Source organism: Porites lutea, chromosome 14 (assembly GCF_958299795.1).
Source record: "Porites lutea chromosome 14, jaPorLute2.1, whole genome shotgun sequence".
Lineage (NCBI taxonomy): Eukaryota > Metazoa > Cnidaria > Anthozoa > Scleractinia > Poritidae > Porites > Porites lutea.
In genome coordinates this window covers 11,230,785-11,302,873 of record NC_133214.1, presented here as the reverse complement: position 1 = coordinate 11,302,873, position 72,089 = coordinate 11,230,785, and the positions used below count along the sequence as shown (strand labels likewise).

General features: G+C 38.9%; 2 protein-coding genes across 4 annotated transcripts in view; both read right to left on the bottom strand.

Moving 5' to 3' along the window:
• Positions 1 to 13,804: 13,804 nt before the first annotated feature.
• LOC140924862 (D(1A) dopamine receptor-like) lies at positions 13,805 to 29,676 on the bottom strand. Its single transcript, XM_073374864.1, has 2 exons — positions 29,614 to 29,676; positions 13,805 to 15,306 (listed from the first exon to the last, which is right to left on the bottom strand). Exon 2 carries the CDS (start codon positions 15,274 to 15,276, stop codon positions 14,119 to 14,121), a length of 1,158 nt encoding a protein of 385 aa, XP_073230965.1. The 5' UTR covers positions 15,277 to 15,306; positions 29,614 to 29,676; the 3' UTR covers positions 13,805 to 14,118.
• A 34,500-nt stretch (positions 29,677 to 64,176) lies between these two features.
• Positions 64,177 to 72,089, bottom strand: part of LOC140924338 (alpha-1B adrenergic receptor-like) — a 22,449-nt gene continuing 14,536 nt past the window's right edge. For all 3 annotated transcript variants that reach the window (XM_073374367.1, XM_073374366.1, XM_073374368.1), the window contains one exon: positions 64,177 to 69,024. In XM_073374367.1, coding sequence (XP_073230468.1) covers positions 67,885 to 68,997 — 1,113 coding nt within the window. In that variant the 5' untranslated portion in view covers positions 68,998 to 69,024 and the 3' untranslated portion in view covers positions 64,177 to 67,884. The remainder of the gene's footprint in view (positions 69,025 to 72,089) is intronic.

Genomic DNA, 72,089 nt, shown 5'->3' with positions numbered 1-72,089 from the left:
GTAAATTGTGCTGCCAAATGAATTTGACCATGAACGATACTATAATGGAGCTTTCAGTTCGTGCATGTAACAGTGACTTTGTCCCAAAGGTATTGCACAGAGAGGAGCCTGGGGCTAGAGTTTGGCCCAAATTGATGTTAAAATTACAACCCAACATAGTCTTTTTTTTAAATTTTCAGTATATTCACCTGCCTTCTTGCATAACTTCCATACCTGTACCACTGTTTACTTCAGACACCCAATTATCAAAATCAGTTGAGAAAAAATTGGCCTATTATGGTTTATTGAATTTTTGGAACAAACACTTCATGCCCCTCTAAGGCGATGCAAAATGAATTTTGAGCATAATTCAGGCCATAAACAAACCAAATTGTTGCAAGAAGCTCTTATTCTGTATTTGGTTGGTGAAAATGAATTGTCAAAGCGAAATCAGTTCCGTTGTTTAGAAATACCCCGACTCACCTTAAAATTGATCTAAAACGGGCCTCTGGTGAGCACAACAAACACATGATTTGGCAAAACAGGGGTGATTTTTTTTTCTTTGAAAACCTAGTAACCATCATAGAATACAAATGATGATGTTCTGACCTAGATATGACGATCTTTCTACAAGATGCATTAAATTTTTCTCTGATTAATATTCAGTTTCATTACTTTCATGTCATATTTCTAAGCATTACTCTGAAGTATGGAAAGTCACCATATTTTGTCAGGCCCATTTTTTACACATTTTTACCAGATAAAGTTAGCTTAACAAAACGTTCGTTAACATATAATCTTTGTCTGACCTTGTCATAGCCTGAATAGTTGTTGTATATACCCATCAGCAAAGGAGCATGACCTATTATTATACATAGATTACACAAACAAATACGAGCTTTAGAACCTTTGATTTTTTCCAGTCCTTTAGAGCTTAATCCATCCACAGTTAGGAGAGCTGGATAACAAAAAGCTCTTGTTGCTTTTTTTAAAAAAAGTAACCCGAACAAAGCCCTGCATTGATATGATGGAATTGTTATTACACTTGTATATCAATTAACTGGCCCGCCATTTTGGACTTGGGAGAGTGTGGGGACCGGACCGAGTTCCATCCAATCCTTCTCCCATTTCGCGGCAATTTTTTTGTTTTTCATCAGTCGTGTTCGAAATTCTAGAAAACGATCTGTTTCAGGACAATGTTACCATGGCACTTTATTCCTTTGGGGGGGTAAATGACCAGTGCGGTGCCACGTCATGGGCTGTGCAAGAAACAGGAGTGCTTCCTTTGTTCCCCCTGTCTTGCGATTGTGACATGACTACATGACGAAAAGGCAAGTAGAAGGCCCGGAGGGGGGGACTCCGCATGTGAAAGGGGTGGGGATGCTCGTCGTCTCGCTTAGGGGTGTAAATTTCGGATTTTGGTCTCACTTAGGGTGTTCTGGGCGAAACGCCATCATATTTAGCCGTGAAGGTCTCGTTTAGGGTTGCACGCGAAAAAATATAAAAATATATATTTGATATGTATATTTTTAACTCGTTTTATTTACTCTATTCATATAATCCATTTTTTCTTTTGTCTGTGTTTTAACATGGTCTCTTTTAGGGCTAAACAAAAGCTTGGGCCACGCCCAGATCGGTCTCCTTTGGTGGTTTAATTAAAAATTTCCGATCAGCATCCCCACCCCTTTCATATGCGGATTCCCCCCCCCCCCCCCCCCGGGTAGAAGGGTTCAGGTCTGTCCGAGGAAAAATAGGAAGATCTGGTGATACCAAAGTTACAGGTGATTCAAAAGATCAGTCAGGGATCATACACGCGCACAAATGGCTTTTATCGCGATCTGGGGGACTCTTCTGTTTGAAGAGAGGCGACGATATATAATTTACGATATTGTCGTCTTCCAAAAATTGTTTGTTTATGGTCGATAGATTCATATGTGTAATCAAATGGTGACGAGTGAAATTAGGGAGTAATTTCACGCGCGTTTTGTCCAAATCCTAATAATTTCCCGAGCCTTTACATGTTTATCCTGGATCGTATCGATCGAGAACCCCACTCTCAAATGTTTAGACCTTAAATTTGGCTTATAAAGTTCAGAACTTTTCAGACTTTTTCGGCAAAATACCTGTTAGAATCCTTCTTGATGTTCTCTTGTGTGTTCAGGTTTTCTAAAGAGTCTTTTTGTGCCCTGAAATCTTCATTCACGGCATTTTAAAACTTCGTCGCCATCTTGACACTGAGATGTACGGAAAGGTTGCCATGGCAATTTTGTAATTTCACATGAAATTAGAAATTAACGCTGAAATTTCGCGCCAAAATGAAGGAGTAATTCTTCACCTATGATATTACCATGTTAATTTCCTAAGTCCTTAAGAAGAGCTCTAAACATCGAACAAATTTATCGCAGCAATCTCTTTATCAAAAAAAACAAACAAACAAACAAGTACGATAAGAAAACTTGAAGGCTGTTTTTTGTCTGCTCGAGCTGCTTGTTTACATTCAGCTTGTCACGTGCACACGCTTATTATGCAATGCGCAATTGACCGTTTCCATTATTTGCGCGTTTCGTCGAAGATCTTTGCAACATGCTGCATCTAAGCTTTTCGATGAAATTGAAATTTTCAGCGAGAAAATGTCATTGAAACGTCGTCGCAAAATCGACCGAATTAGTTGATATTATTGGATTTGCTTGGAATAATGCCCGGTAGGCAATGAACACACATGTGTTGTACTTGAATGGGAACTGACACTGAATCGTTCTGGCAGAGCACGGAAGATACGTGTATTTTTGTAGAAAAAAATTGTTTAACTATATGATTAAAAAATTAATGAAAAAATATTCCTAAATAATATTTCTACCCATGACTTAGTGTTATCTCCTTAAACACTCCAAAATTTGCTAAAAAAAAACTTCAAAAAATGTTTATTCTTTTTTGATAGCGAGGGCCCCTTTTGGTGAATAACCGCTGATAAAAGTAGGTTGAGTTTGATCGTCCGGGTGAACGTAGTCCTGAATAGGACTGTTGTTTTTGACAGTGACTGACGTTTCGACAACCTGTGCGGTAGTCATCTTCAGAGTCAAAGTGAGTTGTATCACGCCAGTTGATAGTATTATACTCTGGTTATTAATCTGATTGGTCAATTACGTCGCGATGTTATTGGTCGTCTGTCAGTTAAGCCGTATGTTATTGGCTATGAAGACTCGTAATCAGTAATTGGTGCGTTTCGATCCGTCTATTGTCACAGTGTCTATTGTTAGTCAAATTGTCAGTTCTCCAGTCGTTCTCTCGTTGTTAGTTTTGCTTGATCTTGTCAATAAGTCGTTTGTACGGTGCTGGTAACTGTTGGCTACGATTCAGTGGCGTTTGTTCTAAGTTAGTAAACCAGCTTGTCAAAAGTAAGACGTTGACAGTAGTCTGTAGAATACGTTATACATGTCGCAGAGTCCCAGTCAATTTGATGTTTCGTCTTTAAATGCTGCTCAGCAATGTGATTGTTGACGTCACCATTCCTCGTCGCTCGTTTGTATTCGGTCAGTCGCGTGCTTAGGTTTCTGCCGGTTTTACCAATGTAAGAAGCCTGGCAGTCGCAGCATTTGATCTTGTATACTGCTCCCGATCAAACTCAACCTACTTTTGAAATGACTCCTGGGTTCAAACCTTTCACAGTTTCACAACCGCTGATAAGTTGTAGTGAAGGTGACTCTGATGAGACCTCATAACGTACCGGCAAGGCAAGCAACCAACAAGCCGAATGCCATTGTATTTAAATGTGTTAGACGCTTAATCAAAGAGAGAGTTATGTCTTCTTGAAGGGAAGCCTTCAACTTACAACCTGAGGACTTAGGATTTGACGCAGACGAAACCAGTCAAATCCGGCTTTATGAACATTTCATCCCAAGAATTCAAGATCTTCTCTATCAAGCCGCTAACTAGAAGAAAGTTTATATGACTATACAAATATAGTTTGCATAACTATACAAATTTTTCTGGGCAAAAAATGGTTTCGTTTTTTCTGGGAAAGTCTGAGACTTCACCACTTTTAAAATAACAGTGTGTGGAAGATCTTCGCATATTGGAGAATGGGCCACGTTCTTGTGATGACAGCCACGATGATTATGACTCTATGAGTTGAGTACTTTGCCTCTCTTCTTATTTTTGTGAGATAACTTCGATTTCCTAAATTGGCTTATGGTTTATTAGGCTCTAAGCAAGCGAATAAGAACAGAGCTTTTCTTCCCGAATTACCATATTATGTAATGGTGTTATGCAGCTAAATCGTACCTAAACAAACTTCTTATTAGGCCTAGACACAAATATCAGGATATTTTTTAAGATATTTAAAAGGTTCCGATATGTTTAGAAAATTTGGGGATATTTGGACAAATTTATAGCTTTTTTGGCTGTTTTCAAGTTTTTCCTCGCTATTTTCTCGACGGAATACTCAGTTTTATCATTCTATGCTAGAAATAATCCAGCGGCTTTCCACTTGAATAACGTATTCCATATCACAAGACACTTGCAGCCATTTGTCAAAATAGCGGGTGCTTGAAACATATATGAGCCTGAACATATTTTTCAGCTCCCGCTGGGGAAAATTTTGGCCTAAGAGATTCAAAATCGGCTTATTTTTAAAACAAAAATACGAGATATTTCGAGGATTTTTCGAGATATTTTAGAAAATTTTTTGGGATCTTTAGACATTTTTTTGAGAATTTCCGGAAAGATATTTAGGCGATTTTACGTGATATTTGTGTCTACGCCTACTACTTATCCTTCAAAAACGTACTCTTCGAGTAGTATATTTTGCTCCCAGCTATGCTCATACTGTTCCTTTTTTGACGAATGCAAAGACTTTACCTGTAAGTGTAATCTATTTGATACCGTGGCGAATTTGATGCATGATATTTGGAAGGGACTTGCTCCCTCGCCGTTAAGAAACATTTTTACTAGGTCAGATGAAATTCACAGATACAATACAAGGCATGCTACTAAGACAATTATTATCAGAAAGAGGCAAAGTTGGAAATTTCAGGCGCTCGCTGGAGCAAAAGTATGGAACCTAATTCCTTTCGACTGGAGAGATCCTTCTAAATTCGTTTTTAAGGGAAAAAATCGTGGATTTTTTTCGATACTCTTTTGGATAGGGACGACTATGTTGAAGTCGATGTTTAGTTCAAATACAACACCCAAGCCCTTCAAGGTAGATGTAAAGTAGTGCTGGTTTTCAATGTCACGCCATTCAATATAGATCAAAATAAAAATCAATACCGTTCAATAGATAAAGTTCAGAATCTGGGAAATGAAAGGAGGTACCTATACAAAGACCCTCGCCAACATTCAGAGGAATATTTCGTATCCGAGATATCCAGAGAAATGTTTTATCCAAAATCATAGAGATTGGAGATGCCATGCTTGTGCTCACCTGGATGAGCTCCAACATGGCGGACGGAAACCAACAGAAACATCCGTTACCAAGTTTTGCTACAAAAGCGAGAATTTATTCTTCGAGAAACTCATAAACTTTAAAGTGATACTTTTTCTAATACATGAACTGTTTAGATAGCAAACAAAATTTCCTGAAATAAGTCATTTTTTTAACCTACATAACAGCTCTCTTGGCCGTCATGTAAATGCCGCGTCACGCAAATGCTTAGAAATTCAAGCGCACTCCATCACAAAACCAAGAACCCTTTGGAAGCGAAAATTTGTATGAAAATTAGTTTTCAGCTGCTCAAATGCATCGTGAAAGTAAAATCTCGGTAGGATCCAAATTTTTTTATTTTGAATTTTAGTGACGTAATGTGAAAACGAGTGATTTAATAGATTTTTACTATTTTTAGCAAATAATTACGCAGTGCAGGGTATCTAATTATAGTTCCCTTCGTAAAATTATTATTGCATCCAGGTTTTACATTTTCTTTCTTGTCCTTTTCACATCCCGCCTTGATTAGCTTAAGCTAACGGCGAGTTGGGTGAAAATTTTCCTTTTTAGTTCACTTTAATTTATTAAGTCAGCCTGCAGCAGCGATGAATCCTCTTGACTAATCATTGTTTTAAAAATATTTCTGTCATCGGCAAAGGCGGCGACTTGACTGATTTCATAACGTCAGGCAGCTAATAAAAGAAACAGCATAGGACCTAAAATAGACCCTGGGGCACTCCTGTGTCAGAGGGAGTGCCTCCGATGACGCTCCCAGTGTCGCTACCTTCTGAAAACGGTTGTGAAGGTAGGAATCAAACCAAGTCAGTAAGTTCCCGCCTAAACCGTACTGATGCAGCTTCGTAAGTTTTTTCTAACGGCTGGCTTTATCGAAGGCCTTACACACATCTGAATAGATAATATCCACCTGACCTCCCCGCCCTTCTTAGGTACAGGAACTTTGTTAGGCAATTTTTAATCTGTCGGGAGGGAACCAAGCGATTTATTAAAGAGTTCGCAGAGTGATGGTGCAATCTCATGAGCTGTTTCCTTAAGTATCCTGGCCGGTAGTTCGTGTGGGCCAGAAGGTTTGCTTTCATCGAAACTAGTCAGAACAGCTAGAACTTGATTGACATAAAACAAGGCATTTTAATTCATTCGCATAACGAACGTTACAGAAACTCAAAAGTATTACAATTTAAGTCTGCTATTCACAAAAAATCACGCACTCAAAATACCACAGATCTCCTTGCCAATGTATAGAATTATGTAACATTTTTCTTTTCAGTCTTTTTACAAACAACAACTGGAACGTTTTGTTTTCATATCAGAATATAACTGTATCCATCATATTGTGTATGTTCGCGAAGTGAAGAAAAGTGGTATAAATCAGTGACTGCAACCAAAAACATCCTGTGACCCGATAATTAATACATCATATCAAGAATATTAACCCTTAGAATATACTTAGCCTACTATTAAACAAAGATTTTCACCACTTTGCAGGGAACAGAAAATTTCAGATGGAAATCTTCAGTGATATGCGCTAAAAACTAGGAAAAAATTCTAACCTTTTTGTTCTCTTAAGCTGAGTTGGCTACCGTTTAGTTATGTAGCGGTTAGTTGACCAAGTTTTTAATTGTTAACGCAAACCCTTTTCAAGCGCACGGTCTGTCAACTGCGAGCCCCTATTCTACAATCAAGTTTAAAACCCATGGGTGTATAGTCACTTGAAAGTGACATTTCAACACATCTTTCAATATTACACCACGTTCCAACCAGATTAACAAAATTATTTGAACTAGAAAATGAGGATCGCAGGATATAAAATTGTATACTGACTGATAATATCGATCATCAAATCACCGTTGTTCGCATGGCTTACATTGTGTTCCAGACGGATGTACGGAAAGTCGTACGGAAAAGGAGGTTTCTCTCGACGCATTGATATCAAAGTCATCCTTGGCCAACTTTTGCGATTTCGTACTCCAAGATGACCATATCGACGATGCCACGAATCTTCCTTTGATTCTTTGCTCTTGTTCACAGCTGCATTGGCTTGTTCATTATGACTCTGACAGCTCAGGTGGTACAAACATTCCACCCTAGTAGCAACAGCTATCACCGTCTTCGAGTCCAATATTTCACACCCAGTCTCAGTACACTTAACCACTTTTCCGCCTTTGTAATGCTCAACCGGTTGTGCGACAAATCAGGCATATACAGAAATTCATGCAGTTTACACCTTGTAGCTTTACCACCTACCGATGTCAACTCCAACACAACAGTGCCACACCCTGTTGCTTCAACTGCATATTCATCACCAAGCGTGACCTCCATTGGTTGCTTCATCCTATGAAACTCATCAAACAGCTTATCACAACAAATGTGAATCCACGATCCATTCATTCAGACCACCAGCGGAACTCGCCGACAACACGTGGTTAACCATCAAACCAACACAATCACCATCTGAACTACCGCTGTCTCTTCGCCTCACTTCAGCCCCATTCACCTTCACCTTGGCACTTCTAGACTCCTTTTCATTTGAGTCACCTTTGCTTTTGTCCCACTCGCTGCAATTCGGCCTGATGTGGCCAAATTTCCCACAGTAATGGCACTTGGGTCTCTGTCCGTTCGGTCTTTGTTTTCCAGTCATCGTTCCTTCTCTTCTTGCATCAGAGACCATTCGTGCGGTCAGTTTCCGTTCTTCATGCAGCAAACAATTAGTAACATTTTCCATCTTAGGCACATCCTCATTTGCTTCATGGTAAACTGGTTAGTAAGTGTACAACACGGTCTTCTTCAGGAATACAATGAAGGATCCCTAATCACTGACAGCCTATCAAAAATCTCGGTCATAGTTATGTTGCTGGACAGAATCACCCTCCTTGAGCCTCAACGAAAAGAGTTTACGCCTCAATTGTAACTTGTTAGCCCAAGTTTTTCTCTGAAACTGATTCTCTAGCTTCCTTCAGACTTCAGTAGGGCCCTCAAGCTTGCCAAGTAAATATTGCAAAGACGTTTCAACTGACAGCACGGTCGTTGCCAACGCTTTGCCCTTGCGAGTAAGAAACTTTGGAAAGTTTTCGTCTTTTACACCAGGGCACTGTTCAGTTCGGCTTACAATTCCCCACAAACCTTACTTTAATTAGTAAAGCCATTCGACATTGAACCTTCCACGTTGAATAATTCGACCCATTCAAAGGAACAACAGTTACTGTTCTTTCAGAAAGCTTTTTTTATGTGCTTTTTAATCTCATTTTTAGTAGGTTTTATGAAGTTTTTTACGATTTAAGTAGTCTAGGTAATTTTTATAATTTTAGTGTTAACAAAATTGTTTTCACTCTTTTAGATAGGTTCATGCACTTTATATACTTTATGTAGTCTTGGTAATTTTTTTCTTTGAAATATCTTTATTTTTAAGCGCTGATGCATGAAAATATTGATATCGGCGCTATATAAGTTTTATTATTATTATTATAATTATTATTCTCGATTCGGACGCCATCTTTAAAGTATCTGAAGGCCAGGCAGCACAGCAAAATGCAGAAATGGCGGGCTTTTACGTACACTACACAATCGATCAGTTATATGTTTCAGCTCGGCTAATAGCTTAGTTGCAATGCTCTAAGCCCATAACCTGTTAAAATCCAACTTGGCGAACGTCTGTGAGCTCCACAAGTGCTTCTTCCTCAACTCAAATTTCTCCGTGCGGCTTTGTTTGCGAACGCGAGGAAAGTTGATGTTAGCGAATTTCAGGTTAATATATAGATTTAGCCAGGGCTAAAAGCGAGGCTCCCATTAATATATTTACAATTTAAATCAAACAATAACTTGTATCCACAATTCAGTTAACTTTAGAGCACATAGCAAATTCATGTGACTTTTGAGGGAAAGGCTATGTGATTTTAGAAAAAAATAATTTGCAAACAGCCCAAGAGTGAACAAAATCTTACATCAAGTTGATAGCCTCATATGTACACCCAAAAAATAGCAATCATCTTCGATCACATTTAGGAGCCATAATGGCTCTTGATCACCGTAATGTATCGGTCAAATCGAAGCTTCAACATGCCCCCCCCCCCGGGCAAACCCCGGGCATTTGACACCTTTGCCGTCCCGGGGAGGAGGGAATTTGATTATCAGAGTCTTCCAGGGGGTGGGGAATTTGATCTCCATGCGTTGGGGGTGGGGAATTTGGACTGCACCCACGATTTCATGTGAAATCTCTTGCGTGGCGGGCTATCATGGGGGACGCGGTGTTGGGGGATTTTTGTGGAAAAAATTGTGCCTTTGTGGCCAACTGGTTACGAGGAAAGGGCTTAAACAAGCTTGGTTTTGAATACATGAATGTATAAAAGTTGTGTATGCAACAATAAAAAGCTCAACAGAGGTCAAGATTACTTTAACCTGCCGCATGTATAAGGTGAGTGATGATTCATGTCAGTGAAATGGTCATGATGTAGTAGGTGGGATTTTTTTTATAGAACGTTTTCTACGTTGCATGACACACGAAGAAAAGTTGCAGCATTCAGTGACCTTGTAGCAGCGATTTCCGCCGCTTTGCACGAGAAGTTTGTTTGTAGTAAATACGCTAACAGTGTTTCTCAGTTTTTGTTATATTGAATGCGAATTATTTGCTGTATTTATAAAGATTTTGTTCGACAACTGAAGGCGTTTCTGCCGTCCCTCTGTCATTATGTTCCTGCGAAATGTCCCCGGGGTGGGGGCATTTGATCACCTGAATGGACCCTTGTGTGGGGCATTTGAACGGCATTTTGGCCCGGGTAGGGGGGAATTTGAACAATAATTTTCAAAAAAGTCAAATGCCCGGGGGGTTGCCGGGGGGGGGGGGGGCATGCTGAAGCTTTGATTTGACCGATACATAAGATTAATTAAACCTGGAAAAAAAAATCAGGCCGAATTTTTTTGCGTTCGACAGGTTTACTTTACAAAATCTTGCCAACAAATCCGGGTGCGTGCACGTGTAAACCAACCTCTTATACCATTTATACATCACATCCGAGGTGAAACAGAGGTACTGTTTTTATCATACAGACCTCGGACAGAATGCAGTATCTCACAATTTTGCAACACAAATTGCACTCATTCAATATTCAGGACGATTGTTGAGGCCTCAAATGTAATAAATGACCCTAAATGTAATAAAGGTCCTAAGTGTAATAACTTTTAGCCCTAAATGTAATAAAGGTCCTAATTGTAATAACTTTTGGCCCTAAATGTAATAAAGGGTCTTATAATATTATATGTGTAATAGGTTTTAGCCCTTAATGTGATGGAAGTCTTAACAGTATACCGCATGTATATAGTATAACAGCCCCAAACTTGATAAAGTCCCTGACTGAAACATGCGACGGTCTGATGCGATATTAATTTTATAGCCAGCGGGCGATTCACTTTCTTCGCCCTATTGTAGTCTTCATAGATATTCATAAACTTAGAAAGCGGCTAGAGCGCTCAAAAAGTAGGAAAAACACTTATAAATTAACTACGTCTCGATCGTGTTTCCTACTACATCCCTACATCGTAAAACGCGAGTTCACAAAAGTTTTCAAAATACAGTAGTAATTTAGTAATTGAAGGAAGTATTAATGTTCATTAGAAACAATTGTAGTAAATTAACTACTTTTGCCTATGGGGTAAGTTGCGCCAAAAAAAGAGATGGTTTATTTATTTATTTATTTATTTATTTATTTATCATTTTCCAAAAGAGTATGTCGGTTGGTCCATACAGAATGCTGTGAACACGAAGTTATATATAAACAGCAAGATATTAAGGGCAGTATATCTTGATAGTTTTTCTGACTTCCTGACTTCACAAAAGTTTTCAAAATACAGTAGTAATTTAGTAATTGAAGGAAGTATTAATGTTCATTAGAAACAATTGTAGTAAATTAACTACTTTTGCCTATGGGGTAAGTTGCGCCAAAAAAAGAGATGGTTTATTTATTTATTTATTTATTTATTTATTTATTTATTTATCATTTTCCAAAAGAGTATGTCGGTTGGTCCATACAGAATGCTGTGAACACGAAGTTATATATAAACAGCAAGATATTAAGGGCAGTATATCTTGATAGTTTTTCTGACTTCCTGACTTTGATTTTGTTTTCTACCAGGAGTACTTCTTGAAGTGAATTTTATGCTAACTTTTTTTCCCAGGATTTCACCACATGAATAATAATAAGTTGTTACTCAAATGGCTATATAGGGGCTCTGCCTGGGGTATTTAGTGTTTGATTCTTCCCTAGACACATTCTTGTGCTCAGTTAACCTGTAATAAGGCTGAAAGCAAACACTATGAAATCTTCTTATGACCCGGCTAAGCATAATAAGAGCTGAAAGAATTACACTTAGGACCTTTATTACATTTAGGGCCAAAAGTTATTACATTTAGGACCTGTATTACATTTAGGGCCAAACGTTATTACAGTTAGGACCTTTATTACATTTAGGGTCATTTATTACATTTGAGGCCTCAACAACGATCGAAGCACGCGTGGGCTTTTTAAACCGTTAAAAATTTTTCCAAAATCATATACGGCCAGCCGGTTCTCACTTTTGCAGTGCGAACTGTAGCGAGTGTTTGAACGAACATACTAGAGTTAAGCTACAACATAATAAAGAAATTATTATGTTTATTCAGTTTTATTTAATTGTTTTATCGATGTGTAATCTTTAAAAGCGCCGGTTTGATACCCGCGGCACTGTGAGTACTCCTGCAAGCGATGTTCACTGAACGATTGAAAACAAACGGCACGACGATTAAAATTACAAGAGAGACTACCAACAATCAATAAAAGAAATATAATTCGGTGAAACATATCCAGAGACAACATTTTTCATTGACGAAGACAAATATTAAAGTGTCTCTAAAAATCCTGAGTCTTCAAGCTTAAAGCTTAAGTTTATGTTTTAAGCCGGCTTCCCGGTATTTACTTTTTTCAAAGATGAACTCGAGGCAAGAAAATCGCTCAAAGCTTTCTTTTACAGCCAGAATTATAACTAAATGTTCTTTGGAACGTTTTCTTTCTATTTGCGGTGAGAAAATGTCTAAAGGCTTTTTAAAGTTCTGTAAGATTATATCAAACCTGTTGCTTGGTCATATCAAATTGTGTCAAATCTTACAAACGTGCATAAACTACATAGCCGCATAAACTGCGCTCGACTTCATTAAATTAGATATAAAAAACAAACATCAAACACAATAATTACATATACTGAGGCTTACCATTCGAGATGCAGCTCCTGAAAGGTATCGAGGAAGGCTAGTATCGATTCAGACTTTTCAACCCTTACGCATCAAGCAAGGTGAAAAGCGAAATCGATGCCATCCGAAATCGGATTTCTGACTTTGACATGTAATGTATTAATTTCTCAACCAAAAACCAACTAGCCATGAATAACAGAAGACTGCTGATAGCAGCTGAATTTCATTTTGTGCATCCAGTGGAAAAAGACAGTTAAAAACGTCACAAGTTGACACAAAACTCTGTCAGCTTCAGCTGTCAAAGCAAACAAGATTCAAGATGCTGCATAAATTTTCCGCATGAGCTCACCTGTCAAATTTTGACCAATCAGAGCGTAAAAATTGGACGTAGAGCGTGACCAACGCGTGACCATGGTGAGCAAAGTCAAAAGTAACTGCCTTCCTTCTGCCTTCCCTGCCTGTAATAGCTGGCTGAATTTTCGCGTCCGAGGTCAGTTTTAAATCAAAATTTTAATTGTGCGGCACAAAAACAAAACATATTTCATATGAATTAAAAAACAATCAAACTTGAGCCTACGATCATTTGAAAACTAGTAACTTGTCAGCGGATAACTTCAAAAAAATACTCGACCTCGATGGGTCAGCACCTGAGCCCGAGATACGGTCAAAAGATACTGGTCAGCGGATACCCTGTTTTGACAGCTGTCAATTGATCATAACATTGATGTCCAATGGATGTGTGCATTATCAGTTTTCCTGTGCTCTCAATTTAGCTAGAAAGTATGAGATTGAACATTGATTGCGAGCTAGTAAAACAACTGGTCAGCGGACAGCTTCCAAATAAATCACGTCACCTTGATGAGTTGACACATGAGCCCCCGATATGGCAATGTGATACTGGTCAGTGGCTATCCTGTTTTGACAGCTGTCAATTGACCATATTGTGAATGGCCAATATAAAAGACATGGGTTTGCCAAGACTCACCTAAGACACCTCTCCCTTCCTTTTGATAGTCTCCCCTACCCTACCCGTACAATCTGTAGACGCGTACGTACGTACGTACGCTCGGTCAGTCACGTGACAACAAAACGAAAAGTGGTTGACCATATTCTATGAGTATGGGGCTCTGTTCCACGCGCGCTTCGCGCGAGGGAGCCCCGCTAAAAATTAGGCTATTTTTTGACTCCGACGCCGTAAACCGACATTCTAATTTTTCTCGCAAGTAAAAGCACAGGTGGCCCAAGCTCGAAATATGACCATCGGCGCTGCTTTATAACGTTCAAAATATAAGGATTTGTATGGGAAAAAAGCAATTGCTTTTGTAGCCTACGAAAGTGAAAGGATTTAAATAAAAATAAGCTAACCTCGTTTAAGTTGTGTGTTTCCTCTTTCCTATGTGGTTTCGTAGCCAATTTATGGCCTTTTAATGGGTTTTATTGGAACCGGTTTGTTCTCTCTATAATCAAAAAGGTTTAAGACAAAGTTCTAAACACCTAGACGAGTTTCCCTTGTAAAACTCCTTTGCTTGCTTACTTTTTTCCTAACTTCCTCTTTTGGGCGAATGTTTTTAAGCAACGACTTGGTTCTCACCCTTTTCCACATGTCTCTGAAGGCTCCTTTGAAATGCTTGTCGTGAAATGGATACAAGAATGGGTTCAGTGCAGAATTCAGGAAACCCAGCGTCAGAAACACCTCAACGAGTAGGGGAGGAATATATACTTGTTCTGTACACATGTTTCCAATAAGACTTAATGTTACGTAAGGCAACCAGCAGAAGTAAAACAGCATAACAATAAATCCAATGTACCGTGAACCTCGAAAACGTCGCCGCATCTTCTTTTTCTGCTTGTTCTCTTTACTTGCCAGAGTGAATAGATTAGGTGGAGCATCTTGATCTGTGCAATGAATATTGCTTATGTTAGACGAGTCATTTGTGTTCAAAAATTGGTCCGTTTTTATGGTCCTTTTGATGTGATGAAGAACGATTGCATAGATACGTGACCAGAATACCGCCATAAATATCATTGGAACCAGGAAATTGACGATATTCACTGTGATATTGTACTCTCTTGTCGATAAGAAATAGCAACTGCCATTATAAATAGTCGGAAGATCTTCTTTCCATCCCATCACAGGAAGACAGGCCCAAATGATGGCATAAATCCAAAGGCAGGCGATTATAAGAACAGCTCTACGAGGTGGCATCAAGGAGTTGTAACGCAGAGGCATCCTCAATACTAAATATCGGTCCACAGTGACAGCACACAAGTTAATAACTGAACTCGGCACAGCAAGTAAATACATTGTGGTGTAAAGATTGCACATGAACTCACCATGTTTCCACTCACCCTCCCTTATATCAGAGTCCAACTTGAATGATGTGACGAGTCCCGAAGTCATAATATCCGATACTGCCAATGATATTATGAAGTAATTTGTTACGCTTGTTCGAAGTCTCTTATAGAAAATAAAAGCATACACCACAATGAAGTTACCAACTAAGGCTGTCATAGTTATGAAAGCTTCAGCAACAGCAATGAGCAGATAACGAAAGTGACGCCATTTGCCATCTTGCGGCTCATTTGGAAACAGTGTTGTGTTAGTGGCATTCAATGCATGGTAAGTTCCAATGGAGTCGTTCATTTCTTCCGGAATTATGTTTCTTGTTTTCGTCTAAAATGAAAAAAAAAAAATTATCAATTGGACCTGAAAGAGCCCTGATAAGAAAAGTAATAGTGGAAGGGTGATTAGTTAATTTGCCAGTTAAAAAAAAAAAAAGCATGGTGGAAAGTGGCGTGACAGAAGACGGGAAAAACAATGCCAGGTCCTGCCACATATGAACGCAACGTCCTTAATAATCGAGTACAAAAAGAATCTGAAATATAAATACATCAATGCCCTCTACGATGGCCCAGGAGGGTCACAGTCCAGTATTGGTTTTTGACAGTCCAGTTATGGTTTTACACAGTCCAGTTATGGTTTTACACGGTCTAGTTTTAGTTTTTACACAGTCCAGTTTTAATTTTTACAGTTTTATATAAATCCAAGAATCAAACAGAAACACAAGATAAATTAACTTCATAGTCACAGCAGACCATACTTGCGCAAATCTCATCGGAAGCCAAGCTGCGCAGCAAATGGGACTCGTGAGTGTTAATTGCAACCGATTGTCTGGGTCACGCACCGCGTCTAAGCCTTCTTCAAACAAAAAAAATACCTTCAAGATACAGGGAAACCCCGGGTACAAACAAAGAAAGAATCACAGCACGAAAAGGTAAATTTAAGTCAGCGTAACGGTGGCGTGAAGCTAGGTGGAAAATTCGCAGCAACTAACTTTAAGACTCATTTACGCGACATAAAGCCGAACTTTACCTTACCTTGACGCATATGCTTTAGGGTATCGTAAAGAAACACTTTAAACCCTGTGTAAAGCTAGTTTAAAAGCGCTGTAAAAGAGGAAATTTAAGCGAACGTAAAGTTATTATAAATACGCTTTTAAGAAGAGATCATCTAAGCGAACGAAATATAAATGGAGTTGGACAGGCGTAAAGATCCCATCGCACAACTTTACACTTCTTTTACGTGTTAGGCAGATATTTAAAGGAGTGGTAGTTTAAGAGAAGTAGGGCTCATTAACGCCCAACCAATTTTCAAATGCTAAATCTTTCTTTTCACTTTTCAAACTTCCATGGAAAATTCTCAGATATGTTAACAACAAAAGCTACGAGCACGAATCGCATTCGTTTTAGTGTTGCCCCAAACATGAGGTTTGTTTGCAAGGTTTTCTTTTCACACGTTCACGCAGACTTGTTACTTGTAAGAGACACCTTTTTTTATGCAAGCGTTAAAAAACTAGTCAATCTGGTAAAATGCTGTTGACTTCTGTTATGGAGGATTCAGGTAACAAACGGAAAGAAATAACGCACAAGAAACTGGTTCCAGTATTGTTTAATGTATTGATTTATTTGCGATTAAAATGAAAGAAATTCTAACACCTAAGTAATATTAACTTTCAACATTTTCTTATAAAAGCAGGTACTCTAATATACCAGTGTGAAGAAAGAAATCTGATTAAGTAAAATTTAATTTTAAACAGTTCATTTTAGATATAAAAACGCTAACTCTATCATGCCTTTGTGGGGATATGTATACTTTTTGAAAGGTTTTAAATACTCCTCTCAAAAACTTGGAAACTAAAAATGATCTTGAACAAAACTGATGAAGTAAAATTTAACTTAATTTTTGTTGAGCAATAAATTCAACATACCAATGCAAAATTGTGTTCTGGAAAAAGGAAAACTGTAAATCTTCCTAATGTAGTGTAATCTATATTAAAAGCTAGAAGAAACTGATAAAAAAAACAGTAACATTGATAGGTTCATCACCTAACCCTTTCACTCCAGAACCATATATTGACAAAATTATAAAAAATTCAAAATAAATATTTCATTTTCATTCATACCGTCTTAAAAATTAGAACCACCTTATACGAGTCCATCATTCCACTGGGAGTTAAAGGGTGGAAATAATATTGTTATAAAACCATACAAGCATTATAAAAGAGCTATGGCAGACTGAGCTAATTCTGTCTCTGTATGGTGAGTGTCTTGATTAATGTTAAAAACAACATTAATACTCTGGGGATGTGTAAACATTGTTCTTTGTTGCCTTTCTTTGTTTTTACCACCCGATGTGGTTCTGGGCGTGGAAGTAGCCCTTGCAATTAGACAGCATGGAGCCTGTTCTTCTAACAGCAGGGCTATCTGTTGCCCATTTTGCAAGTAGTTTTGGCGAAAAAGCTGATCATGAATCTCTGGCTTTGAAAGAGGCTTGTGGCCCCCACGTCACAATGACAGTCACCGCATCCATGCAGAAATGGTGCACAAAGCATAATTTACCCAAAGCAAGCATGATGAATTAGCCAAAAAGTATGGTGTCTATTAAAGTTGTCTTTTGCAGCCTGAATATTTTGACGCTATGAGGATCACCTCTATTGATCCCATGTACAATCTGTTCCTGGGAACTGCAAAATACGTCTTCAAACTCTCGGTAAAAAAGAATTTGTTAAGAAAGAAAGAACTTGATATTTTAGAGCAGAAGATTCATTATCTGGATGCTCAACAGGAAATGAACGTTTGCCACCAAACATTGCATCAAACTATAGTGGTCACAAAGTATCACGGTGAAAAAATTGGACGCTGATATATTCAATTCCTTGCTTTGCTTAAAAGATCTGCCTCCAGAAAGACACCTAAACTGTTGTCAGAGATTTGTTCTTGTTTGCAAGTGGATATGTTGTCCAATCATGTCCAAGACTGACATTGTCAAAGCTGATCTGCTTTTTGTAAAATTTGGCCAAACGTTTAAACAGTTGTATAGAAAGAAATTTGTCACCCAAAATAGGCACCTTCGCTGTCATTTAAAGGAATGCGTAATTGACTGTGAACCAGTGCATGCATTCTGGTGCTTCTGTTTTAGAAGGATTTAATGGAATTCTGGGTAGTATGCGAGTTAATGGAAGATCTATTAAAGTTAAAATTATTAGCTTCTAGCTGGACGTTATGTTTGGGATGTTACCTTCCCAAATGAATTTCAAGAAAACTTTATGTGTAAAAAGAAATGTTAGTGCTGAAGGATTAATTTTAAAAACTGCTAAAACAATTATCTAACAGTGTCTGCTGCTGGAATATAGGAGATTTTCATTGGCCTGATCTTACCCTCGTTGGTCTACCCAACTCATGAGCTAAGGGTAATTTTTGGATGCAGCAAAACACTGTACCCCAGACAAGAAGTTGAGTTATCTTCGAGTGTTCTTCGCAAGTATTCGATCAGGCTTAGAATTGAGAAGTTCGGGTCAAAGTTGGATCGTCGAAACATGAGGAGTGCGCGTATAATGGCTTGTTGGACTGCTAAGGATAGCTCCATTGATATATCTGCACCCAACCGACCTGGGGTAGTTAATTGTGATGTTATCGACAGTGTGAAGTTCAATGGAGAATTATATCGACGTGTATTTGCTGTTGTCTGATTGTACAAAAATGATCATGAACAAGATCATTTTGGCAATCCTACTCAGGTTTAAAAATGCGATGATTATGTTCACTGTGGACCCTCACTCATTATTCCAGTACAGCGCATAAGGCACAAATTTGCATGCCGTTTAGTAAAAATGATGGGAATAGAAGTTAGTAGCTGTTTTCTTTGCGAGTAAAGACTGAAAATTTTGAATTAATACACTCATACAAGAAGTAAGATGTTATTATAATTTTTGTACTATATTTAACATACAAGGCAGCTCACAGGTATAATAGGTAGCAAAAATTGTTCTATGTTTTCTTTGTGCATGGAGTTACCAGAAGCAAGGGACAAAATTTGGTTTAGTCACCGGTCGGGCTTGATCTGAAAATGCAGGTATGCATACCTAATATTTAAAGACAGTGTTTCCTATGGTTCTGATGAGGAAATTTTTTTAAATAATATATTAAGACAGTTAGCATAAATTTTTACAAAAATATATTTTCATGTGTTATTTTTGACTGAGTAGGCTACTAAATATAAATTGACAAGTTTGTTATCTGATTAAGTAGACTGTGTGTTCATTGACCGGCATGGAATAACCCGCAAGGCAATTAAAGTTGTTTCAATTTTTTATAAAACAACATGATTTTTTTTTCTTTGTTATGATAAATTACTTAACTTGTGCCTTATTCACACCATACTCATACCACTCATGTTTTTATGGAAAACATATTTCTAGTAAAAATCCAAAAAATGTAAATGAAAGAAAACATCTACACAATAACTTTTTGTCAGATGTTGACCACCAAAATAGGAGTTTTTTTTGTTGTATGAAAACCTATTTTGCCAGCCTGGGTATTTAAATGCCAAATTTCAGCCTGTTGGTTCTTTATCACTAGGTTCTTATGTCAGGGATTTAACTTTATTTCTCAAATTTCTTTGAGACAGACCGACTTTACAGCACCACAGCCAGTCCAATAATCCTAAAGCTGAAAGCACACATGGCTCGTTATGACATCACCGAAGAAATAGTTTCGGATTCTGGTCTCCAGTTCCGATCAAATGAGTTCAAAGCTTTTGCAAGGAATTACGGATTCAAACACACACTCATTGGCCCATACTACCATCAATCAAACCGAATGGTTGAATGGTTGAGTCCTAGCAAAAGCTGGAATGACCAAGTGTGACCCGTACCTTGTCCCTTTTGATATCCGGAACACACCTCAGGAAGGAATTGATGCCAGTCCTGTCCAGCGCACGATGAACAGATGAACAAGGAGCCCACTGCACAAGCCAGCAAACCTAACACCTCAAATCATTACTGGTGCTCATGAAAAGATCAAACAACGGCAAGCCAGACAATAGACATAATACAATCGAGGAACGATGAAGCTGAAGCCCCTTCAACGGGGAGACCCAGTGCTGATCCAACCACAAGTAGTAGGTGACCACAAATGGAGGGAGACGCGTGTCTCCAGGCAGGTGGGAGTAAGGTCCTATGACGTAGAATCTGATAAAAAGTCCCATACCCGCAGCCGGAAACAGCTAAAGAAAGCAGTCGATGCCGTAAAATCAATCCATGAAATGGAGGACCACCCTGTGCTCTACACTGATATACCAGTCAACAATCCCCACCCAGAGGAGCCCAAACAGCAGAAGGAACCTAAAGTCTCATCTGAAAGCACTACAGTTACCAAGCTAAGGTCCCTGACGGATCGTGAAACTTAGGAGCATGAAATAAACACCTGCAGTGGCAAAATCTAAGTACTAGCGAGATTTAAGGACTCTGTTAAATTTTAAATTAGCAAGACGGACTCTGATTCTTATTTTGTTATGATATTATTTTCTTGATTAGTTTTCCTCTAATTGTTAGTGGACATTCGACCATTTCTCAAACAACGGAGGATGTGCCGATTATGTAATCGCTATCTATGGACGCCTCATGAAAGCCACGATCGAGTAGATTGTCATTAGGTAATTTAGGTTAGGGTTTAGAGGTATGGAATAAAATGTGCTTGAATTGAAATGGCTTTGCTCTCTCACATCTGCTATTGTAACAGGTATCAAATCAGACTAAGACTAAATGGATGCTGTTTGGTAGTAGACAAGAACTAGAACATTGTTCAAACAATAGAATACAACTTCATGGGAAATAAATTGCCAGAGTATCAAGCTTACACTACTTGAGAATCTCTTATAGAGATCATGGAGAGCATGTAGAATTAATTTGTAACAAAGTGCGCAAGCTTCTCGGCCTGCTGTTTTCGCATGACGTCATTACCTTACATCTAAAAGCTGCTAAATGCGTATATAATTGTCTAGTACAGCCTATTTTTTATTCTACTCATAGAGTATGGGATGGGCTGTAATATGAATGCAGAAACAGCTTACGGCGTCAGCAAAACAGAGCAGCAAACATACTCAAAGGAAGATGAGTTTCTTTGGAAACACAAAGGAAAGCCGACTTATGCATTTTACTTTTTAAAATTCTAAATGAATTAGTTCCTCCAGATTTATCGGATTATTTTATTAGAAATCGCACCATTCACACTTACAAGACAAAGGAACGACATTCACCTATGAAAAAATACGTTTAGATATTAAGCTGCGGTTCTTTTCATCAATACCTACATCAATACATACATTGCTTTCCATTTTTAAGAACCTTCCGAATACTTAGAATTCATTTTAGCCACAGGGCCCCTTTTGGTACCAGCCAATGGCTGATAAGGCCACCTTGCCTAAGTAAAGTGTGATTTCACATGACTTTGCTTAAAGAATTTGACTCTGTATTTAGGCATAACATTTGATTACGGCTTATCGTCGAAAAGTCAAATTAATGAACTTTGTTTGAAACTTTCATAAACCGTGAGTATTTCGTCTAAGGTGATACAGCCGTATTACTCTCCTATTTATCCTTTTCTCATATACGGTATCTATAATTTGCGCTTAACGCTCGATTGTTATCCATAAAAACGTAATCAGAAGCATTTATCTCCTAAAGTTGAATATGTCAGTTTGAGGTCAGTGTCATTTTGTTACTGCTACATGACATCTTTAACAGTCGTGCTAGTACTCTTGAACAACGTAACGCATTACTCGTCACGAGTTATTTGAAAGCACACTACTATATAGACACATGACAATATACACTTAATGTCAGATCCCGAGGGAAACAATTAGTTTTGTTTTCCCAAGAGTCCTGATGTTTCCCGAGACGAAGTCGAGGGAAACATCAGGACTCGAGGGAAAACAAAAGTAACTGGTTTCCCGAGGGACCTCAGACTTTAAGTGTTTTGTTATATTTCTAGACTTTTACTTCAACAGCAACAAAAGTAATAACCGGAGCGAACCAAAACAGTCGACTCGTTACTTATAACAACACAAATTTAATTCTCAAAACCACTGAATGAATGATTTACAAACAAAAGTACTTTCCTCATATTATCTGCATCTTTTTCCTCCACTAGCTGCTGTTTTTCTTCTGGGATAACTTTAAAAATCGTTGCTTTTTAGCTTGAGGCTTCGTTTTTGTGTTGTTGTGTTCATTCACGAAAAAGAAAACTGGCTGGACCTGGCGGTGTTTTTCCCGCCTTCTGTCACACCACTTTCCACCGTGCTTTGATCACGTGCTGCAATGTATCCCGAGCGGGATACATTGTTTAATGTATCACGATCGGGATACATTTGATTTTAGTCAAGGCCACGTGACCAAGAATCAACCAATAGCAGTCCCTGTTTAGTTGAGTGAAAGTCTAGGAATATATCAATAATTGTTATACCACGAACAAGCAATACACTGCAACTGAGCTCGTCGCTCGCGGTCGGCCGCTTCGCGGCGAAATAGGCCGCTCCGCCGCCAAAAAAGGCTCGCTCCGCTCGCCAAGAGGTCGACTTGTAGTAAGTCTAGCCTGCACGCAGCGGCCTGGCATGTTTAAGCGGATATCCCTGACAGTCACACTAAAGTTCACACCATGAACAAGGCCAACTCATATTTAAAGCTTTTAAGTAAATGACTTTACTTTTGGTCCGGAATAACGAAAACTGGACAATAAAATAGAACTGTCACTGTCACCTGAGCAAATTTTGTTTCAAAATTACTCCCCTTGCTCTAGAAACGATAACCCCAGACACCGACTAGATATACTCTTCCCGCTAATTAGAAAAGTATGTTTATAGTTGTAATTTAGTGAAACACACAGTCACTAACAAGCCTCTCACGTGCTGCCCTTTTTTTCCTTTTTATTCTTATTATTTATATCTTCTTTTTACGATAAAAAACGATGAAATGTTTGGGTAAGAAGTATAATAATTGTTGTAAGAAAGCTAGTGTAAGCCTGTATCGGTGCAAATTTGAGTTTTCCATTTTCGTACTATAGTGCACATTTATATGTATTATCGTATGGCAATGTTGTTTTTGCAATATATAACAATTATTCACCTCATTGATGGTGGCTAATGGTGGATATTTACCTCGCCGAGCTTCCATGGATTTGCCCCTTAAAAATTTACATCCCGTGAACGCGTCCAAACAGTCCCGAACATAATTATACTTCTTGGCTCATTTAAAAATAGAAAAGTAGATCTGTGAAATGCTATTTGTTAGGATACATAAATTTTTGTTCGGAAGAGAAAACTTAGTTGTCGTACAAACGCAAGCAACAAATCAAGAGTTCTATTCTGCAGATGTGAAGTTCCTTTCAGTCAGATTTTAATTTGTTAGGACCGTCGAACTGTATGTAATATTCATTCGCCTCCTTCCTCATATTTTCCAATTATTAATTTGGTACAAAGCTAGTCACGTTTTAAAATTGAGTAGCTTGACACTTGCCTTGACATTAAATGTAAAATAGGTACTGAATCCAAAGACTATCTTTCTTTTTCCCTCCTTCTAAAAACCTGAGAGGGACAAATAGTTTGATGAGGCTCTAGAGACTAAAAGCTTGAATGTATGTTTATACTCTCCTTTTTTTCCATTCAATTATGATTACATATATTTAACAATTAATGAATGAGGTTGAGTATCTTATGAACAGTAATCGGAGCTTAGGAGAGTGCGTTCCATATGTTTATAAAGCGTACAGGTAGCAGTTGAGGAGGCAGGGTGGATGGTTATTGCGATAGATTAAGCCCGGTTTCGCTACGATCGCTGCGATCGCTGAGAAAAAAAAATCAACGATCATATGGAAACCACTCTCCAGCGATCGCAGTGAAAACGATCACTGAGATAGAACTTTTTGGGTGGGTAGAAAACGAAGACCTAAGACCTAAGACCCAAAAACGAAGACCCCCTCAAAATCACTTATAAATATCTAGAAACGGGTATCTCGACCTTAGATGTGTAAGAAACAACAATATCTTCAATTATACAAAATTTCGACCAGGGTCTTCGTTTTCTACACAATCCCCCCGGTGTGTAGAAAACGAAGACCCCCCTCAAAATCACTTGGAAACGGAGGGAAACTGCTTTTAACGACTTCTAGACACTAAAGGAGTATAAGAAACAACACGGCTCCTTACGATTTCCAATTACACAAAATTTCGATCAAGGTCTTCACCGAGTTTTCTGCGGAATGAAAGCCGTGTTGTTTCTTATACTTTTTGAGGGGGGTCTTCGTTTTCTACACACCGGGGGGATTGTGTAGAAAACGAAGACCCTGGTCGAAATTTTGTATAATTGAAGATATTGTTGTTTCTTACACATCTAAGGTCGAGATACCCGTTTCTAGATATTTATAAGTGATTTTGAAGGGGTCTTCGTTTTTGGGTCTTAGGTCTTAGGTCTTCGTTTTCTACCCACCCAGAACTTTTTGTATCTCAGCGATCGTTGTCGCTGCGATCGCTGGAGAGAGGTTTCCATATGATCACTATGATCGCTGCGATCGCTGAAGATTTTTTTCTCAGCGATTGCAGCGATCACAGCGATGGTAGTGATCATATGGAAACCAGGCTTTAATTTGATCAAGGTATATTTTAAACGTAAGGATTGCTTACAACGAAACCTCTATTGAAACTGTTTATCATTATGAAAAAGCCTTGAACGCTAGTGATATCCTATGGTCCGTCTCAACGAATGCAGTTATTTGGTCGAGTGTGTTGATTTTTATAAGTTTTTCCGAATAAATAACATAGACCTAAAATGTTCGTTTGTCCGGTGCCAAAAATATCACTAGTCATGATGAAATGGCGTCGCCGAACTTCACATCTCGGTAGATACACTTTTTGGCACAACGGCCGCCGAAACATTTGAAAGATGAACGTTTTGGAAGATTCAGCAAACACAGATCGAAAGTAGACCTTCAGCAAACTCTTGAAATATGTACGCTTTACGAAGATTCAGAAAACTTTTAAAAGGTGAACGCTTTACGAAGACAGAATAGCAGACCTCAGCAAACGTTTGAAAGATGAACGCCGAGGACACACGTTAGTGTGTCAAAGTGAGGCAAAACGTAAGCAAGCGCTTCAAAGCGAGGCAAACGCGTGTCGACAGAAATGCAATCTCAAAAAACCTCGCTTATTAATTGCACAGGACACCCAATAATGCACTGAACACTCAACAGAAATTTCGTACCTCCAACGCAATAATTATGGAGATCGTGGAGGGTGTTATCCTTCGAGGCAATTCTTCATATGATGCGAAAGCCTAATTCAATAATTGTTTTACTATTCACTGAAAATAATTCCTAGTTTAAAAACATAGCTAAAACATGCTTTAACCTCCATCGATATTAAGTTCGTCTTTGATAGTGCACGTTTAGGGTTGTTCAGCTCCCAAAATATTCTCCAAATAGAAGATGTCACCCTTCGAGTTGTCTTCTTGCTGTTCTTGCCATGTTTTTAGCTATTATTTCGCCTAGTTTAGTTACTCGTGAAACGAGTGAAGTGTTCGCCATTTTTTGTTTTCACAACCAAAACTACTCAATCTGGTTTGGTCTGACTCTTACTTCGGTAATTACGCCATCTCTATAAAGAAAGTCAGCTAAATTGGCCAGCTTGGTGTCAAGTAATCACATTACTGATTTATGTTGCGTTTTGTTAATGTGGGACACTTTTGGCAAAGCGAGCCAGTCGTACAAAACGGGCCAGCTGGCTCGTATAATGAGGCCCGTACAACGCAATTGAATTTTTGGGCTTAAACATAGGACTAAGGAATCCAAGCAAAAATTTTGTTTTCGTTTCAAGTCGGTTTGGAATTGACCCATCCTCCTTTCAAAAGTCAAATGATCATCCCCATCGCTGCAGGGACGGGACACGCAGCGCCTTTTCCGGGTTATCCGTCTGCTATTTTCTTGTTTTTGACACAGACGAAAGGGCTTTTCCACAGGTAGCCTAATAATAAGCGAGTTTATTCTGAATCACATTTTACATTGGTTTTCATGGGATAACAGAATTACGACCGTACGGTAACATAATAGCCCGAATGGCCATATAGATACCATATTTTTACGCGCGAGCTCGGATACTTATAGCAGACTGCGACTGTTTTCGCGCTATCGAAGGAAAAGAATAATGCTGGTCTTAGACTCACCCTGCCAGTGTTAGTCTAAGATCATCCAAATATCAGACTGCTACGCAAACGTCAAACAGGCGAAATCCCAACCATCCAAATATCAGACTGCTACGCAAACGTCAAACGGGCGAAATCGCAATCACTTTTAATGGGAAAATCGACAACACATCAGACTGAAATCCTATCACGGTTAATATAACGAAAGGAAGAAACTTCTTTGGTGTTTTGTACCAAAATTAGAAATATAGCTCTTGGCGTCTGTGGCTCATATAGGTCTGATCGATTAACCGTGGATTTATGCCTTAAGGGTTTCGGTAAACACGATGATAATAATACTTTATTCAAATACATATATGCACATAAACATTATACAGGATACATATTTGAAAAGGTGGACCGCGAGGTTATCCCTATAAAAGGCTCCCTCACTGAACTTTAAAAATGATTTTAAAAATGTAAAAAAAAACAAGCGCAAAAATCATTAGTGCAGGTACAAGATGGTATAGTAAGAATGATATTTTAAATGAAAATATTTACAATCAAAATATGAGTTTGTGCCGTCAATAAATCTTCATCCATCGTTTTAAGCCTTTTTAAAATTTGTTAACGTTAATTTCGTCAGTGAAGAAATGGTTTGGCAAACTGTTCCAGCCTTTGACGATTCTCACAAAGAAGGAGTACTTAAATAAGTTAACTTTAGCTAATTTAGTTTGTATTTTGTCGGGATGGTTGACTCTAGTTTTTTTACTTCTACAAAACTCCAAATAGTCATCAAACTCTAGGCCATTTAGACCAAACACTGTCTTGTAGCATGCAACTACAGATAGGTATTTTGATGCTGAACTATGTTCCAGTTTAGCAATATATATCTTTCTTTATATGACATCTCGAGTAGTTGTTGACCGAGAGCGATCCTCGATGCTCTTCGTTGTACTTTTTCGATTGCCAACTTATCTTTAACTAAATAGGGCGACCATACCGGACATGTGTATTCCAAAATTGGTCTGACCAAGGACTTATAGAGCATAGAGAAAATTTCCTTGCTCTTGCTACCAACTGGACAGAGTGATGGTTTAAGGTCTATGTGAAATATTGTTCCGTCACGACTGCTTCGAAGTCCACGCCCACTAGCCGGCGAGCAGGCCCACTTGTTCGAGTTTCGGGAAAAAGTCACTTTTCCTCGCCTCATTTTTCATGCTGCCCATTATTTTCCCCGAACTCCGTTCAGTGAGTCTGTTCGCAGGTTGTTTCCCCTCTACAAGTTTAGCTCCACTGATAGCACAAGCTGGAGATCACTTTAACTCAACTCAATTTCCTGCTACTGATTTTCATGCTGTTTAACCTGGTTTAATTAAGCATTTCTTTTTGTTGTGAATAGGTCTTATCAATCCAAAACCCGTTGGTGGTGAAAATTTTATGACGACACGGTGTCGGCATCCTTTGTCGGTACCTGAACACTGTACAAAGCACATCAGCAATCGTTTTAACCTTCTTTTGTTGACAGTTTTTAAAGGACGTGACCAGAATGGATCGAAAGCTGCTTAATAACAACCTCTGTTATTGTTTCACTGAAGATACAGTCACTGTACAGTACTGTAAACATTCGCGGCACTACTGCTAAACTGACACTGAAATAAAATGTAACCTGGTTACCGAGTTTTAAACAATTCAGAAGATATCATCACAAATAAAAAAAAAGGAAATCCCCGTCGTATTTCTTTTCTTGTCTTTTTCGATAATTTCTTTGCACATCGATCACTTTCTCGAGGTTTACATGAAAGTCGCTGTAGAGTAAGTTTGAGTTTCCCTGATTGTTCAAAATTACCTTCTGTTCATAAAAAAACAAAACAAAACAAAACAAAAGGTTCTCGATCCAGGCGAAAGTCTTTAAGATTCACCGTTTACATCTTTAGCCAAACCGGAATGAAGAAAACGGAAAATTAGAGGTAAAAAATATAACAAGTAATTATAAAGTTCATCTTTTCTCCAGAATGTTCATACTTCTCAGTGAAAAGAAATCACTTATAGGCAGACTAATAAAGGCAATAACTTGCAGCCAACCTGCTTAAGATAAGATTTAGCGAAAGCTCCGTGTTAACCTTCCTACTCACAGGTCTTAGTAGTCTCTGTAGAAGTAACTTAATATCTAAATTAAAAAAGAAAGGTTTTCTTCTCCATGGTCGGATAGCACTTTATTGGTAACGGAGGGCTCACACGGTCTTGAAAAGTCCTTAAATTTCTGAGTGTGCAAGTCCTTGAAAAGTCCTTGAATTTTCTTCAACTTTGAATGTAGTAGCCTAGAAAAGAGTTTTTTGATGCTTTTTGGTTGTCGAAAGACAGAGTAAAATGTAGAGAGGTTGGTGAAGCAAACAGTTCAAACCTTAAGGTCTTATTAGAATGGACTGGGAATGTGCATTTTTGTACAATCTATGAAATTATATTCCTAGTAAGTGGTCCTTGAAAAGTCCTTGAAAAATGGTTACAATTTTTTGTATAAACCCTGTAACGGCTTTGTTTTTTTAAAAAATGAGATGAAGTAAATACCTTCGCCTGGTGTATAATACAATTTTAGAAAGGCTTGTACAGTTGACTCCCGATAACTCGAACCCTCGCTAACTCGAACCTCGCGCTAACTCGAACCAAAGTCGATTTTCCCTGGATTTCCGTCATACATTTACGGTAATTTTACCCTCGGTAACTCGAACCCTCGATAACTCGAAACTCCCGCTAACTCGAAGTAATTTTTGTTTCCCCTCAGATCATTTCTATATAATTTTACCTTCGATAACTCGAACCATGTTTTGAGCCCTTTAAAAGTCGGGAAAAAAGAGTGTACTGCCTCCGAAACATTGAAGTTTGAATTTCCCATTGACGTGTTGTAGGCATATAGTTTACTAGTGGATCGATAGTGGAGGCTGATGATGTTTGCCACAAATCATATATATCAAATCAAATAACGTGAAATAGCTTTACTTGTCAAAAAGTAAAATGCATGCTCTATTTAGGCAACGTTTTGTTACTTTACGTTCTGATTTATAATCTAACAGTATCTTTTAATTTTCACTCAACATTTTTACTATTAAATGTGATTAGAATACTCACTGTGCAGTAAAAACTGTTTTTTTCCTTACTCCCGGCTATTTTCTTCGAGCTCCCGATAACTCGAACCTTTTTCGATTTCCCTTGAAGGTTCGAGTTATCGGGAGTCGACTGTATATGTTAATGAAAGTTGTATCTGCAAATGAACCAGTGAGTGAAAATCTCGAATCACTCGAAAGTGGTCAAAGTCCGAAGAGAAACATTTCTACGCTCTTTTTAGGTACTGAAAAATTAATCAAAGCAAACAGGACAGATCCAATCATTTGAATGTCCTTTTGTCGCTTGTATTCTTGTATTACTGTTTAATTTGGTTTAAAGATTGTAAAATGCTACCTCACTCATAAACTACATACCTTGACCAGGGTGTTGTTAGCCAGCGAAGGTATAAAGTGATCTCATACAAAGATTTTATTGACTTATATAATTATATATTACCGCCGGGGCGCGACACACTGTCTCGAAATACCACTGTCCTTTTAATAAAAAAAACTATTATTCAAAGTAAGGAAATGTCATTAATCCATGGGTCAAAAATAAATCAATGGAATTATAAAATCAATCAAGCCTTAGACATTCTTGTCGCCCTTTAACGGGCAACTGAGATGTTTATGAGCAAACGCATGTGTCGAACTTTAATTGACAACTGTGAATATTTTATTAACTTTTTTGTATAGCTTACCTCAGAACAAATTAAATGCATTTTTCAATTTGCCGTGTATTGCAGTTAATCACCACGACACAAGGATTTAAATTCACCAAATGAGCTGCATCCTTTAAGGAAATTAGTTTTAAAATCGGATTTCGCGACTTCAATAAAAGACGAAAGTGAAGAATGAATTATTTCATATATTTCACATCATTTCAATAAAAGAGATGTCAAATCTCATAATGCTGAGGAACATACACACAGTAGGCCAATGACAATAGCCACTCAATAAAGGATATAATATAAGAAACATGCCTTAGTTTCTATCTTCAATTAAATCTTAATATTTCGGTTCATATGCTGACTCTGCATAAGGTTTCCTAACTAATGGAAACATTACGTTAATAAACTTCTCTTTCTACCAGTCACGTACTGAGTAGGCTGCGATTTTTGTCATGACCTGAAATCACTTTATGTTGCTATCATTGCTAGCGTCTTATACAATACAATTCGACCCAGTCCGCGCTTATTCAACTGAAATTTCAAAGGATCGTCAGTTACTACTCTAAGTATGTCTTAACGTTACAGTAAAATGAAATATGACTTATGAAAGTGAATATTTTTGGAAAAGTTTTTTTTTTAACAGATTACAATTTGGAAAGAAGAGCATTCAGGGGCACCCAACGGCAATTTTTGGGAAAATATCTGTTCGGAAGACGATTTGAGTACTAGAATTTTCGGAACATTTGTTGCAAAATTTCTTGCTTGCCTGCCTCTCCTAGGATTTTCGAACATCTACAGAATGGTATAATTACCCATTTTAAACGGATATTTACCCTAAAAAAGGTCACCTAGAATTTTCGGGAGCCTTTTCCTGGCTGAAATTTTCGAAAAGGTAAGTTTTGATCCCTATAATTTTCGGATCACTAGACTTTCAGCTAGGAAATCCGAACAGATGAAAAGTTTTTAGGGGATAAAAATATATCTATGTCTACCGTTTAAATACTAAAATACGTTCAACAATGCTATGTTAAGTGGTTTTGAACTATATCCTCGTTGGGTGCCCCTGAGCATTATTGAATGATGTACTTACTCTGTTTAGCTATTCCCTATAAAATAAAAATCTGAAAATGCCTCACTTAGTCATGGTTATTCGTGGCTACTTGTTTCTTCTTATTTTCGCGAAAAAAAAAAAAACAAAAGTAAGAATGAAAATTCTAGTATTTTACTACTTCAACTATCACTCCGGCCGCTTATCCCAGTTTCACGAATACGCCCGGCCGCTTACAAAACAAACCCTAAACTGACATTCGGTCGCGCCGTCGCTATCCTATTTTGTTGACTCATAAATACTTTTCCAAATTATAAAAGAGGTCTGGAAGCCTCAAACGACGAAAAAATTTCCCCGACAGCGGCCTGTGAAAGAGTTCATAAGGCAACTGCATTTGTAGCTGAACAGTTTTGATGCTGCACGGTTTCAGTTCGAAAGTCAAAATTTCCTTGAAACTACTAAGTAGTGTACAAAAAACTATGGTTGAGAATGAAACGTATACAAGAGGTCTAAAAATTACGTTCACAAATTTATCAGGCGATCTTAATCGACGAAGTCGGGAGATATCCTTGTTTCATATCTTCTAAGATCCACATAGTTTGATCGGATTTAAGCTATATCTAATTACATGTCCTTGTTTTCTTGACCTTTGTTTGCAGTAAAAATGATTGAAGCAATGTACACAGGTTTCAAAACATTTAGCCAGGGTTTTATATGACAATCAAAATGATGAGTCGTGACGAGCGGCATTGTATTATCTTGCCGTGATTGCGGCAATGCAAATGAAAAACCAAAGGAAGCGGCTTAGCAAAGGCTGACAAGTTGACAAGTACCTGTCGTGTTTCTTGACGATTACTTCCCGAAAGACGTTTTACGATGTTTAAGACATCTGGTCATCTGTTGACTTGAATTTAATGGAAGAGAACATAATTCTCATTTTGGAAAAATGCACCGTGTGGAGTTTCACAAAATCAGATTATTTTTCTGTTCCTCAATAGTATAAAACAATCATGGAACGAATGCTAAACTGTATATTACCCTTAAAACCTTAAGTTTCTCAAACATACACTAATATGCTGTATAAAGACAGTCAAGTGGAACTTTTAACCTTTTTTTTTTAGCGGAATAGCTATCACTCAACCAAGAAATGAAAAAAAAAGGTAAAAAATCGGAGCACTGAAATTAGAATGCAGCGTAGAAATACATTGTAGAAACGTTTACATGAAAAATTGGATGGTTACTCTATATTCACTACAGACAATGTTCGTGAATATCGATGAGAATAGCTAAATAGACAGACAAGTCTTGAAGAGTTCTTCCAAATCCCAGTGTATGAAATTTTTACTTTAAGTGCACGAAGAACTGAATACACTATTATTTTGAATAGAATTTCCATAAATTAAAATGATAGTACGTTTACAAGTTTCAATATAAGTCAGTGCAATTTAAGCATAAGCAAATTTAAAGACTGAGCAAAATCCATGAACACCAGCTATACGTATACATGTACTCTAAGGGCTGGTGACATTGAGACACCGAGGCATTTTAAATAGTTTTGGCACAACTTGTAACCAACATGGCGGCAAAAAAGAGGTTTCATGTCAAGTGACTAAATGTTCCTTGCTTATCCCATCGGCCTAATCTTGCTTTAAAAGTACGTAACGTAACGACACAAGCACAGGCACTACAACGAGGAAAAATTAATTTTTTTGTCTTCCTTGTGGTTATGGCTCTGTCTTCGCGCAGAACCATTTTACACACAGGTTTTTAGTGCTCGCCTGCTTGGCTTGTACCGTGTAGGTAATTCCGATCTCTTAAAACAGAATTTTCTTTGTCTCCAACTAATAATAAGGGTCAGGAGACGAAGGAAATTCTGGTTCAACCCTTGAACGGAATTTATCTTTAATATACAACCCAGGCTGTTGATGAATCGCTTTGAAGTGTGCAAGTGATCAAGGGACGTTTCAAAACCCAATGGTTGCCGGGTGAGCGTTTCCAGCAATGCTTGACTAAAATTCTCTCTGACTGCCACATTGGAATTCCTCTGCCTTGATATTGTCACCAGTAAGCGTATGGCACTTGAGAAAAGGATCCCTACAGATACACGACGCTTCTGCTCAAATAATGTTTTGATGCAGTTATAATGGCACGTACCAACTATCACAGCTTGGCCTGTGTCGGATATGTAAATGTTAGGGTTCTGAAAGGCTTTAACTAATAGATTTTGCCCAAAGAGTTTGTTTTGCGCGGGGTTTTAATAAACTGTCCCCTTTGTAATCTGACGAGTGCAATCGATAAAGTCAAAAATCGATACAAATCGAAAGAAGAAAAAGTTGTAGCCAATAGATAGTCATCGATTTTGCAATCTTCCTAATCGATTTTAATCAAGTTATCGCCTTTCAGCGGGTATCAAAAGAATGGCTTAAAGTTTCCAGAACATAGGTCAATTTTTTGGTGGTTTACACGGATAAATACGTAGGTATAATTATTTCACAATTGAGGAGAAAGATGAGCTTTTCATTGGAAAGGTTCAAAATGTAAATCAAAAAAACACTGAATAGGAAAATGCTGTTTGCTTTAATTTTCAACTACTCCTGAAACGTATTAATAAAAGACGTCTTTGTTTTTCCTTTTTTAAGATTCTAGTGGAGTTTCATTGATTGAACTCGTAAGGATGGTAAGCAAGTAACATACACAGAAGTAACAGAGGGGGCTAATAGTAATTGCTAATTTTTTTGCTAGGTAAAAAACACCAATATTCAATTATTTTCTGGGTCTCGTTCTATAGTTATGGAGCAGGTACTGCCAATCTAGCGCTGTGTTGTTACTAGATTGAGATGAGAAACTTATATGTTACCAGTTTCGGGAGAAGGGCATGTTCCGACCAGTTTGGGTGACTGAAATTATTAACATAAACCAGTTGCAATGGTGTGGCAAGCATCCCTCCTTAATAACTCCTGCTCCGGCCACGATGGGTTAGATGATACGGATCTTAATTTCTTGCTCGCTCAGTGTTAGCTTATCTACAGGCGGTGTCCGTCCCGAGATTCGACCAATCAGCAGGGGTAATTTGTAGAGTGATTTTTGCGCTAGAAAAGTGCCGTTTTCAGAGGTGTATACGGTGAAATTTTCGCTTTATTTCAAGCCTGTGTAGGTAAATTTGCCACTATACCGCCATGGAAAGTTGTTGGAACACTTTATGTTGAAAGTGGTTACGTTACTTTTAAATATTTTGCTTTCTTGAACGTTTGTGACAAGTTTGAATTGCTCGGTCATCTGCAAGTCGCCATGATGATTTGAGTGTTATTTTCGCCGTTCTTCTTGGATTCATGCTGGATACTGTTAGCGCTTTTATCGGATTATTTTGGTCATCTTGCTACTTCAACCTTTTTTCTTTGTACATTTCGGGTTCTAACCGGGTCTACCCCTATTAGTTTTCCCGTTATGAGGCGTTGAAAGTGTCTCGGAATGGCCGAATTTATACTAGAGACGAATTATCCGTCTCAGACGGATCATTCGTCTCTGGTATAAAGTCAGTGCTGAGACGAATTATGGAGCTAATAATATACACGAAAAAATTACTCAATTCTGATTGGCTCAGAAAGGAGTGCGGCTCTTCTGTAACACGAGAGCAAAACTTGTAAGAGGGTCTCAATGGGGTTAACCGATAGTCGTAAAACGGCCAAAAATTTAGTCGATAGCCGTAAATAGAGTAAAAAAGAATTAACCATAAAAAAAACTGTTCCCTAGATTTGCTGCTTTTAAGGGAGGTACTAAACTCACTTATGGCTGCGTTTTTTATTTCCCGGCTAGTGTGACTCCGTACGCACGTTAGGCGAAGCGCCTTTTAGGTGTTGACCAAGACCTAGGCTCCATTTCCGCCACTCTCTCGGGAACTAATTTTTTCCATAGCAAAAGTGTGGCTTCTTGTTGGGGATCAATATTTGCGATTTTCAGGAGGTCGTACCCTCGAAACACTAGTGAAACAACACGCAGAGATGTCACCGTTTGTAAAACATGTTGCTGATAAACAACATTTCCCTGTTTTTCTCTGACGCTACGGTAGACATTACCATGCCTAGTCCCTGTACGGCGTCTTCCCACGCAATCTCGGTCAAGGCATTTCGGTGGCGAACTCGCTAGGACCACGTGACCCGAAACGCATTAGCCGCGCGAAATAATGAGGCCTACGGACAAGGCAACGGCAGACAGTCGTTCCGTACAGTCCTTCGGTATCATTAAAAACACTGGACACGGGAATTTTGTTATTGGCCGTTTTCACGCTAGAGCTAGAAAAGGATTATCCGTCTTAGACTAGCCTGTGTACAGTCGCGCCCTCCCCACACACATCCCTTCTCCGATTTTTTCTGAGGGGAGGGGGGGAGGGGGGTGTACACAGGCAATCTGGAACGGATAATCCTGTCTTCAAACGGTCCGTTGAAATTGACGGATAAAGTCAGGCGGATTGTTCATTCAAAATTAAAACTATTCCATTTTCAAATTAAGAAGTATTACCGTAACCTATCTGACACGAATCATCAAACGGACAACCCGTCTCACACGAATAATCCGTCTCTAGTGTGAAAACGGCCATTTCTGTTGTAATGAATGTCGCGCCCCGGCCTTGAGTTGGGCCTTTGCCTGTCCGCTTTTGCTTTTTCACAAAGATTATTTTTAAATTGACATTTCTATATGTAAAATAATATTAGAAGTGAGATACTTTATAAAAGTATGATCTATCAGATGTCAAAATTTTTTAAAAGAATAGCTTGTTTCATCCCGAGATGATCCGAAGACCTTTATTTTGATCTAAAGAAACAAAAATAAAGGTTAATTAATATTTAACTTTTTGAAACAAAAGTAGTTAATTTTTAACTTTTTTGTTAACCGTAACTGAAAATTAACTGATAGCCGTAAAAGAGCCAAAATTTTAGCCGATAACCGTAAAAGCCACCACCCCAGTGAGAACCTCTTGTAACACGAGTGCAAAACCTGTAACACGAGTGCAAATTACAAATGGTTTCTGATTGGCTGAAAACACAAAAGAAACCATCAAGAGCAATCAGATTAGAGTTGTTTTAACGACAAAATTTAAGAAAATGGCCATGGTTTTCAGCAGACGGCGACGGGATTTAATTTTGTACGCAAAACAACAATAGAAAAGTTAACAAAATATTCCAAAACCCCCACACAGTAAAAGGTACATCTTCAGGCTAAATGAATGGAAAATGCGGTGCTAAGAGAAAAATACTGTCAACAAAATCGAGGAAAATGAGCCAGAGAAACTAAAAAACAAGCTAGTTATAACAGACTACGCTAAAGTAAAAAAATAAAGAACAAAAACAGTGGCAACCACACGCAAGCCATGATAGCTACACTCTTCAGGCATTTAAAGGAACAAGGATACAAGTTTTCCATGACAACAACAGGGATTTCAAGTCACGTACGTTATTTGTTGGAGAAGAAAGGTTTCCGGTTGTTCTCTTTTAGTCTTTTGCGGAGCGAAGACCTCTAGTAAAACACCCGTGCGATGGTCTGTTTTTTTCTACCTCAGTAGCAAACGAAACCGAAAATTTAAATATCTGGTTCAAACTAAACCAATGAGCGAAAATACCATAACTAACATAATGAAAGTATCCGTAGCTGGTACTAGCCTTAACGATAGTGAAAAAAAAAGCTTATGAATCATTGTGCGAGAAAAACAACAGTCAGGACGCTGAAGAAAGCAAAAATTGCAAGTTCAGAACATATCGTCAATGTCACAGGCCGCAGAGGTATACATTTCCGTAACGACTACGATGAAGCCGACGAAGAAGTAGTAGCTAAATGAAATAATGAAAACCCCAGTGCTGAGAAAAAGCAAATATTATATTAATACTGGCAGTTTCCGACATCACACAACAACTGTGGCTCCACTCACCCATTGATGGCAGCGTCGGAAGAGAACAAATTGCCTCCTTCATACTCGGGTTTTAAATCTAAAAAAATTTCTGCATGAATCCAGCTATGATGTGGTCTCAGGAACAGACAATGATGAACAGTCTTTAAAAAACCTTAGCAAGTGTCTTTCATCTTTGGCTGTTCGAAGCGTTCTCCTGATTTCAAAACGGCAATATACTTCTTGTAAATGCTCAAAACGCCGAGCTCTAATAATCGAGGATGGATTTAAAATACTTACTTTGCTGATTATTGTAAATCGAGTTATCTTTAACAGGCTGGTGCCATTCAAAATCAATCCTTGCACATTTCCAAGTTCTTAGCTGAATGATTTTGAAAGCGTTGGCCTTTAAAAAGTTTGAATTTGACAAAGATAGCAGTCTGTTTCAGCAAGAGAGAATGAACTATCAGTTGAATGAACTAAAAATTTGTTGTTGTAGTTATGATTTTCGTGTATATTATAAATAAGTAATCACATGATTTTCCTCGTGCAATTTGGAATAAATAAGCATTTGTGAGTTTTTCAAAGACCACAAAGTGCACTCGCCCTACGGGCTCGTGCTCTTTTGTTGGTCTTTGAAAAATTTACTCGTACTTATTTATTCCAAATTGCACTCGAAATCATGTGATTGAAGTTGATTCGTCTGTTAGCACGTCTTCAAGACGTGTTAACAGACGGATTACCCGTCTCTAAATTTATACCTAGACGGAACGTAGACGGTTTTTTTTTACGAAGTTTCCACACGGGAGGGACTGGTCTCTATATTTTCGCAACTAGGCTCCTCAACACCGAAACATCCGTCGTGTAACCAGCGTAAAATATCTAGACGAATTAAGGCGCAAATTCGTCTTCGGATTTATACTTAGATCGTCTCAGCCAATTGCAAGTAGCACAACTACCGGGAAACGGGCTTAGAAACATTCCGAAGTGCAAGCCGACGTGAAACGAGTAACGCCAAATCCAGGAAGAAGTTGTTCCATTTCAAACCAAAAAGGGCAGTAAATAAGTTTGAATATTGTAATAACCTTTGGAAACAAAACATATTTCATAACCCAGTGCGGAAACTGCAAGCGTGTTTTTTAAATAATTTGCATGCAGCAGTGTGTGCTATGTGTGTGGAAATCTTTATGTAAACTTATGTGAGGGAATAAATTCTTATAACCTCTACCAAAACACAAAACCATTATCGAAGATCTAGACAACATCATACAGCATTTTAAAACCGTGTGAAGTTAGGTTTATAACAAAATCAATACACTGCGCTCACTTCAATGAAAGCACAGACAAGATCATGGTTTATTTCTGCTGCCGTAGCTCCGGTGAATTCCCATTGTGCTGTAACTGGTCGGCTCTTTTGGTCTGTTTTCCCCTTGCCTGATAGAAGATTTATTTGCGCATAAGGATTACAAACAGGCACTGTTTGCAAAATAATAGAAACTTGTCGATGAAAATAAAATTGTTGTGAGAGACGATGCAAGATTTCTGACCTTGCTCTTTTTTCGGGCTCCCCCTCCTTGCCCGGTAATAAAGTCCATCAAACACTACTAGTGGATGAATTTTTTTATTTAAACAAATCCAGGTATGAACTACAGATCTCTTTCACTCTGAGATAAAAATATACATTTAAACATGGCATCAAACAGTACATAAACTTCTGAGAAGCAGGAAATCGCCGCCTAAACTCGGCTAAAATCGCACCTTCGATCGTCTCTGGATCTCGATAAACTTATTGAAATTGCCCTGTGAAGCCAATAGCAAACATCTAAGGCCACAATAAGATCTTGAAAATTCTCCAAATCGCTCTCTTCCGTAATGTTTTTCAGAAAAGGAAGCAGTGTTTTGATCCCGTGTTTTGGTTCATCTCTCTCACGAGATGCGTACGCGACCGTGTCACGATTGAAATGAGGCACATTAACAGTTTGACCCATGACCCTCTGTGGGTCGTGACACACACCGCCTGGCTTTTTACCTAAATCCATCTTTGGCTCTTTATTCCTTGATATTCCCAACACAATAGATTACGCTAACATGAGTGCACAGGGGTACTGCGCGAGAACTTGTACATTGATCAACACGGGTTACGTATGAACTTCATACCTTACAAGTTAAAAAAAATCGGCACTTTACTGGCTTTTTAAGTTTTGGCACAGCCCGCCGTAAGATTTGCCGTGACCTATTTCACTCAGATATACCAGTTTAAATCTCAACAGATGTTAGAAGGACGTTTCTCCACGCTTTCTTGCTGTTCCAGAGGACAAATGACCATTGCAACGCTGGCTCAACCATGTGCTTTACTCGCTTCTCTTCTCACTTTATTTGTCGAGCATTTCGATGGCCTTGATGAGTAAAAATGGGTATGGAGCTGGGTGAGAAATGGCGGCCTACATGAGACTATGCTCTCGTATTAGTCCAGTCAATCTAGGCATTTTCGAGGTTCAACATCAAACTAATTGCAACAGAATTGTTTTCAACGTCATTTAAGTGAGGGTGGCCTATCTAGCAACGCACTAAAAATCCGCCACAATTCGTTCGGTGGAACATGTCAAATAGAGCTTTTAACACAGGGTACTCATGTTATTTGAAATTATGCGTTCAACAGTAAATGCACAAAATGTGTTTGTTACTGTTATGGAGGAGTGAAAGAAGAAAGAATAACTGCTACCTAGTTTTCGGTGATATAAACGAAGTGTTTCTTTTTTCCAAAAAGGATAAATATTAATTAAACACGGTTGGCTTTTGTACAGGAAGCCCATGCTTTATTCAAGGAACTGCCGAAATAACAGGAGGCTTTCAGAAAAACCAAATAGACGGAGTCTTCAGCAGAAGATATATTCACTCACATTGTAAAGTAGGGAGTCATAATCCTAAAGGAGGTTGCGCATGTCGCGAGAAATAATAGAATTCCCTAATTTCGATCACACACTGATTGTGTCCAAGGTTGAAGGTAACTACCTCAAAAAACTCGATTACAAAAATGGGAATAGGTTAAACAGTTTATACTGATACAAAGCTATCGTCCATTGCACACATTTAGTAGCATGTATCCTCTAGCATGGATGCAAAATTGGCAGCTGACTGATGGTGAACAAAATATCAAACCAAACTGTTCACCATCAGTCAGCTACTAAATTTGCACCTATGTTGCAGGATATAAAAAATTACCAGCCAGTAAAACTGCTAAAATACTTACTGCATATCTGATATCGCGCAAAAAAACAATTACTAATATTTTTAACCATGTTAAGACAGACTGATTAATAATTTCCCTTTTAAATACCGTCATAGAAAAAAAAATTAAAGCTTGGAAAACATAATGTGAAGACAGACGAGTGGCTGGGTAACTTGTGCAAAGCCGTCAAGACGAAACACTGATCCAGGAGTTTCTCATACATTTAGTCGGGGTTTTTCAAAGCAAAACTACACAAAATACATTGGCGACGTTGTATCGAAAATTATTGAGAAAAAAGCCACAATTATCAGATGTTTTGTCTGAATTTGTGATCTTCCTGATATTGGATTTCCTGTGATGAAAGATGAAATCTTTATTGCCAATTTTTCTCATGTTTCACGAACCGATTCCGGCGGATTTTTAATATGTTGTTAAATAGCCATTTAACAATTAAATGGCGTTAAAAAAATTCTATTGCAATTAGTTTGATGTTAAACTACAATTTGACTGGACTATGACTGACTCATAATCTGACATCAGAACATAATAAGTATTATTCTGTTATTTAACTGCACTGTCTAATGTCTCTATGAGGGGTTGCAATTATGGGTACGCAATTCATTTAACAGAATAATTAGTATTCTCGAGATTCGATGCAAAAATTTCATTCAAGCCGTTGCCCTCCTTGTTTGATCGTCAATGATGTGATGTCCTTGTCTTTAATTAACATCGATACTGCGTTTTTAAAGGCTGTTTAGACATTTGATAGTCGTGTTAATATACATCTTTTACCATCTGATTATATATCTTACAGATTTAACGTGAGATTTAATATACAAAAGTAAAAGTGTTCATTCTTTTTTTTTCCCCGACCGACCGACTGACCCACAAAGAGACGGGGCGATGGGAAACGAAACATTTTACTGGAATGGCCTTATCAGGACCCCCGTTGATATCAGACCTGCTGAAGGGGCCAATCCTGAATAAATATAGGTAAAATAAAAACAAAACGTGAGGGCGTTTGCGTCCTTGCGTATATTCAGTAGGTGATCTATAAAACACATAAATTGTCGTGCTTTCAAGCAATTAGTATCAAACAATGAACTACCAATTGTTGTTAAAACAAGATCGTGTGCTTGTAAATCAAAGTACTTGCTTCTTTGACAAGTGAATCTGGAATTTTTTTTTTTACTTTTCGAAAAAAATGGGTCGGTCGGGCGATGGGAAACTAAACATTTTATTGGGATGGCCTAAACTAAAGTTAAATACATGGGAACAGGCCAAATATGAAAAGGCAGATACTTGAAAAATGATCAATATAACAAAGTTACAAAATAACAGTCCTCAGCATCACTTTAAATTGAGGTCAAGATTTCCAGTGCTTTGCTGAGTACGTCCGAGAGTTCATTGTAGGTCCTTTCTCCCTGTTACGTAATTGATTTCTTTCTAAATTCAGTTCGCACAACAGGAGGTACAACAGTAGATTCACTACACCTTGTTTTACAATTATGGCTGGCCAACTATGCAAACGTAGAAAGTTCTGTGGGTGCAAGTCCTTTCAGACAATTGTAAATGAAGGTGCACAGATGTTGCCGCCTACTAAGTAGTTTAGTCCAGCCAAGATGTGACACTGAGTTGTTGTTAGATCCTTCTCTTAGCACAACCCTCGCTGTTCTCTTTTGAAGCCTGTCAAGTCTCTTCCCTAAAGCAGTCCCCACAGTGCTCCAGCATATATCACAATACTTTCTTATCTGCAAAAATCGGCCTATGGTTCAATGCCATTAGAGCCCGCTGAAACTAGACCTATTGTAGATCCAATTTTCCTGAGTCGAGAGTCGCTTTCCAAGGTACAATCAGCTAAGCTTAACACCGACGAAACAATATTTAATGGCTGGCACAGAATAATTTGGACAAACCGCAGTTCAACGACGCGATCACATACCTGTCAACACCATGCGGAAATCACACAATCACACACTTTCGCGGCACTGATAAGACTATCCACAACCACGCATAATCTTCTCACGTTTAACATAAGCGAAATATCATCGAGTAACTCGGAAAAACTCAGCCTATTGCCAGATAGACACCTCTGAACTTTTCTCTTACACTCGTCTTATTCAAGTTCCCGGATGTAGAGTCACACGGGTCGTTTGGCCCGGGTCAAAGTTCACCTGCAATTTTGCTCTCACCTAATTCATTTGACTCCTAAGAGCCTGTTCCCGAGGCCAAAGACTTGGTGGTCACCTTTAGTTAGAAAAGCGAACAATATCGTACCTTTCTGTCTCAGCCCGGATCAGGGTGATTGATCCGTTTAGCCAAATGAAACGAGAATAGAATACGATATTGGACAATGCAGACTCTGCGAATCGTAATAACCTTGTCCTATCTCAGAGCTTTATGCACCTATCATGGTAAATCCCGTGTGGGAGGGGGGGGGGAGTGCGGGCAAGGGGCGGGGATTTGATGCCTGAGACTATCCCCCTGTCGGGCTTTTGATCGTGCGAAGCGACCCCGGAGTCGGGACATTTGACTTTGACAGACAGAAGCCTGGTATCAATTCAGAGGCGGTTACCAAGTCCGTCCCTCGAGGCTTTCTGAAGGTCACGCTGTTGGAGAAAGGTATGAAGTTTTCGTTTGTTTTAATCACCATAATCCGATACTTTAAACTGTCATCTAAACAGATAATTTCTATTTTGAGACAGGTTTTATCTTCAAGTTCCCGTCTGATTGTAAAACTCGACTGAAATCGAATTCCACCATGAAAGTCAGAGGATTTTTTACGGGTCACTGATCCGACCTGTTCCGACATGTTGAGCAGATGTTATAAAGCATTTTACGTTTCATTAATATTGTAATAGCACAATCAATCTTCCTGTAGTGATTTTGTTGTTCAAAATAGGAGATGCTAGTGGAGAGAGAAAATACTTAATTACAGCAAGTAATTTAACGGAGCTTACGTTAACCATAAATAAAAGTAGTAAGAACGTACTTTTAATTATTTGGGCGTGGCCCAAATAGAGTAATGGAAACGGCTTGTTTTGACGCAAATGTGCAATAGGTACGCAATACGTGCTAACGTAAACAAGGCAAGTAAACAAGCGAAGCGAGGCGAATGTCTGCCATGCGAACGTCTTGTACAAGGTAAGAGGCATGTGGGAAAGAAAGCTCTGCTTGCACACGGCACTTAATCGCACTTTTACGATCTCAAAAGTTAATCTAAATCTTCAGTATTTTTGCCTCATCGAAATTTGGAAGTCTGAAGTCCAGGGATGAAATCTGTCAAAAATATTTGGAGTATTAACGTCGGGTTTTGGTCACAATAAGATCACAAGCAACGAACCTTAAAACACAGAAACACAAAAAACGGATCGAAATCCACCAATCACAAATCATAAACAATGACCTTTTGAACCCGTTGAAGAAAACTTTCGTTTCCTAGGAGGTCCGCTAAGATGATTGACGTCTGACATGTTTTTGACGAGAGGATCGAAATGCACCAATCATAGAAAGACAGTTTTAATTGCATGTTCCCTAAGAGGTCATCTGATTTTGCTGGTTTCTTTATTTCATGTCCATTTTTTTTGTGATTGGTCGATTTTGTTAGGTCGAGTGGATAATCCAATGAGGGACGATTTGGATATCTTTTGATCCGAAATTTTTCGAAGCAGCCGTGGGAAGCAGTTTAGATAACATTTGGCCGCGGCGTTTCGAGGAACGTGTTAATATATTGTTCAATCATGTTATCCCGGGTTAAACTTACAACTGCACACACTGTTTGTGGTAGGCCCACACTAAAAAATAACACTGAGTGTTTTCGGAATGAGCTGGTCCGCGAACTCAAAGAAAAACAAAGGAAATTATCAAGACATTCAATGACATCAAAGACTCATGGAACCCATAGACGTAATAACAAATCGGAATATCAGGAGTGTACGTGTAAACTGGATAAGAGTTTGAATAGAGGAATGTTGAACAAGTTTGAGAGTCGCAAGATTTGTGTAGCTGGTTATCAGTGTGACAATAGGGATTTTGATTTTTGCATTGCGGAACACAGCGAGTTGCCTGTGATAAAAATCTGTTCCGATGAAGGAAGAGACGATTGTCAACAATTGAAACCAAAAGGGACTGAGGCTTCTTTTGGAACTACTGTGATAACTGCAACAATTCTTTTTATTATTTCAATTTTGTTAGCAGGGTGACGGTTAATGTACTTGTTTTTGTACTGCGTGTTGTGTTTTTTCATGCGATGCTGTGCGTCGGGATTTTGCATTATCAGCAAGTTTTGTGTTAGTGTTTTGATGGCAGCGAGGTGACGACAAGAGAAGGTAATGAGCTAGTTGTACAGAAGGAAAATTGTGTTGAGGAGGAACTAAAAGAAGTTGAATTGAGATCTCGTCGTGGGAAATTTATTTATAACAGAACTTACAATTTCATTGGTTTAAACCAGGTTAGTCCATTATATTCTCGGTATGACAAATTACCATAAAATCGCGATTGTAATTCGAAACTTGCGTTGTTTTCAAAATTTGCATAAATCGGCCGCTGCAAAGAAATATTTAGGTTACAAGCGCTTCGAAATACTGTACCTTCAGAGCGGCATAACTTTTACTTGTTGTGCTTTATCTTTCAAAACTATCGATCGATTCTAGCTCAAAACTCTCAAAGCAGCGGTTTAGATGTTAAAGCCCGTGGCTGGTTGAAATCGTCTCTTGTTTGTTTTCAAACGATTTAGGATGGATCGAATCGACTTTGGATCGATTATTATTTTCTCAGCTTGTGGTGTATGAAAGAAATCTTTCTCTTCTCGATAAAGTTCACTCAACAAATTTAGAAAGATTTACTTGACTTTTCATATGTGGAACGAACTGACTTTTTTGTGGAACGAACTGACTATTTTATGGAACGATCTGACTATTGATTGGAACGATCTGGCTTGGAACAATGTCAACGATCTGACCATGGAACGAAATGACCGGTTAAGTAACAGTAACAGTGAGGTTTCTACTTAAGGGGTAACTCCAAAACTAGTTCGTAAGCGAGGGAAGGTGTATCTGTCGTCCAAGAGCACAGGCGATTTTCGGTGGAATGAGATATCCAAATAGGCTTCTGAGTAAGAATTTGCCCCTCTGCACATGTAATTATCCATTTTATAGTGCTTAAAACAGTTTGAATCACCGGGTTAATTTTGGCCAATTTAAACTTTGTACTGATATCAGGACCTTCAGTTTATGTAGATGCTACAAAAACAATTAATGCTCCATACTGTCAAGGAAATGTTACAGGATTTGGGGAAAATGGTGGACAACGATGTGTCGCAATGAGTCTGTGAGCTTTAATTTACAGTAAGATAACAAAGATTACTTCAGTTGATGATATGACTCAAATAATGATTGTGGGTATTCAATTATATTCTTGTCTGTCACTGCTTGCAAGACAATCTACAGGGGCACTCAACGAGGATATAGTTCAAAACCACTCAACATAGCATTGTTGAACGTAGTTTAGTATTCAAACAGTAGATATAGGCATATTTTTATCCCCTAAAAACTTGTCATCTGTTCGCATTTCCTAGCTAAAAGTCTAGTGATCCGAAAATTATAGGGATAAAAACTTACCTTCTCGAAAATTTCAGCCAGGAAAAAGCTCCCGAAAATTCTAGGTGGCCTTTTGTAGGGTCAAAATGCGTTAAAAATGGGTAATTATACCATTTTGTAGATGTTCGAAAGTCCTAGGAGAGGCAGGCAAGCAAGAAATTTTACAACAAATGCTCCGAAAATTGTAGATCTCAAATCACTGTGGCCACTATTGGTGTTGGTACCTACAGCATTGAGGCTGGGGGACATAATGTATTTGATTCTCATGCTAGAGATATGTATCATAACAGTCATAGTGAAGAGACGTGTATTGTTGGAAATACCATCCATGTATAAATTAGTACAATATTTTCAGACTCTACATAGGAATGAGGATATATATGAACTTAAAGGTGTACATATTGCCACCTTTCAATTTGAACCTCATCTTTTCTCAAGCAATGTTGAAAATTGTAGTATGTCAAATGTTAATAGTTACCAGTGTTCCTGTAAACAGTGCTGCTCTATAGCAGTTTATGCCATGTGTTACTCTCTTATTAATCCTTGTGGATACTGGACTTAAGGAACTTTATTTGCCCTTGTTAGTAACCGGAATACACTGTACAAAGTTATGGGTGTGAAATCACATCTGTCAGTATCAGTGGAGCTGAGATAAACCTTACTCTCCGGGCTGTAACCACTTATGTCCTATGTTGCAATTTGGCTCCAAGCATGTCTGCATTGAAGATGTGCATATTTTCAAACATTGTCGTGAAATGACACTATTTTTGTTGTGGATTGGGACATGCCGTCTTAGCTGTGTGGTTCGGCAAACAAGTGGAGTAAAGGATTTGTCTTCTCTGGTAAGATATGATGACAGTTCTTTAGCTGCAATAAGGCATATTCAAAGTATCGTACCCGTAGTACGACCACGCCCAAATATACGCTCACGCAGCGTCTTGTTTGTTTTATATAGTGTCATAGTATTGTTTGTTTAGATTTTTTCCCCTGGGGTGGGGGCTTTTTAGACACTTTTGATGGACCTTTCGTTTCCCAACCTGGGGAATTTGATCCAAAAATTTCGAAATTTGTGAAATCCCCACCCCTTGCCCGCACTCCCCCCCCCCCCCCCCCCCCACGGGGTTTACATTGATAGGTGCATTACATGATGCTCTCCGGGAAACTTTTCTCAAGGTGACCAACATCTAAAACTTACCTGCTAAACGGCACCGAGACCAGCTTTAGGCGCGCACAGATTTCAAATAACTGTCACTTGTGTTAAACAAAGAATTGTGGGTAAGAAAAAAATAGGGAGGCGGGGGGAGGGGGTAAGATAGTAATTCTGTCTACATCCACTTCTACACAAACCCTTAACCACAAAACCAAGCCAAAAAAAAAGACATAAGCAAACAACACAGTAAACAAGCTATTAGACAGGGGAAGTGGAGAAACATTACAAAATGTTTGCTAACCCGGTTTTCATAACTCCAGCTATATATCAATTTAAACAAATCTTAAAGCCAACTTTCAAAGTTGTGATACAATAACATTAAAACTTAAAGGTATCACATCCTAAACAATAGAATCCTAGCTCGGTCCTTATCTCCGAAATACAAGGAAAAACATTAAATTTTGAACGACTTCACGAGCAGTAAGTGACAACGCGCCCATTTGTGCAGTTAAGATTAATAATTTTGACTCCACCACACAACACCAACAGACAAAAAGTAATGGCAAATAAGTTTATTTTGGGACGGCTTGGCGGGAGCCAACCCTACAAAGTATTTATGTAAATACAACAACAGGTGTTTAATACTTAACGCGCAACAATCGTAGACTAGCTTTCACAAAAAGAAAAAACTCGTGCTACAAATGGTCGCTCTCGACCTGAATCCCCCAGTTAAGCACGCAGGCTTAGTGCCTGTTAGGCTGGGGAAACTTATCAATAAAACTCTGACAACGGATAACTGGCACAGAGAACACGGTAGGATCACAGAGGCTAAGCAAAAAGAAAGAACTGCTACAACTGGTCGATCTCGAGCTGAATCCCCCAAATAAGCACGCAGGCTTAGTGCCAGTTAGGCTAGGAAAATTTAATAAAACTCTGACCAACGGATAACTGGGAGCGGGAACACTTCAGGAGCACAGAGGCTGAGTACCAGGAAAACTGAGAATTATCTTCACTAATGTACCCAACAAGGCACGTAGCCCAATAACCAGTAAGGCTGCCATAAAAGGCTAGGGCAGGACATTGAGGGTAAACAGATGGATAACGACCCTGGCTAGAGGTCTGTAACATTGCCTGCAACCTAACTGCGTCAAACGAGACCTATGTCGCCTCCTAAAGGAACGGTTCCGGACGGGACAGCTGACCTAAGCATACATAGAAACTAAATATATCAAGTAAAGGAGCAGGTGTAAAATTGAGATAACTGTACAAGTACATAAAATAAGAAACGGGAAAAAGCTTGAAAACTAGTAAAGCTGAGCTACCGCTCACAAACTGAAGTAGATGCGGTCAGACGGAGGCCAGAAAAAACCTGCCCAAAAAAACCCCGAAGGGAAAAACTGCGGGCAGGAAATCTGGGTAGGAACCAAGGCTCAAGCTCATAGCCCTTCCTACAGGACTTTACAATGTAATCGAGAATAGGTTACTCCTAAAAATTAAATCAAACAAAAATTTAAAGAAAACCAAAGAGAGGTTGGTTCGTTGGCCTAGATAACGTACACGTGATATACGCAGCCTTAAATACCTCCGATATGACTACCCATGGTGCACCCGGCCTAGTACCCAGGCCCTGTTGTATCTCGTGCCGGCAAAAATTTATTTCTGCCCTCTTCGCGGGCTCATTCGTCAGAAGAACATCTTTTGACTCCACTACACAACAGCAGCAGAAAAAAGTAATGGCAAATAAGTTTATTTTGGGACGGCTTGGCGGGAACGAACCCTACAAAGTACGAAGAGTGACAAAGTATTGGGCGAAATGACAAATGAAAGCTCGGACTTCCAGCGGCCGAGCCACTGAAACACACTGTCACTAACCCCATTATAAGCAGCGGAAGTAGCCCCTCTCGAACACAAGGAGTAAAAACCAAAAGTAGAAGGGTCAACCCCGACACTTCTCAGGTCCTTGCGAAAAGCCTCTTTAATTGTGGTATAGCTGATAGGCTCGTCCTGGGAAACTAACTTAAAGGAGTTGTTCCCGCGAGACATGGGGCTAAAAAAGAGATCCCTGAAGCTAGAGGGGATGGAAAAATGAGCAAGGTACCTCTTAAGAAGCTTGACAGGACAAGCAGGGCCAAACATTTGCGAAAAAATCACTTCAATTCATCACCCTTACGAAGTTGGTCGTTCTTGCTTTTGAGAACCTTAATGACCATGAAACCCTCATGAAAGAAAATATCATTCCCCCTAATTATGGAGACCTCATTAAACCTAAAATCCTTTTGGAAGCACGCCTAACCCCTTCAATAACCGGGTTATCCGTCGGAGAGGGGATACCCGTTGTGGTATGAGCCCGTTTAGTACCGTAAACAGCCGAATGTACGACGCACGGGGAGTGCGACTCTTCAATGAGGTGTTGCAAATACAAGGCAACATAGCAGGGTCTTGCAGGACAGGCGCAGGAATGAAGCTTACTGGCAGCAAAGCACGAAGGTACACCACTGTTGTACTAACGGCCTTTGAGGAGAGAACCGTCGATTGCATTGTAGACTGTCTGTCAACCCCAGGATTAAACCCTCTGATGGGAAATTCTGGGGCCCCCGTTAGAAACCAGAGTGGGATATATCTGAAAAGTAATCGAAAATAGAAAAAGAAAATGTGAGGAGCACGAAATAAAAAAGAAATAATAAAAAAAAAAAAACTAGCTAAAACACCGGATAACGGAAGTGAGAGGAGAGTGGGGGCAAAAGGCTACATGCAAAAAACTAATGGGTCCAAACCTAAAGGTACGCTTAACACGCGTGTAGGGACACAGGTAACACTTTCCGTCAGGCAGCGTAGAGCAGAAACCCGCCAGGGAGGAGGGAGGTCTGGGGCGCCGAAAATAAACTCGAAGCGCTATAAAGCCAAAATCTAAAGTCCTGAATCTGAAAAGGGAATTACGGGCCTTCCCTGGAACAACTAACCCCTGGAACTTGAACCCAGTCGACAACAAAACTATTCCAGTGCACTCTATCTCTAGTAGAAACATTCCAGAAAATAGCCAACTTCCATAGGGGAGGAACAAGGGTTCCCGTGAACGCGGCAGAGCCGTCTGGTGACTCTGACAATGAGGCAAACCGGTGGGCCAAGCCAGTTGTTGTCCTCACCCCAATTTTGAGCAAAGGCATAAACAGCCTAACAGCCTGGCTCAAAAAATTGAGAGTTAAGCCTACGCAACTCGCTGTTGTAGCTACAGGCGTACCTGTCAATAGTGTAAGGACCTAATATAAGAGGTGATTTAGCCCTAGAGAAACATAATCATTGATGCCGTTAACCATCGAAGTCAACGAGCTTGCCGATACAGTCCGCACTGGCGTTCAGGTCCCTAGGGATCCACTTGACCTCGAGCGAAATACAATGATGGGAGCAAATTTGTAAAACAACTAGGGCTAAATCCTGGAGATCGCATTTCCTGCTGCCGTCTAGCCTGCGATCATGCCCTCTCCCTTTATCTCTGTAATCAAAGAAGTAAAAAAAAATAATAATAATAACGCCTGATCTCAAGTTTGCTGCCGTCGCGAAGAATGGATTCGACGTTCTGGTTGTCAGAATACCAAAAAACCTTGGACTGATTAGCTAAAGGGCTCGCAAAGGCTAGTAAGGCAAGACAAACCGCTTTGTGCTCTCTCCAAGTTGAGCTACGAACACTTTCCCACCAATTCTGAGTTAAATCAGCTCAGGTTCAGCGAAGGTTTATGAGATCAGAGTCGTCAAAGTATAATGGGAGATCGAGCAGTGGAGACTAGGGAAGGCTAATTTATTGAGAATGACGGCGTGAAGATCTGACTGGCAAAAATGGACTGTTTGTTGGAGATAACATCAACATAAATCAGAACATCGGTATTCGACACTAGCTAAAGCCGCCATGGACAAGCGATTTGTCAGCTTTTTGAAATGAAAAGATTCTTTTTGTTTATTGGAAATTTAGCGGCATCTATTGTAGAGAACGTTTCGACACAGGCTGAAGAGCAGCCGCTCTGCAAAACTTATACCCGGCGGACAAATCATTTTTGACGTGTCGACAAGGTTTCAGACGAGATAAAGCCACACAATAAAAAACAAGAAATTCTGCAGCAATCGCTCATAGTTTTAACTTTCTTTTATCGTAAATCTTTTTTATTACAGTTCTTGCAAAAGCCTGCAACGTGTTCTATCAGACAACAAAGTAATTTTACAAATCTGGTAATCCAGGGGTAATCTGTTCGTTATGTTTCTATTTTGACGAGCTGTCAATTTACAAATGAACCGAACCGTGAAATATCAAGGGGCGTTTTCCAGAATTGTGGGGTTTGCGGGCAAGCAAGCGTTTCCTCTTCTCCCCTCCCCCTCCCCCTTCAACCTTTTTTTTGCTTCCGCTCTAACCTTCGCGCAATAACACGATTGGAAACGCTTGCTACGCAGGCTATGCGGGGCGCGCCGTTCGCGTCGATTCGCTGGCATTTCCCCCAAAATAGTAATATTAATATGTATTCTGGCAATCTGGCTCGCATTTTGGTTTGGCGGCTCCACTTCGCTTTTTTTGGGGAACAACGGGGCTAGGAAGAGTCATGCCGCACAACAAACCCTTTTTTGACCCAATGCCAAAAATAACGTTGGTTAGATCTTTAAAGATAAATATTGGGCGTCGCAGGAAAATGCAAGCTGCACCGAAAATGATTAAGGAAACTTTCATTCCGTATTCGGAGATTTATATTTTGCTGCCCTAAACAAGTTAGTTTATTTAATGGAATGACAGTATTGTAACAAAAAATGGTAAATACATCGAGACACGAGATTCTGGTCGTTAACGTCTGGACTGCTCAAACTGGCTGCTGAGACGCCATGGTTTCGCAGTTCGCGGATATGCGAGTCCAGAAGAGAGAGACTTGAGAGGACAGACAACCAAAATTATTGCATGGCGAGGGTATGAGTAGCCTCTTGAGGAAACTGAGTACTTGCAAACATCAGGTAACGACTGAAATATTATATACTTTCCATGTCCGGTTGATTAAATGGTGAACACATCCTTTCGACTCAACGCGGCGAACAATGCCTTCTTTTGTTGCTCAGTGAAACTCAGGAAAGCTTCTCATCAAGTACCGAGGTCAAAATTTCTTCGAATATTCTTTCAGGAACAACATCCATGTCAAAACCTCGAAATATGGCGTGCCTTATTGCGAGTGCAGCATACAAACAATTTTCTTCCCTGCTAGAAAGAGGCAAAATGAGGTGTGAAAATCCTCAGCGTCCCCTCGGTAGTTACAATTAAACGAGCCAATCAAATTGGTTTGCGTGTTTGAAAAAAAATCAACCAATCAACGCCCGAGGGTCAGATCCTGACCCCGTCGTCTGCATGACAGTGAGATTCGAGGCCCCGTCGCTTTCGCGACTCCTTGTCGCCGCTTCGCGGCTTGCTCTTGATCTCTTTCGCGAAGAAAAATCAAGAAAAACCTCTGGGACCAGGGTAGGAGCCTACTCTCACTGGAAGTGGACTGGAACCCCTTCAATAAATTTTGCCGTTGAGAACACTAACATTGTTCGACCAAAATTCAATTTTATACAAAGAATCAACGGACAGGAAAACCTAGCTATCCCAGGAAACAACAGAGTTAACAACTGAGAGAACAAATCGGGCCATGATACACACCACGGGCCCCACGCAACTCGAGAGGGAAATAATTTGACCGGCTACACACGGGACGCGTAGAACGTGGACTGTGCAGGAAGACTGATATGAAGACAAGGCCGCCAGGTCGTGAGACGATTAAGCAATGCGTTCATCCGTGGCTCTAATACTTCCATCGAGAGTGTTATGTTGAGACGAACACGAAGCCACGAGAAAATTCACCTTCTGAGCGTCAGATTTCACGTGTAGTTTCACGTGACTTTTGATGACCTTTGTTGTAAACAAACCCGCAAAGTTCGGACATTCGTTCTCTACCATATACTGTACTTGTACGAACTACACTCGCTATTTCAAGTTTGCGTTAGTTTATAAATGTTATTTCCCTTTCGCTGTTTGAGACTCGAAAAGTTTAAGGTTCAAAAATGTCTGAGCAGAAGAATAAGAGCGATTTTAAGGCCAAGGACATGGAAGAAGTTACGGTAGGAACGAGGAGTGCTTGCAGTGGAAATTCCCGTCTCAGCAGCTGAAATGGTTTTAACATTGAAACTAAACCTCGCAAAAGATAAAACCGGTGATGTAGGCAAATTTCATGATACATGATTACATAATTCACATTTCAAAATTCATCATCACACGCTATTAATTTCCAATGCATTTTCCCTACAAAGACCGTTTGGCTATTTGTTGTTTGACATTTTCCTTTTCAATTTGTATATTACGGCAAACAGGGACTCGACACTTTTGATGACGGTTATGTTGATGAGGTTGAATCCAGATGTCTGTAGCAAAAAAGTGCAGGCTTTTGTGAACTTACACTGGGTTTGTATTTAAGCGTGTGGAGACAAAAGGAGGCAGTGTTTTTACTTCAGCCAAGATAAGCATAAGCTTGCTTATAACATAACAAAACTAAATCGCGCGCTCTGATTGGTCAGCCCGCCAGTACCAGTTTCTCGTGGGTGCACGCTAAGAAACTGAGCTAGTGCGGTAAAATTTAGGCAAATTCAACAAATCTCCTCTCCTGACGGTAAAATACACCGATGAAATGCACAGATGAAAAGTGGAAGTTGAAGAAAATACTAAGCTGTCGTTTTGAAGGAAAAAAGACAAAAGATCAAGCGACAAATTTGCCCTGGATGAATGAATCACTGTTTTCCTCGCGGCTAGAATCTGCTGAAGGAAAATCGTGCGAGCGAAGATTTAAGGTACATTTTGTGTGTTTTTTTTATAGAAGAGAAAGTCTGTTTGGAAAGGAAAATTATCAATTAGCATTGTGTTATTGACTTTTTGGTCAAGCTGATGCTAAATTCAAGCAAATATTTTAGGAAACACGCTCAAATTCGAGACAGCTTTGTTGTGAAGTTTTCATCGCATCGATTAAAAATTTTAGTTGAGTTTAAACGGGCACATAACGCTGGAATAAGCGAATTTCATTTGAGTACAGAAACATTTGGGTTTTCAAATAAATTTTTCAAAAAATAACTTCTCTGTGTGTATTATTTTGTTCCTCGGTGTTCATTCATAACAGTCGTTCGGAGAACGGTCGAAAAACAACAGCTTCAGCGCCGGCTGTGTGTCGGCGAATTTCAGTTTCAACTTTCACTTTCACTTTCACTTTTCCCCAGACAGATTTCGATACAAAGCTAATTAATTTCTTTTTAAAATTAGTGTTATACCTGTTATTCTAAAGGAATTACAGTCAAATTTTCTCATTTCTACTTTGCGTTTATTTCAAAAATTGTCACATAAATAAGCTTGATAATTATTTCATTTATTTAGTTTTAGCTTATTTTTTAGAGTCTTTTTAGCTGGTGTTTATAGTTGCAGCTATAGTTTTCAGTTCCCTCAAAGTTTTTACCCTAATATTAAGAGCAAGTAGACAGATGCCATTCAGAATAACAACGAAAAACGTTTTGCAATTTACCTGAGGACGGAGAACGGTTGATTCAGCGAAAGAAAAACTCAAAGGCAAGTTTTTGAAAAACATAGAACATGATTTGTTTACGCGCGGGCAGATGGCACCATACATGAACTCGGACCGATGACTCAACCGAAGGCAAATGGAAAATAATGATTTTCTCTTTTGATTATGTTATAAAAGAAATGGTAAACGTTGCAGCTGTGCAACCATGGAGTTATGGATGCACTTGGGAGGTTTGCTAAGCACTCAAGAAGCTAGAGTCGCACGAGGCGATAGCCGAGTGCGACTCTTACGCTTCTTTCGTGCTTAGCAACCTCCCGCGTGCATCCATAACTCCATGGTTGCACGCTGCACGTTTACCATTTCTTAATTATATTTAAGCGTAAAAAAGGCGGTCAAGACGAAAATGTAAGCACACTGCCGTATAATGAATTATAAATGTGTCTGCATCATTAGTTTCATTTTCTTCAAGTTTAGATCCACCGTGCAAAACCATTCTTTCAACTGAAGAGGAGATTTCTACGCGCTTGTTGAAACTCCATGTACCGGCGAATATTTTTTCTGTTTTACCACACTCGAGGCGGTTAAAGTCACTCCAGATCTTCTGCTTTGACATTTTGGACCTTAAGCTATTCGATTTTCAAAAAGCGAAAGGGAAAGAAAATATATAACAGTATAAGTTAACGCGAACTTGAAGTAGCGACTCGTAGTTCGTACATTTAGAGTATGTGAGAGAGACTTTGCGGGTTTGTTTACAACAAAGGTCATCAAAAGTCACGTGGAACTACACGTAAAAAAACGCTCAGAAGGTGTATTTGAACGGGCTCCCACAGGGACTTTTGCTCATAAGGAATTCGAACAAAGCGAGACTTAAGCAAATCGGCATGGACAGTCCGCAAACTTTGGCCTGAACGTGATAGGCTCCTCCTCCTAGACCATAGTCAAGAAAAATGGCAATAGGGATACCTTGGTTTCTTCTGGATTTCTAAAGTGGTTTGCGGGAGGCTGACAACGTAGAAAATACCTAAAAATCCCGGTGCCGAGATCCCAGGCGAACACAAGGAACAGCTGATGGAATTTCCGGTGATCAGGGAAAATTACGATAACCGAACTAGAGCAGACTCTGGGACTAGAGATAAAATATGAATAAATAAAAACCCATCTCAAAAATTTAAGTGGCCATGGACAAGTCTTCGCACTTGAATTTCTGTTTGTAGAAAAAGGTACAAACGTGCCTAAAATCCAGGATTAACCTTTGTTAGCCGGAGCGGCGGGTCAAACAGAAAGCGGGTAATGATATTGGAATGCAAAAAAATTACTAAAAGGAGGTTGAGGCTGAGAAGCTCATTAACAGCTACGGACAAAAAGAACGTTAACTGTAAACACGTGCGGAGGCATTGTAGGATTTGTAAAACAACATAAAAAGCTGGAAGAAGGGAATTTTGTAACTAAGACTAATAACATTCAAAATGAACCGAGAAACTAGCAAGGTATGCCAGAAATAGATAACTATGAAAAATCTTCCCAAACTGAAGGTAGAATAGAAACATCAACCGTACTCTCAGAGCTCTAAACCGCGCCTAAACGTCAGAAGAAACTGGTAAAATATCGAGACAATCCTGATCCGTATCACGGCTTACCGCCTAAAAAAAAAAGAAACAAATTACTAAATTGTAATAGACTGCACCTGATTGTTGTCCTTCCTAGCCATTTAGGAATTTGGGATGTTTGGCTTGTCCATCGTCGGGCAACAGGAACGCTTTCCACAGCCAAAACAGGTCCCGACATTGGGTCGACGCAAAGGCGAAAAACAGGAACGTTTGACATAAGAGGCTGGGGTTGCATCTTTGAACTTGAGGTGGACGCCGCGTTCCTACTGGCGAGGATCTGTTGTTGAGAGTTGGAAGAGTGGTCTTCTTCTTCTTACGGGCCTAGTACGCTACACGCGGTCGCATAATTCTGCACTGTGGATCCTCTGAAACTGGTCTTCGTTGGCCTTCCTCTTGAACTTATGTGGTTCGTTATACTTAAGATTCTTAATTTCTTTCATCTGCTGCTCTTGATTTGACCAACGGTTTCTGTTAACAAATCTTTAAACGAGTCCATTAACTGTTTCTTAATGTTATTCTCCTGAATAAGATCGGAGACTTCGTCTTTGCTCACTGATATAAAGCAAGAAACAGCCGATAACAACGTTAAGAAAAACCAAAGAGAGGTTGGTTCGTAAGCCCAGACGACGTACACGTGATACAGCTATTTCGAGAAAGGTTGTCGGGAAAAGTGCACGCGACAATCCTGAAAGGCATTGTGGGTGGTTTTGAGTTTTCTTTTTATCAAAGAAATTTGAAAGAATTGGCACGAGAGGCCATGGAAATGTGTTTGCGAGTGCTAAAGGAAAAAAATAAAAGTAGGACCGTGTATTGATCATATCCCATATTACCTTTCGGGACTGTCGCTGCACATTTTTTCCCACAACCTTTCTCGAAATAGCTGTATACGCAGCCTTTATATACCCCCGATATGGCTACCCATGGTGCACCCGGTCTAGTACCCAGGCCCTGTTGTATCTCGTGCCGGCAAAATATTTATTTCTGCCTTCTTCGCGGGCTCATTCGTCAGAAATTACATCTATAATTTGCCTTCTAGGTAATCCTGTTCTTAAGACAATGATTAAAACATGCAAACCTCGTTCCAGGGGCAATAGCCCCGGGGACGAAGTTGTAAACATGCCTTTCCAGGTATTATTAACACTTATTAATATTTACACATTTGCATTTACAAAGCAGTGTCTGAGCTCGCTGCATGCCTAGACCGGCCTGTGGGTAGCTCAGTTACTTTAGAGCCCTCGCCTTATCCTCTTTCCCCCCGAGGAACTGATGAAGACTTGTTTCTGCCTGCTTAGAGTGCTCACTGGATGTCCAGATTCCAGCTGGAGCTTTCAGGTTGATCGGTGGGCGCGTGGTTAAAGGGCATATTTCCCAGTAAAATGAATGAAAATTTAAATGGTGTTAAAACGATTTCAAAAAGAAAATAAGCGATTTAAACGCACAATGTTTAAATTTAAAGACAACCCATTGATCTTTGAATTAAGAGGGCTCAGGAGCCGAAGTAATCGGCTCCTGGAGGGCTTTAATTCTGTATAGTTTAGGTTTTTTGCATTTATTGCTTGTGATCATATTATTACTGGTTGTAACAAAGGTCAAAAAACAATCAATGTAGACGTGTAGACCTCTGCTTGTAGACCTGCGTCTTTGAAGGGTGAGGAATGCGTAATTTCTGACATATTACATACCGCAACAACCGAAAAAAATATTCATGTTACACCGGGAGATGGCTCCTTTGGCTGCAATGCACAAGGGCTTAGCCAGGATGTTTTCAGAGGTACGCACAATTTTCCAAATGCCCTTCCCCCCCCCCCCCCCCACCCAATGCCCCCAAAGGTGAGGTAACGGTAAGCCTAAGCGTTTTCACTGTTAGCCTCTAGTGCAGGCGTTTTCTTTTAGCGCGCAATGTGCTCGCGAAAGCGCGATGTTGAAACTTCCCGAAGAGAGGAGGAGATGGGGCGAGTCAAAGGGAGCGGTGAGGGGGCGGGGAGAGAGAAGAGAAAACGCCTGCCCGAAAACACTGTGAAAATGAGAAACACCCCCTAATTAGACGCGCGAGGTTGTAGGCCCAGCGTGTCAAAACACTGCAGGAAACCATCACATTCGCGGACAAAAGAAAATAGCTTTTAGTTCTTCAGATCCAGGAGGCACTTTGGAGAAAATTAAAGGGACAGTGTCCCGATTATGCGCACGCGCGAGCGTCATCTTTTTTTCTTCAAAAGACAATAGAACTGTCAAATTGACTCGACAAGATTTCCTTCCGGACCGCACCGCCGACGGAGATTTGTTGTTTATATTCTCAGGCAATATTTTAGACTTTCGAAGAAATCTTTCGTCTTATTTAAAATTTGGCTCGCGGCAGGAAGACTCATCGCGATTTTATCGCTAGCAGGGCCGGCTCGCGACCCAAAAATCTCTTTCCGCTCGCTTTAAAAACAGATTTTCTGATGTGAAACTCGTGTCAGAGGTCAATTGTTCCAAGTCCAGTAATATCTGCCTGATTTGCTCGCGTTCTTGCCTCAAACGTTGGAAAGACACGAATAAAAATGCAATCTTAACGCTATGAATCATCGCAAAGGATAGTCAAAAAAATTATATTATGATTTCATGGAACTAGTTTCTCTAAACATGTAGCGCCTGTTTGTTTGATTTTGTCGGCCTTAGGGAGATTCATTTAAAAGTTTACTAACGCGTCGTTGCAAAACATTCTGCTTCACGAAGCTCCCCTCCACAAGATCTCCTCAGTCACATCAATGTCTCAATGGTTTCTTTCTTACAGTCTTTATTGTTGCTGTTTCATTTCTGCGTATTCCTGTCACAATTATCTGAGCTTGTATGGAAGCTACCAGAAGAAATAAGCCTTCACTCGGCATCAAAGCGCTTCCAATCTTTTGGTCCTCCGGCCAACGGCAATAAAAGTAACGCCAAAAACTCCAGATTTGGCCCAATTTAAAACTTAACAGGAACAATATATCATTGATCTGTAATCCTGAGAAGTTTTAGTGTAGTATTGAACTCGGCCAAGCGCGATGCAAACGGATCTTTCAAGGTTCTCTTACTCTCCTCGCATCTTTTGATTTCGGGACATCCTGTCCAAAAATCAAAGGTTGGTGCATGCGCAGTAACGGGATACTGTTCCTTTAAACAACCTAAAACCTTATTTAGCCGCAACAGAAGGGCGTTAATTTTGGATCAGAGGGCCAATCCTGCCAACCAGAAACAAAACCCACAGAAAATCAATATGCGTGTCATGACCTCTCAGTGTGAAACAGGGCATAATCTACCCGTCAGAAGGAAAAAAACTTATAGGAACAAGCAGCATCATTTTAAGCATTTTAGTTAATTCTTTGACTTTCGTCTGTTTCTTTTCATAATTAAGCGGACTTCTTCTCACGGCTTTCTCACGAGGGAAACAGAATTTGAGTCCTCTTCGGACAAATTATCGCTTATCCTACGCTTGCGAGTAGGAACGCTAACTTCAATTTCTTGAACTGAAATGTGCTCATCAGGCTGATCTAAATATTGATGCCGAAATCTAGACGCCTGTAAATCTCACTCGAAAAGGGTCATGTTCAATATTCAACAGTCGATCGCAATCACAATATTCTGCTTTGTTTGCTTCAAGGCAGTCACGCGTGGACTTGACGATGTTTCAAACAATTGATTAAAATGAGCGGACGTCCCAGGAATTAGACTTCCGTTTAATTAAAACCTGTAAAAATAACTTTAGTGAAATTCACATATCCCGGCCAACGCCCTTAGATTCCCTCTCTGTCCCATTATGGCTCTTGGCCCTGCAGGCTATTTCACTGTATATCAAATGCCATAACTAAGTAATCTGAAAAATAATTTATCGTCTTGTTGGATTCATTGACTGAAGCACGTCAATCGCTTTTCATAAATTAAGGCTTCGTTCAACAAGCGCAGATGCGTGAACCCACAAATATAAAACGTCCCCGTTTGGTAAAGTCTCTGGACATTTTGAATCCGAAATCAAAAGTGAATACTTTGTATCTAATTGCTTTTAAATCAGCAATGTTTTGTAGAAAAAACAATTGTAAAACGATATTTTTGGGTATAAGTTAATACCAAGATGAAAATACCTTTATCGATTAAGGAACGTTAGTGAATCATCAAGCATTGCTATTTTAAAATATTTTAATTATTATTATCACTAAGTAGAGTGTTTTGAATTGTTATATAAACACGTTCTACTAAAATGTACTGGGCTTACAAAAGCTATTTGTCTTTCGTTAATAAGGTTTGCCTTTCTCTGTAAAGATGCTCTTTCGGACATCGGTTTCTCTTTGCACACGTGCCGCTATTCAATTAAGAAATGATGCTTTTTGTTTAAACTGAGCCCACACAGAGGTTCTTAATCTAATTAGTTCTGGTAAATTTAACGACATTTGTTTGTTATCTTACATTAATTGGCTTAATTGGTTTTTCCTTAATCTTTAGAAGCTTGGCCTTACCAAGTTGTCTTTTCCTGGACATTCCTATTTTTACTATCTTTCGCGTATTTAGTGGTTTGATCGAAACTTCAGTGCAATTCCAAAAGAAAACCTTGTCCAACAGACTATCTTAGTTAACTCATTGTGGTAAACAAGCTTTTGTTACTGCCTAGTTCAATTTACCAGGGGCACCCAACGAGGATATCGGTTCAAAACCACATAAACATAGCATTGTTGAACGTAACTTAGTATTTAAACGATAGATAAAGGCTTATTTTTATCTCCTAAAAATTTTTCATCTGTTCGGATTTCCTAGCTGAAAGTATAGTGATCCGAAAATTATAGGGATCAAAATTTACCTTTTCGAAAATTTCAGCCAGAAAAAAGGCTTCCGAATATTCTAGGTGACCTTTTTAGGGCAAAAATCTGTTAAAAATAAGCAATAATACCATTTTTTTGAAGTTCGAAAATCCTAGGAGAGGCAGGCAAGCAAGAAATTTTACAGAAAATGATCCGAAAATTCTAAATCTCAAATCGTTTTCCGAACAGATAATTTTCCGAAAATTATCGTTGGGTGCCCCTGATTTACTTGCTAAAAGTTGTAACGAGTGATATCTTTGTTTAAGGGCTTTCGCAATGTAAATATCTTGCTAATTGACTTTTGATTAGAGATTTGTAAACAATCTTTTAGTTAATATATGGAAAAAGGCGGGACTAATTACCATTGTACGATATTCCAACAAGAAGCTTTTAAACGACAACTTAAGCATTGTACGCGAATTGACAAATTGTACATTTTAGAGTAACGATATTGTACATATGTGATTTTCATTCATGTAAACATTCCTTGTAATTTTTGTGTCTCTCTGACTGTTTTGTTTTGACTGGACAATTGTTGGACAAAAGTGAATTTTGGAGTTTTAACTGATTTTCCTATTGCGACACAACCTCGAAGGAAAATATGTTAATAATTCTTATAGCCAATCGAATTTTTACTGATGTAAGATTATTTTAAGTTTGAGTAAGATTGGCAGCCTTCAGATTCAGTCAGGATAAAAGGAGCTGTAACTAGGTCTTGTCAGAGAGATACTGCTAGCCTTGATTGTGAAAAGTTGAGCAACAAGTTATCTACATTAAAACAAGTTTAAAGAGACAATACGTTTGAGTTCATTGTAGAGGATTACTGTTCCCCCAAGTTTCCTACTACACAATTCTTCCAACGAATCATGATGCTTTGAATTTCCTCGTTCGATCATAGCAGTTTCCGGTAAAACCAAGTGCCATGTTCATGGGTATAGGGTGCTCTAAAAATAACGATGGCGAGGGTAGCAAATTTGTAGTATTAAAACGAATTCGCGTTTTTTTCAAACTCTTCCTCTTTTATTCCAATTTACCAAATATAGGTGCATTTCACTAGAGTTTAATCCTTGTGAATCGCACCCAAGCTTGAACTGAGAAAGAAAAATTTACCATCGTGTTTTTATTTTCACCTCCTCCAAACGTCGCATAAGAAAATTCCACTTCGTGGTCGCGCAGGGACGGCCAAAAGAAATGTACCAACAAGCGTGCTACACATGCAAAATTTATTGTTTAACTTTTTAAAACTTTCTGCTTTTTGACGTTGCTTTCGTTGTTACTTCCGTCGTCGTTACGATGAGTGTAAACTGTTGGGAATCCGAATGTGTTTTTAGTAAAATGAACGCTTGCGAAGTGATCCGTATACCCTCAACGTAATAAATCCGGAATTCTGAATCCGAAACATTTATGAATTCTCTAGTGTAACCGTAGCGCTTACGCGAACAAGCTAGTCGTATCTCAGACTTTTATTTGCAAAAGAGTGATTCTTTTACCGCTATTTGCCACATTAGTTTTGACCGACGAAGGCAAGCACCCTACGTTGATGACTCGTGCCCTACATCTTCTAGCGCGAAGACACGCCGAAGTGAAAACAATGTGTTTATACACGCTTTATACCATCCAGCCTTTTCTATTTGCGCCTCTCTAAATTCGCTGTTTCTATAAATATATCATTGAAGATTCGGTCCACCAATGCATGAATAACGTCTCTTTTCTGGAAGCCGACATTCGGGTGTGAAACTAAAAATTAAACAGTCCTTTGGTAAATGAATTGAGCCAAACTGTGAACGTAAAATAATTATATTTCATGATCTATCTTATCCTTTGCTTTTTTTTCATTATTCACTTTCGTATCTTATTTTATTATTACTTTTTAAGCTTACAGTGACATAAAAAGTAATACCGTGTGACACGAAATTTTTGAAGGGTCTAATTTCTGCCATGATTTATCCAGCGATCCGCAAAAATAATTTCCCTCAAAAAATTACTCCAGTGTAAATATTCTCTAGCTTAAATTCGCTACACAAAAATACAGTACTACGAAATCGTGTCTCTTCAATTACAACCTGCCTCTTTCATTCAGAAACAAAACGGTATACAATGCAACGTATACCGCAGTACTGTTTGAAAATGGTTATTTCTGTTGCGCATGTTTGACGAAAACGAAAATATTATCAATTTTGGGTACTGGGACCCGTTTCTCGAAAGTCCCGGTAACTTTTCGGGCCCGAAATCAAATATTCAAATCGAAATATAAAGAATAAGAGCGCGGCTTGTGGCTAGTAAACTACTCCATTTTGTTTCATTAACTGATAGTTTTATCACATTAGATGCAAAACTATTGAAACCTCGATCTTTAATGTAAACGGAGACAGGTTCCCGGGCCCGTTAATAATCGTAACTTTCGAGAAACGGGCCCCTGGGCACTTTCTGAAAATCGCAAAAAATTAATTCCCAGTGAGAAAAACCAATCTGTCCTAATCGCAAAAATTAGGTCCTGCAAAAGAAAACAAAAATCGCCAATCCACAAAAATATACTCCCGCATAAATTCCGTGCCACACGGTAATTTAAGGCTTAAACCACAAAAAAGGCCTCCTCTAATTAAAATACATTAGAAAAAGAGAAAAGAACCCCAGAAGCTGAGTACTTGCGGGTTCTGAAACACAGACGAGGTCATCTTAAAAATGATTTATGGAAGTGTGGGCTAAGATAAGCTATAAGGACACGGTAATAATCAACTTAATTTTACAATCAATAAGCTAATCATGGATGGGAATGGTAGATTTTCGAGTGAAATTGTTATTTACAACATGAGAAGAGCATTCTGAGTGGTTTAAGGTATGAAAAAGTAATTTTCAATCGAAGCACGACAGGGTCCCCAGCAGGTCAAATTTACAAAAATCAATTAGTGTTTTGCACGCGTCATTGAAATATCTGCATTGGGCACCCCTTATAGTATTCATAGAACTGCAATAAGCTATTAGCTGTAGAAAGGTTGGTGCTTTTGTCAACTCTGAAACGATCCTGACCTTAAGACACCATACAACATGTACAAGTCAATTTTTTCGTTTTTTCTGCAGGCCCACGGTTTAATCGTTGAAATCCAGAAGTCAGTTGCTACCGCGGCAACGTGACGCAAAGACTTCTCCTCTCTATAAGGCAAGCTATTAAGGACCTAGAGTTGGCCTGCATTAATAATCGAAATTCGAACCAAAGAAATGTGCATAAGCGACCGACACGTTGGGTATAAAACCATAGAATAGTTGGAAGTAATACCACCAACCACATCGTCCTTGTACATAAATACACCATGGTGAAGACGGATAGTAGGAGAATATGTAACCCCATGGTAAGAGAATTTTCTAAATCCCTTGAAAAAGATAAACTATATACACATAACGGTTTATTGACTAAATTTTACTTGCGTAATTACATAATAAAGAAAAACGTTGCCCCTTTACATAAATATATAAGGTATAACATGCTTCAACATGTACTATAGACAAATAATTAGAATTGGTAAACCAACCGGCAGACTACTAGGAATTCTGTAATCTGATTGGCTGACGTACTTACTGTCTTGATTATGTATGGCACAATGGCCTTCTCTACAAGTTGTTTTATGTCAATGTCGGAGGAAGCTATTATAAAGTTATCAAAAGTTTATTGTCGAATTCTGTGTGCTCTGTTAGAATTGGAAATAGTCAAACGCGATCTTTTCAATACGGTAGAGGTGTGCGTCGAGGCTGCATTTAAGTCCTCTGCGCTTTAGTCTATATTAAGCTAATAATTCAGCCTTTTTGTTTAGCAATATTTTTTTTTTCTGACCCGTTTATAATAACAAATGGCACCAAAATCAGTTCACTATCTTATGCAGACGACTTAATTTATTCTATCACGATCAAAATTGAGATTACAAAATTGCCTCTTGCGACTTCTGGATGTTCAAAGTTAACCCTGAAAAAAATTAAGATAATGATTTTTCAAAAATATACCAAAAAATGTGATTATACTTTTCACATGGGCAATGAATAAAATGATTTAGTATATACTAAAACAGTGGATAGTGTTTGTCGCGCGCTCTGATTGGCTACTCAATCAGTGAATATCCTGCGCTATTCACTGATTCACCTCCAGTTTCTCCGAGCGATCGACGCCAAACTCGCGTAAGTTGCGAGCAAAATGCCTTCCCAGTTTGCTGACGAAACAAACAAAGAAATTTCACAACTAATCAAGCAAGCTGTTCTCGAGATACACGAAGAAGGTGACGAAGTTCAGTTTGGAAGTTTTAACAGGTAAAGCTTTGTCTTTTTGACTTGAATTTATCGATAAAACCGGTGAAAAAGTTTTTTGTTTACAAATGCAAATTAAGCTTTAAGTCTTGCGTTACTTCATTTAGTTGACTTGTTCATAAATAAGCTTAAAACTAAATTTAATAATTTTTTTACAGAATGATTTTAAATACAAAAAGGATTCCATCTCCTTTTGAAGAGATTTCACCGCACGAGCTAAATAAATGCCGTCAAAAGTTTTATTTGTCGGCAAGAAAAAATGACGACCGCGGCCGTTCGGTCGTTGCGCGCCAAAATTGTAATCGTTGGCAACAGTAAATGAGTTAAAAATCATATTTTTGTGCTCAATTATCTCACTGTTTTAGTATTAATCATAACTATAACAAAATTGTCAAATCTGATTGGCCCTCAACTGCCCTGATTTCAGCCTTAATTGGACAGTTTAATAGGACAGTACGCGTCATGCCTAAGTAATTGGACAGTACGCGCCATCACGCGCGCGCTTAAATGGTTTTTTTTTTTTACTGCTAGCAAAACAAAATTTCGAATTTCTTGTGTTTTGGTTTAAAAAATATCACAAATTTTGTTAAAGTTATGATTAATTGGTAACAGAACTATATATACTAAAACAATTATTCACCTCAGTGTCGCTGGCTAGTGGTGCGTATTTACCTCGCCGCTTCGCGGCCTCGGAAATGGTTATATAGTACAAGACTATACTTACTAAGGAACCCGCATTTCCTCTTCCGGAAATTTCACACTTTCGCTTGAACACCTTCCGGCGACAAAAAGCTCTCCATGCTCTCTTTAGTCTAAGACGACACACTGATTTTAGTACACTGAAACCGTTCCTTGCACGTAAAATTTTTGACACAATGATTCAGCCAATAGATTTACCTCTATATTTTAAAATTCATACTTGGTTCCGAGGCTTGGGGAAATAAAACAACACAAATGTATTATTCATTGTTGACCCTCAAGATGATTTCTTTTGCTTTATTTCCCCAAGCCCGGCAGCCAAGTGTGAATTTTAATATTTCGAAATTTGTCTATTCTAACCTACAATAGTGAAAATCAGATTTTCATTCGTGGGAAGGCTCCGGAATCGAAAAAACACATTTACATTTCTGTAAACGCTATTTAGAAGTAAATAATAAGTCATCCAATGTTGCATGTAGAGCTGAACTTAGCAGATTTCCTCTAATCATTGGCATAAGTGAACTACCTCCAAGGAAAGGATGAACATTCTATAGTTAAACAATCTTAAAAAATATCTGTTGACCTTCATTATAAAGGTCAAAATAGTTTTTACTCTAGAGTCTCATGAAGATGAGTGAGTACTATAATTTCACCAACTTATAACACACTGAATGATTCAAAGTAAAATCAAGCATTATATAAATCTCATGAAAAAGAAATATATCTCTTATTGAAACCCTTCAACACGCACAAAAGCTTAACTTTTATACCTAGATCTAACAAGAAAGAAGGCTTCTAGTAAAGCCTTAGTGAAACTAAGAAAAAGCAGGCAAGCAAGCCTTTGATTGAGACAAGAAGATACGACAACATACCCCGTAATGAAAGGGTATGTAATCCTTGTAACTTTAAAACCGTTGAAGATGAAACTCATTTTTTACTATATTGCCCAAGGTGTTCTTCTATAAGGAGATATATATTTTTTTACTAAAATTGAACCTAGCATTCTATTTCCACGACTGTTAGCAAAAGAAAAATTAACTACCGCATATAGTGAACTCAACAGACTTTTTTTTATAAACACTCACTCAATTTCATTTGTTTCCTCATGCTTCGAATTGAGAGATAAACCTCTCGCCGGAATGTTTACCTCTACTCTATGAATGAATAGTTTAAAATAAGCAAGGGTCCACCTTATTTCACTTTAAGCTATCTTATTAAAGAATTAATTAACGAATCAATAATTAGTTATGAATAGCTTTGGCAATACTGTATTTGTTTATCAAGCTTGTTGTTGTTGTTGTTGTTGATAATGATGTCGCTAAATTCCACAAACGCTAAAGCGACTACAAAAAAGGGATGAAACAAACAAACTAGGTTGTTTATCTTTGTCATAAAAGCACTGTCTTAAGTGTATATAAGTTGTGTCCATAAAACAAACGATTATACCAAAAGACAATATAGCGCGAAAGACAATGACTTATCGACTACATGTAGAGATTGACTTTTACTAAGGTTTGCGCCACAGCAGGACTCTTCAGATGTATTTGCCAAATCTACCATTTGATATAGAATCGGGGGTAGTATGCCAGTCGGTTTCAAATAAAATAACTAAACAATTCGGTCTTGTTTTCTAAGAGTCAAATAGCCACAGAAAACGCGAATTTGTTGTCTAATTGTTTAAAATATCAGTATTATCACGTACCATCCAGACCCTTCCAGGGTTGCTCTACAAGGACTGCACAGGGATGCTTCCCCGAGGTCAAACAACAAAACCTTTGTATAAAACATTTGACCCAAAATAATCATATCTTCCAGAGAAACTTGTTCCTTTACCATAATCTGCATCCATATTCTATCCTTGGCTCACTTCTCCTCTCGCACCTGAGTGAGTGATCACCCTTTAGGTGCGGCACCGCTCAAAATAATTTGTCAGACCCATTTAAATACTTTAATAGCAGTTCTCATGAACCTTTTATCTTGAAATTTTATATACCTCTAACCCGAAAATGGTATATTCTTTCGAGCGGAGCGTATCTATTTTGACCATGATAGGAGGTCCTTTCCTCCTCCTCCTGCTTTCCATTGAATCTGTGTGCAATGACCTTCTCTAATCTCCATTTTTATTCCGGAACAGTTTACGGAATAGTTTGTACCGCACTTTCTTCCACATGTCCCTGAATGCTTCCTTAAAATGTTTGTCATGAAAGGGGTACAAGAAAGGGTTCAGCGCAGAATTCATGAAACCGAGTACGAGAAATGCCTCAACGAGTGCGAGGTTAATAGTGGGACAGGACATGCACAAGTTACCTATCATACTTAATGTTACGTAGGGCAACCAGCAAAAATAAAACAAGACTACAATAAAACCAATGTACCGTGAGCGTCGGACATTTCGCCGCATCCTCTTTTTGTCCCTTCTTTCGTTTCTTCCATGTGCAGGGGAATTCATTAGAGTGCCTTCAACGTTGTAGTTCAGGTTGCTGGAATTCGACGAGTCGTTGGTGTTTAGAGAAAGGCTTCTCTCTATTTTCAGAACTCTTTTGCGATGTTGCTGAACGATTGCATAGATAAGTAACCAGAATACGGCCATAAATATCATTGGAAGTAGGAAATTGATGATATTCACTATAATATTGTATTCTCTTGTAGATACGAAATAGCAATTGCCATTATAAATAGCCGGGAGATTTTCTTTCCATCCCATCACAGGAAGACAGGCCCAAATGATGGCATAAATCCAAAGGCAGGCGATTATTAGAACAGCTCTGCGAGGTGGCATTAAGGAATTGTAACGGAGAGGCATCCTCAATACTAAATATCGGTCCACAGTGACAGCACACAAGTTAATGACTGAACTCGGCACAGCGAGTAAGTACATTGTGGTATAAAGATTGCACATGAACTCACCATGTTTCCACTTGTCACTTATATCAGAGTCCAACTTGAATGCTGTTACCAACCCGGTTGTCAGAATATCCGAAACTGCCAACGATATTACAAAGTAATTCGTTACCCTTGTTCGTAGTCTTTTGTAGCCAATAAATGCATACACCACAACTATGTTGCATACAAGCGCTACTATAATGATGGCAGCTTCCACTATTTCGAGGAAGAGAAGGAATGGAGGCAACCATTCCTCCCCTCCATCAAGCGAGCGAGATGTGGCTGGAATCGGTGTTGTTCCGTTCTGATTGGTTGTGTTTGAGATGACGTAAGCCATTTAAACTTTATTTATCTGTTCTTCCCCCTGGAAATACAAGGTTAAGTACCTCAAGTTAATTAGAAATGCAGTGGACTCCGTAGCTCAAATGTTTAGGATTACAATTATGTTATACAATTATATAATTTTATAATTTACATGTTAATTATTTGTAGTGGATCTATTTCACCCAGATACCACACGCGTTCGTGTGACCATTGCAACGCTGGCTCAACCATGTGCTTTTCTCGATTCCCTTCTCTGCTATATTTGTCGAGATTTGGCTGAACTTGAACGTTTTTCTTATTCAGCTGCTTCTTTGTCACTAATTAACAGGAGCTGCTGGGCTTTAGTTTTGAAGAACCGGGGCAATTACAAATGACTGATTGAAAAAACAATGGGTAAAGAGTGAGAAATGGCGGCCTACATGAGACGATGTTCTTGTAAACATCTTACATCGGAACATAATAAGCCCGTTTTGATTCAAATCGTACCAAACTGAGCAGACACACGGATTCATGAACAAGAAAGGCGCTATTGCTGACCAAGTTATTCGATTCGATTGTTTTCAAGCTAGTGTAAACTAAAAATGTAAACATGATGTTTACCGTGGCGGCGTTTCTCGACACCTTCTGCTTGACCGATTGAATTTGTCCAGTTTTTTTCCAATTATTTTACTGTAGGCCTGTAGCTTTTTGGGGGCGAAAACTATCTAGCAAAACTAGTTATTCTCTAGATTCGGTGCATGCAGAAGTGAACATTTAATCGAAAGTTGCTGTCGTTGTTTGCACATCGGTTCAAAATTATTATTTCGCCTACCTCTTTTTACTTGCAATATTGATGCTTACTTTTTTGCCTCAAAGGATGTACAAGAATTTGTGCACGTTGTGCCAAATGGATTCTGTTGCCAAATAAATTCCCTAATTTTTCCATCATTTTTCGCGATCGGGAAATATGGCGCTTGTAACTTCGGCATCATGCTTGCAGAGCTTAACCTTCCTGTAGGAACCAATAGCATATTATATATTTGAGGGCGAGGCTGGCGCGGTGGTGAGAGCGAGGGGCGCCTGCCACCAGTGTGGCCTGATTGCAAATCCCAGTGTTGACGCCATATTTGGGTTAAGCTTGTTGGTGGTGCTCTCCTTTACTCCAAAAGGTTTTTCTCTCGGTACTCCGGTTTTCCCCTCTGCACAAAAACCAACGTTTCCAAATTCCAATTTTGCCAGGAATGGTAAACTAAGAACGTACTACCGCTAGTCTGAGAATCAAGTGAGTAAGTAATACCCGGCTTTTCGGGTCTTGAAACTGTGACTTATTCTCTCTTTTTAAGTTCTAACTAACTGAAAAGGTACTTGGTGACCATAACTGAGATTGACATTTCATTTTTCTACCTTTGAACATATTAACTTAACGTCAAGCAAATGAGAAAGGTTGAAACTGTGACTTTTTAAAACAAAAAAATTGGCATCGCTTCCCAAAAGTAGGGCCAATCTTAAACAATTTTTTTTCATCCTAGCTCTGTCATGTCAAAGTATTATTTGGTGATAGAACCGGTTTTAGTGCTTTTGCTACAACTGCCATAGTGGCTTTGTGACGTTTTGGCATTTTTTCTTCTTTACTGTAGATTTCACGGTCAGCTTTGCAAGCTAGTGGGATTTCAAGCTTTTCATTATTCAGATGATGACATGTGATTTGAAAATAAACTGTCATTTACTTCAGCAAACTTAATGTGGTTGCTGGTTTGTCATAAGCTTATACTGGCTATCGTCTTAACATGAGCATTTGGTCGAGCACCGCTGAAGCCTCAATAATGCCACTGTTCACATGAAAAGCCAGATAGATAGCATTCACATTCCCATCAAGTCCCATTCTGGTAAATCGTTTCACTGGAGATGATCCACTAAATTCAGTTTCTTCGATTCTCGCCCAGTCTGACGAAGCATGTTCCTGTCTAGAAAACCTACTTTTTCAGCACAATGGGATTTGTGCCCTTAATGGGTTAGGATGAACACTTATTTTTTCCCCTAGCTTGGGCAAAAAAAAAAAGAACGAAGAAATTAAGAACAGCTTTTGCCTGCACATATTTCTAGTATTATTGACATAAATGTAACTTCGTAAGCTGTGATTTCGCCCGAGACAGACATTGTTACTAAAAGAACTGAAGTGTTCGGGTTTTGTTCTGCCCGATAGAGAGACTGTTACAAAAAGAACTGAGGTGTTCGGGTTTTGTTTTTCCCGGGAGTGATACCGCAACAAAATAACCCAAGTATTCAGACTGAAGAAATTTTTTTTTTTCGTTTGCCTACGTCACCCTACTAAAAAAATATTATTTTGTTTAACAGCTATAACAATTTCCTACCACCAAAATTAATGTGTCTTCACCCCAAAGGTTTAAACAGCACTGAACAGAGGGATCGTAGCGTACGAAGCAAGACTGATTTACAGCATCTAGCAACACGAAAAATAGTGTTGGCTGAAGCGGCCTATTTGAAAGTCAAATACAGCTGGCGATAATTAGAAAAGGAAAAAACATTCATCTCCTATTGGTTAAAACAAAAAACTAGCATTTAGCACCTATTTGGCAGAAGACCGTAGGTGGAAAATGGATGACTACAATAAACTCGATTTCACTGATAAGCTAGAAAAAGCTTTGTGCTTCCCGTTAATTGAAAACTGAGAATAATCATTAACTTTTAAGAAGAATACTCTAAATAGCCAATCCTCAAATCTTTCCCAAGCTTCAAAATGACAGAACCACTTGATCAGAACAGGTTAAAAATATTAAGTTATTTGCATTTTTCCTTGTGGTCGCGATGTTGCTTTTTGTTTTTTTCTCATCCATTTTTGGCAATTATTAAAAACCCAGCGATTTTTGTTTTTTTTTTTATGGATATACTGCCTTTGTCTTCCAGTCACTCAGCAGACAGGAGTTATAGAAATGGATTGATGAAATTATATACGGTATTGGTAACAAATGTGGAAATGACACTAGAAAAACCAAGGGCGAGTCTAAGGTCTTCGATTCTTTTAAAAATAGCGACAACAAAACCTACTAGTGATTTGTAACAAAAGCAAAGAATGATAAGTTGCCTTACATATTGAAAAAAACTATT

What these genes read in the sequence shown, in the direction of transcription:
- LOC140924862 (XM_073374864.1), bottom strand. Translation starts at nt 15,276, where the DNA reads ATGAACGACTCCATTGGAACTTACCATGCATTGAATGCCACTAACACA.